Raw genomic sequence first — 71207 nt, forward strand, 5'->3', positions numbered from 1 at the left:
TATATAAATATAGAGATAAAATACAATTTTTTTCAAAGTTATATAATACAAATTATAATATTAGGGAAACCCTAGGGGGGCCATGGCCCCTTCTAGCCCCTATGTAGCTTCGTCCCTGCTCCAACATCCACTAGTAACATGCCTGGTGTGGATTACTGATGGCACAGCGGAGGAAGTAGTGTCTTGTTGCAAGAGTGACCGGTACGTTTGTTTTGTTTTTTTTCAGTGCAGTGACTAGCCTTGACGACATTTCTAGTTCAGTTAACCACTGATATGGTATGGTTCTAAAATCCGTCCATTTAACCAATTAATCATTATATAAAATATCCTGTCGATTTGATTTTTAAAATTCATTCATCAGATTATAATTTTCTAAAATTGATATAACAGACTTAACAAATTAGTATTTATTATATTTTTAATATATATGATTAATACATAACTAATCTTTTTAATTAATATCCGATTAATACCCAATTATCTAATCAATCACTGCTCTGTCGATGATTTTGATTTCCGCTTTGCACATATAACAATTTGATAACATTGAGTCAATAAGATCAGGGGCAGAATCTGGTCAGAATGTAGGACTCATGGACTTGACTTAGACATGGATAAATGATGCGTTAAGTCATCTTTTTTCACAATATTTATTTCAATACAAATCGTAATAATTGGTTTCACTATTTTCCTTATTTTCAAAAACAAATACTCCTCTAACTCGTCCTACTAGAAACAAGGAAGAAGAGTCCTTATTAGAGTATGTCCTAACCGCAACGTCGTAGCTGCAAGCTAGGATGCACTTAGCGGTAACCCCTAGCAGAGATAACCCTTAAAGCGCTTTCAGATGTAACCCCATTCTGATGGCAGCCTCCATTATGCTTCCAAGTTCCAATGCAGTTCCATATGCCTTCTTGCATGCCCTTTCATGGTTCACTTAGCTATGGTGAAACCCAATATCCTTTATCAAACGATTCTACTATGTCCAAATAAAGTCTAGATAATGTAATGGCTATAAAATAAGCCTAGGAAGAATAGGACTGTAAATGAGTTGATACGCTCGATAACCGCTCGGTGTTCGGTTCGAAAAAAGCTCGGTTCGAGCTTGGTTCGATTTATAAATGAGTCGATCTTGAGCATAATTTTAAGGTTCGTTTTATAAACGAGCTGAACTTGAGCACAGCAGAGTTCGACTCGATAGTTCACGAACAAGTTCGAATTATGAGTTCGTGAACTTGGCTCGTGAGTGTAGTTCGTGAACATGGTTCGTGTACTTGGCTCGTGGATGTGGAAGTTTTATTAATGGATGATTTATTATGAATTTAAGATTCCCTAGAGCATAAATTAAAATATTTTTAGATTTTTAATTTTTTTTAAATTAAATTAAATAACAAACAAGCTCGTAAATAAATTTATAAGCATAAGCTAGCTCGTTAGAAAAGTTTATTAAACAAGTTCGTGAACAAAATTAATGAGCAGTTGGTGAGCAAAAATTCGTGAGACATGTTCATGAGCGTGAGTTAATGAGCGGTTCGTGAGCAAAAGCTCGTAAGACAGCTCGTGGGACATGTTCGTGAGCGGTTCACGAGCTGTTCGTGAATAGAGTTATTCCTTAATGAGTCGATCCTCAAACAATATTTTTGGCTCGATCCAAGCTCGAGTTCGAGTTCGCTAATTTTTTAACAAACGATACACGAGCACTCTAGAGTTTGGCTCGGCTCATTTACACCCCAAAATTTTATGACACAACAACTCTTGCAAATGAATTTGTAAATATTTCATACATGACTTTGGTTTTGTATAAAAACAGGCCTATGAGTACCATAGTCCGTATAAATTGTTTTCAGTCTTTTGGGCTATGGTTTACATTTAATTCTAGCTGTTTTATAAATGTCTGTTTTATACCGAATCTACTTCCAGACCGGATTCTTCTCGTGTTTTGTTTGAACTGTACTAACATGGCCCAGTTATCAGATATGCTTAGTTCGAAGCACTAGAAGCCCAATCCAGTAGATGTTTTCTCTTTGGCAAGACGTACGATACACTCGCTTATAATAATAATAATAATAATAATAATAATAATAATAATAATAATAATAATAATAATAATAATAATAATAATAATAATAGTCCAAAAGAAGAATGAAAAAATAATAAGGTCGCCATCATACAAGTGTTGCATCTAAAAAAGAATACGGTAATAGTCTAAAAAGTTTATGTGGATCAGAATTAATTGTTGGGACATAGACAAAACAATCTCAGTGGTCCTTCTCAGCCACCTGCTTATCCATGTGCAAAATAGTAAAATAAACGAGCTTCGCTTATGTTCAGTCGCATTAAATAAGAAATTTTATGTTCCAGTCACTATTGATAAATTTGTGTTCTGGTCCAAACTCATTTATTGTTTGTTGAAGATATACTCCAATGTATGTACTTCTGCGTACTCATTTGATTTTTTGACGCCTACATATATATTGTTTAATTTTATAATTGGAATTATTATTTTTTAAAATTTTATATTTCCGAACAAAAAATATATAATAAAAACAATAATTTTAATTATGCAATCAAAGGACGAGAAATGTGTGTCTAAAATATCAAACTACCTATATTTTAAAACTGTTTTAAATATTAACTTAATATAAGAATTGAATCTTTGTTGAACCACAAGAATAATATCCGTCATGTCGGAAGATATATATGTGAGAAAAGATAAATGTTCATTTGCATTCTTCAAAAAAAAAAAAAAATGTTCATTTGCAAGTTTATATTATTATTTTTGCCAGCCATCATTTATAAATAAATCCTTAAAGGTGAGAAACATCAGGGAAATAAACTATAATAAAAATATATCTGAAAAATGACAAGGTAGTTACATATCATTTGGTTATTCCAATACCAGAACTAATGATTCATTCGAGTGGAAAGGAACAAAGAAGAATGAAATCAAATTTATATTTTATAAGAAAAAAGTTTGTGCTCTTAATATTTGAAAAGATAAAATAAAAGTTTAATCTCTTTTTTTCCTCCCAATATGTTTGAATTACAGATCTATCTCATATGTTTGATAAGCTCCATTCTTCTATATTTTTGTACTGTCTTCATCTAAAAAATTTAAACTCGCTTATGATTAATTATTATTATCTCATACCTTTATTATATATAATTTTTATTTAATGTTTTTACTTCATCAAAGTGCACGTAAACTAAAATTAAGATTGAAGAAGGTTAAAGCCTAAAGGAGCTGATAGACAATGCTGAAGAACCCTACATTATTAATCGAATATGTTAAGCATATATATACAATGCAATTTCGTTTGGATTTTTCTTCCTCCAAATACCGATATGTCCAACTACACGCACGTATACGTTAAAAATGAGTGGTGTGTAATACTCCCTCCGTCCCTAAATACTTTTCTTGTTTCCCTTTTTCACGTTTGCCAACACACACTTTTGATCATTAATATCTTTAATTTTATATTAGTATTAAATATAAAAATTTCACTGTATTAAAGTACTCGTAAATACGAACCCAACAAGATCACTCATGACTATATTTAGTATTATAGATTAGACGTAAATTAGTCATTTGTCTCATGTTATGAACAGTCCCGACATATCAAACGAGAAAAGCTTTTTGAGACGGAGGGAGTAAGTGTTACGAATATTTATTTGGGTTTGGACATGGTTAAGGAGTGTTTACATGGTCATCAAAGTGCACGTAAACTAAAATTAAGATTGAAGAAGGTTAAAGCCTAAAGGAGCTGATAGACAATGCTGAAGAACCCTACATTATTAATCGAATATGTTAAGCATATATATATAATGCAATTTCGTTTGGATTTTTCTTCCTCCAAATACCGATATGTCCAACTACACGCACGTATACGTTAAAAATGAGTGGTGTGTAATAAGTGTTACGAATATTGTATTTGGGTTTGGACATGGTTAAGGAGTGTTTACATGTTCAATAAGCAAAGCCGAGATCTGTACGTATCCTATTTTAGTTGACTTGATGTCAACGTGTTTCGGATTAAGCATCTAAATCTGTACTTTCAGGATTGTTCTTTCGCTTCCGGCATTTAATCAGGCGTTTCTCTCTGTGTCCAAAGTCGTGTGGCTTGAATTTGAAGTGACTCGCGGTCTACATTGATATTTACTGCTCCATTCCCTAAATACTTTTCCCATTTGTCTTTATCACGTTTGTTAATATACACTTTTGATCATTAATATCTTTGATTTTATATTAATATTAAATATAAAACTTTCACCATATTAAAGTACTCATAAATATGAATCCAATAAGATCACTCATAACTATATTTTATCTTATAGATTAGACGTAAATTAGTAATTTGTCTCGTGTAATGAACAGTGCCGACATTTTAAACGGGAAAAGTAATTAGAATCAGATGGTGTATGTTGTTAAAATTAACTGATTTGGTTCTAAACAATCGCATGCGATTTCATAATAATCTTCAAACCTCAATCAAATCTATGAAAATCATACCGATTTATAACTTCGATCATGGAGAACATCAAAACACACCACAACAAAAACCAACTTTCACAAGAAGAAGAGACTAACAAAACCCAAATAAATTAGGAACTTATTGAAAGAAAAACAAAATTTCTAACAAGAAACGGAAAAAAGAAATCAGGGCTTTCCACCGGTAAAAACCGATGAAAACCCCCTCAAAAATCTTTAATGGAAGCAAGGGTTTGACAGGGAGAGAGATAACTGATTTGGTTGAGAATTTGAAAATTTGAAACTAAATATTTGATGGAGCACCCGACCTGGTAAGTCTTGTACATCAAATAAATTCAGCGTTTTCTTTTTGAAATGGTTATTTATTATTTAAATGATTTATATAATTAGATGATTGAAGTAAATATTTTACTTGTTCAGCGAAAAAGAGTATAGAATAAAAAATTACTATAATTCTCCAGTTAAGATTCCCAGCATACATATCAAATCGTTTTCATTTTAAAATACTAGCATCTCAGAGTATACTATTAATATTTTCTCGAAAATCCTGAAATAATTTTTATGTAACCTTCTAGCGTCTAGGTTGACATGAGCTTCTCAAGAGTCATGAGCATCTCGGGTTCGTACAAATGTTCGAACCGATTTTAAATAGGTAAAATGAAATTCACTTATTTGCGACCGATTTGACCGGTTTCAAATCAAAACTACGAGTATTATACTAGAAAATGACACATTAAATAAAAAAAAGAGAGCAGAATGGAAAATAGAAATAATTGTCTTTAAGAAACAGCAAAATCACTGATTCAAGTTTAAGGCGAGGATCGCAGATCATACATAAGCCGTGTGTATCATAGTATATTTTCTTGTGTGTGTTTACACTTTTTCTCTTCATAAATCTGCTCCACGTCTCTGCTTGCTGCTTGTTCACGAGAATCTTCTCATTTTACTGCTCAAAGCTTCAAATTTTATGCAAACTTCTCAACTTCCATTGGTAACTCTCTCTCTCTCTCTCTCTCTCTCTCTCTCTCTCTCTCTCTCTCTCTCTCTCTCTCTCTCTCTCTCTCTCTCTCTCTCTCTCTCTCTCTCTCCCTCCCTCTCTCCCTCTCTCTCCCTCTCTCTCCCTCTCTCTCTCTCCCTCTCCCTCTCCCTCTCTCTCTACGCCCCTCCCTCCCTCCCTCCCTCTATCTCTCTCTCTGAAGCTGGATGTCATATGTTATTGGGGTGGTTTGTTTATACTGTATATAAGAGCTAGGACAAACAGTGTTCTTCCTTTGAATTTCTCAAATATCTTGCAAATTTAAGCTTGTATGTTTATGTTATTTGTGTTTGTTCTAATTATGCCATCAGTTCAACAGAAGCATACTGCTTTTACTTTTAATTAATATCTGTGATTTAAATCTCCCTGGTTTGATATGAATTTGATGTGTATTGGATGATCACAAGTACATGAGTCCTAGTTCAGATTGCCCAAATCTAAAGTTTAGATTGTTTGGGTTAAGACTATTGTATAATAGTGTCATGAATTGGAAATTTAGTGATTTGTTATAAGCTGCGTTGATTGATTTATGTTGATTGACAGAATTTGTCAGCATTCTGGAGGTATTTGCTGACAAGTGGCGCGAGAGACTGATTTCTTGTACAGCAGGACTAGGAAGCTAAGATGATAGGGGGTTCCGGTTTGGGGGTTGTATTGTCAAAGATGAATGATTTGTCAACTTCTGATCACGCTTCAGTGGTATCCGTGAACTTGTTTGTTGCACTTCTTTGTGCGTGTATTGTCGTTGGTCACCTGTTGGAGGAGAGTCGATGGATCAATGAATCCATTACAGCTCTTGCTATTGTGAGTTTTTTAATGATATTCTTTAATCAATTCCGTTGGCTAATTAAATGTCTGTCCAGTTTTCTTTGTTATTTTTTGTATTGATTCTCTCTCAATTCTTTTTTTTTAGGGCCTTTGCACTGGGGTTGTTATTCTATTAACCAGTGGTGGGAAGAATTCACATCTGTTGGTTTTCAGTGAAGATCTTTTCTTTATTTACCTTCTTCCACCTATCATCTTCAATGCTGGGTATGTTGTGTGCTCTACCAATTGATTTTTTTTTCCTTTCGGAGTGTGTTTGTTGAAATATGAATAGTTTATGTTCTTTGCAACTAATTCAATGAAATCTGATTTTTACTATCAGTCACACGAGCAGAAATTTTGAACTGTATGTCCTAGGCAATCTAGTTCATGCAGATAGAAATTGTTGGATAGGTTTCGTTATGTAATAAAAGGGAAGGGCAGTGCTAGTAGTAGGCAGCAAAATGACTTCTAGTTAAGTTATATACACCTATTCTAAGTGCATCAACTTTGGTTATCCTAGCCTGGAACCCACCCAAAGGGTCATGATTGTTGTCTGCCGAAATAATAGATGTTAGCATTGTGCAGGAAGCACTTTATCTGAAAGAGAAGGGGAGTGCTAGTAGAAGGCACAAAATTACTTCCAGATAAGCCCTTAATAAATTATTTGAGATGTAACCATATAGTTCATGAAATATGGTTCAGTGAACTGCAAGATGTCCAAATGTACTTTGTCACTAGATGGATCAGATCTTACCAAATTTATCCTTGCATAGTTGTTTCATAATGGGGGTGGTCATCCATGCTAATTTAGAATGCTGCAGGGGAATTTAGCATAATTTCTCTGCAACCTACTTATACTCAAACTATATGCTACACAGATATAACATATGAATATGTGGAAGCATTTGACCGGTGAAGAGCTAAAGAAGAACCAGGGTTGGCACATGGCTAGTGTTTTCTCTTTTATATGTGCTTATTTAATTCTTATATCAGTCATGCCCACCCTGGAAGGATCTCAGCTCCGAGTTTCCTGTATGCGTCAGCACTTCTTTAAAATCTTAATTCCGCATATGAATGAAGACTAGAATCTTTAATATTGTTTAATTTATCGCTAGTATAAATTAAATAGTCTTCCTCATTATTAGCTTTATTAAACTAATTAATAAACAAATTTCTTAGCTAAATTAATAAAGTAATATTTAAATAACTACAAGTTGTAAGTTTTACATCTATATTAGAACTCCGACAGTTAGCATAGTTATAATTAGTGTCAGCATTATGTCTGTGATTATAATAGTCAGGAATTAATTGTTGTCCCTTGTTAATGTATTTGTCAGGTTCCAGGTGAAAAAGAAACAATTTTTCCGCAACTTTTTGACCATCACTCTTTTTGGTGCTGTTGGTACTTTGATATCTTTCAGCATCATATCAGTGGGTATGTAACTGTTCGCAAATACAGTCCCTGAAATATTATGCCAAGAATCCAATTTTGGTGATAATTTAGTGTTTTGGGGTACTCAGGGTTGGAAGCCCAAGACCCACCCTATCCATGCACTTTTATTGAGTCATTGACTATGTAGCCACATACATATTGTATACATGATGTGTTTTAGAAATGAAGAACGAAAAAGACTCTATAGAAAAATTAAAACTCTTCTAGCAAATTAAGCAACTATAAAGAATACAGTTGAAAGCAACACTTGTTAACAATTATGCAGTGACAAAGTTTTTGTACTTGCATCAATTTTCTTGACGGGAAAGATGAATATGTGTGTGTGTGTGTGTGTGTTTTTGTTGATTTAAAGATGAATCAATTGTGCAGTCATTTTGTATTTCAAGCCTTTTGCATTAGGTATATACCTGCAAAGTCGAAATTTCGACTTGTATATAATGCAGAATTAGCTGTTCACAGTGAGGAGTCATTGGTTTTCAATGCTTAATTATGTTAATATAAATTATTTGAACTAAGTTTACTATGCAACATAAAAATCAACATATACAGGGAAATATAGTATATGAATCTAACATACTTTTGTATTAGGTGCAATGTACATCTTCAAGAAGATGAATATCGGTGCTCTTGAGATTGGAGATTTTCTTGGTAAGACAAATATCTTTCAAGTTTCAACAATACCGTCCAGTTGTACTTTTGCTCAAAATGTTACCTAATTCTTTCTATTATGACCCAGCAATTGGTGCAATCTTCTCTGCGACGGATTCTGTTTGTACATTGCAGGTATACAAGGCTTCTTAACCTGTAGTCATTCTGCAGAGCAATAAGTTTCTGCTTTCTAATACTTTGTCTAATGATACAGGTGCTTAATCAGGATGAGACACCCTTATTATATAGTCTAGTCTTTGGGGAAGGCGTTGTCAATGATGCCACATCAGTAGTCCTTTTCAATGCAGTCCAGAGCTTTGATTTGTCTCATATCGATGGAGTTACAGCTTTGCAGTTGATCGGGAATTTTATATATCTATTTATCTCAAGCACTTTGCTGGGAGTTTTCGTGAGTTTTTGTCTTTATCTCTGACTCTGAGTGTCTCTATCCTTACCTGAGTGTTAATTTCCAATGCTTTTAGTAAAATATTTTGCAATGTGACATTCTGAATTTATTGTATTCAGGCCGGACTGCTTAGTGCATTCATCATTAAAAAGCTCTACTTCGGGCGGTTAGTAACTTCCTCCCCGACATTTGCTTTATTTGCCTTCTGCTTCCTGCCATGTTACCAAAAGTGTGCCTTTTTGTGCTTGGCATATGCTTATTCAACTAATTATTATATGTTTATATGTTTTAAGGCACTCTACTGATAGAGAGGTCGCTATTATGATTCTCATGGCATACCTTTCTTACATGCTGTCTGAGGTAAGATTTTTGCTTTTTAGTATTCAGTTGCACATATACTAAAGCATTACTACTTTTTTTTTTTTTTTTTTGACACTATGCTAATCCATAATTTTTATCGCAGTTGCTTGATCTAAGTGCTATCCTTACAGTCTTCTTTTGTGGGATTGTGATGTCTCATTATACCTGGCACAATGTCACTGAGAGTTCAAGAGTCACTACCAAGTATGTAGTTTATAGTTGTTTTACATCACCTGCTGTTGGCATACATCCCTTGTAACACTAGCTCTCCTAATAACAGTAGGATACTAGTATGTCTTTCCATCATTGATATGTTTTCTCCACTTCTTTAGGCATACTTTTGCGACCTTGTCATTTATAGCGGAGATATTTATCTTCCTCTATGTTGGCATGGATGCCTTGGATATTGAAAAGTGGAGATACGTGAGCGACAGGTAGGGAGTTTTTTAAATTTTACATGCGTGCTACCTGCAAACCATGGTCAAGTTAAGTGGATGCCTGTTGTAACTTTGGTTCCCTTTCTACTCAGCCCTGGAACATCAATTGGTGTGAGCTCTATTCTGTTGGGATTGATCTTAGCAGGCAGAGCAGCCTTTGTTTTCCCTTTATCATTCTTATCTAACTTGACCAAGAAGTCCCCCGAAAACAAAATTGAGCTAAAACAGCAAGTATGACTATATACTCTTTGCATCGTTGACTAATAAGGTGATTGGTGAGAGAGGTAACTCAATACACATATTTATTTCTTCAGGTTACAATTTGGTGGGCTGGTCTAATGCGTGGTGCTGTTTCAATGGCCCTTGCTTACAATCAGGCAAGTCGCTATTCTTTGAATTTTTTAGGTTGAAAGATATTGGTACCTCTTTTGGTCCACTCCATAGTCTGTGTGGCTTATGGGTCATATGAAAAAAGTATTCATTCTGCAAGAAACCTATATACCATTTACTTAATTGTGCTTCTATTTTATCATGCAGTTTACAAAAGGTGGTTACACTGCACGACGTGAGAATGCAATCATGATCACCAGTACCATCACTGTAGTTCTTTTCAGCACAGTAGTAAGACATCTTATTTTGCACTTCTAAACTTATGGTTTTGGCTGGTTGTTTTGATGAAGCTTGACGGGAAGGACTATGTAAAGGATATTAGAGACATGGGGTGGGGGTGGGGATAATATAAAGTGGAGTAGGTGATAGAGAAGTGGAAAAGTTGAAACCTGTGAAGTATATAAAATTAGGAAAGTGGTACTCATGTGGAATATGAGTAATAAACAGTTGGAATTGAAAAAATTTGTCCTACTAATTTCCATTCCATTTAACCTGCCGAGCACAACGTAGGTAATTCTACTTTGGAACAATTAGTCATAATTTTTCTTTTACGGGATGTGATGAGTAATAAAGACCATCAACTGTGACCAGATCCCTTTCAAATTATCATCTTACTGATCCTTAATGCCGCCAGTGTTTTTAAGCAAATACGTAGAGAACTTAATTGTATACCAAAAGTTGGTCTAGTGACAAAATTTGCGTTCATTCTTTTAAGAGTAAGACCTGGGGAGGATTACATGATTATATATGGTAATGACTTAAAATAATTTTTGGGATTGATTCAGGTATTTGGCCTGCTCACCAAACCTCTAATACAACACTTGCTGCCTTCCACTGCACACCTGAGCAGAATGATTTCATCTGAACCTGTGACACCTAATTCTTTCTTTGCACCTCTTCTTACAAATGGTCAAGATTCAGAAGCTGATCTAGGCGCAACTATAATCCGTCCAGCAAGCTTAAGGATGCTTCTGACAACACCTTCTCGCTCTGTCCACCATTATTGGAGAAAATTTGACAATGCATTCATGCGTCCTGTTTTTGGTGGAAGAGGTTTTGTACCCTACGTTCCTGGATCTCCAACTGAGCAAGATGGTTCTCAGTGGCACTGAGACACGAGTAAATCACAACAACGGTTTTTTTGCTAGAGTTGCTTTAAATACCATCCTTTGTGGTTTGATGTTTGTTCGTGGGTGGTGATGTTGCCAGGGCAACTGAGTGATATCACCAATCTATACAGTGTATTACTGTATATATCAGATTTTCGTGTTTTGCTGGTATTGTGACTCTTCAGCAGTCGGTAAATATTTCAGTTTCATTCATCTGCCAAGCTAGTGTTCTTCAGGCTGTATCACACGTACAAGATCATTTGAGTATCCTCAGTCAAGTGTGTCATCACCGGACAGAACTTACGAAACATGCTCCTTCGCTGCCAGCAATATTTATGGAAAACAATTATCATATTTTTTGGTTAGACAGTAAATACAGCATTATTGCTTTATCGTCTGTAAATTACATATGGATTGCAACATACTACAATGTTAAAAATCTTCCTCGACGTTTGTATATCACCATGTGGATTGTAATGTAGTATATCAACTTGTATTCAAAGTTATATTCATCAAGCAGCAAAATATGCTTCCGGCCTTTAGGTGTTAGGCCTTCTAATATTAATTTTAAAATAGATGTTAAAATATAATCTAGTCTTTTTTAGCACGGGACTATCAAATCTAAATATATTAGATGTTCTTGCTCATAGAGCTTTTTATCTCTTCCTTGCGATGATTTTTAGGAAATTAAAATATACAAAAAATTGGTGCCTTGGAGCCTTGGAGGTGAGTATATAAGAAAAATGAATAAATTACTAATTCAACATAAGTGTACCAAATCCTTTAAAAAGAAAACATAAGTGTACCAAATAAACAAAAACTTAGATCAGCGGACAGTCCAAAATCGTAACAAGTCCAAAATCGTGACAACTGTAATTCACTTTAGTCTTTAGAGTCTTGAGCTCTGCGCCCACAATTCATTCATATATTCTGCATATCCATACAGTCTGTCTCAGTCTCTCAGATCCACTACTACTATAATCAATGGCTTCATTCACAGCTTCTTCCATCTCCTTCACTCCTCTCTCATCCTCTCTCAACCTAAACAAGGTATACATCTCTCTCTCTCTCTCTCTCCCTCCCTCCCTCTCTCTCCCCCCACTCTATCTCTCTCTCCCCCCTCTCCCTCTCTCTATCCCTCTCCATCTCTCTCTCTCTTCCTCCCTCTCCCCTCTCTCTCTCTCTCCCTCCTTCATCTCTCTCTCCCTCCTCCCTCCCTCCCTCCCTCCCCCTCTCCCTCTCTCTATCCCTCTCCCTCTCCCTGTCCTCTGAGTCCTCTCCCTCTCTCTATCCCTCCCCATCTCTCTCTCTCGCTCTATATGAAATATTGAAATGTACGTGTGTGTTATATGAATGTTTGCATTTCGTGTTTGTAATTGTGATCTTCCATTGTCTGTTTAGATTTCAGTGGTATTTGCTTGAATTTTGTTGAGTAGCAGTGACGAGTTAGTTCAGTTGTATATTTGTTTGATATAAATAATTTTTATTTTGTATTATTTTCTGTGTTTTAGCTGTAATTGTGTTAATGCTAAGGCCATCGAATAGGTGAATACTTGGGATGAGATGATGATTTTATTTTGGGGAAGGTAGAGGAGTGATGATTCTAAAATCATTTGTTTAAACTTTTAAAAGTTGTGCAAAGTTTAATCAATAGACTTATCGAATGAATTTGTCGTGATTGAATGCAAGCAACTAACCCAGCAACAAATTGGGCATATATATTCCAGAATCCATATCTTTTAAAAAAATTATTGGATAAGATAAGTGAATTTAATTTTTTTTCTAGGATAATATTTGAAAGTGAATTCTATTAATTTTTTATGAAATAATAATTCTTCTTGTTTATTTTGACTTTTGAGAAATTTTATCGTAGGAGATTATGTGAAATATAATTATGAACGTGCGAATGGTGATTTAGATTGTTAATTCAGCAGTTAAGATTTCTTCTTAGGTTAGTTGTGTGTAGTGGTTTACTGACTTTCTATTGTTGAATTCTGCAGGGACTTGCTAAGAGCTCGGTTTCGCTCTCCATCAATGGGATATCTTTCCCTTCACATGGGTTGAAGTCAGTCTCGCGTCGCTTCAGTGTGTCATGCGCTGTATGTTTCTTGGCTCAGTCTTCTAATTTTATGAGTAATCTTTGTTGGATATTGCATTAAAATAGTATCATTCACTTACACATGCTATTATCTAGTCCCACATTTTTGAATTGTGAATATTAGGCTCGTTCTATTAGAGAAAGTCCTGCACATAGTAATCATAGAATTGATGCATTGTGTGATATATGCAAGCATTTTAATAACTACCTTGTCCTTAGAAATGAAGCAAAATGTAATATTTTTGAGCAGGCCAAGCCTGAGACAGTCGATAAGGTATGTGAGATTGTGAGGAAGCAACTGGCAATACAACCTGATGTTGCAGTCAGCGGGGACTCAAAGTTTGCTGCCCTTGGAGCTGATTCTCTTGACACAGTATATGTTTCTAACTAAAGGCTATTTTCATGTGTTAAATCTATTCCAAATTTTTCAACAGGCTGATACTTTCACCCTGCTAATTGCCTAATTGGTAATGTCCACAACTTCTGCTTACAGGTTGAAATTGTGATGGGACTCGAAGAGGAGTTTGGAATCAGTGTGGAGGAAGAGAGTGCACAAACGATTGCTACTGTGCAGGATGCAGCAGATTTGATCGAGAATCTTGTTGAGAAGAAGGGCAGTGCCTGAAGAATCAGGGAAAATTCTGCAGAAATAGGTCTATGAAAGAGAGTTAATTTTCCTAGCATGCGAATTAGCTATTATAAGATGATCGTTACCGTTAATCTTTATTGTAAGTGACAAAGTACTTGGTGCCCTCACCTGTTTTGTTATGTTATGTTGCATTTTCTGACTTCTAGTTGAAGCTTTTATAGAAATCATTGGCATGTTTTAAAACTGTGGAGTTTTTGCCTTTATGATTTAATTTTCCAGTGAGCTGTTCTATCTGTTTCTTAGGGAAGGGATGAATAGGTGGTGGTGGTCAGTAAATTTATATATTGCATATGGTGGCTGCAACTGAAAATCAGATTTGGTACTTGTTCTTTTTTTTTTTTTTGTTTAAAACACTAATATATGGACTTCTGTCAAATCAGTTGTTTTTTGTTTTCGTATTATCAAACTGTAATTGTCTTGTTTTGCACAATCATCCCCGGAACTCTGTTTTACCAAGAACTATACTTGTAGAAAATTGTCACCAGTACCCTGGATCATCTGCCTGCATAATTATGGATCCTGAAATACAATTAGTTTTTCAGATAATCAATGGTTTTCACTGTATCGGCGTTGGATTTACTTTTTCATTTGTTATATAAATACTTCTGTCGACTTATATACGTTTGGCACTCGTCACGTATTTACTTTTATCAAATATCGGCACGTATTTACTTTTATTAAATATATTAAAAAATCTTCTGCAAAGAAGTTTAATATTTAAATTTTTATTCAGAAACAAAAAATTTTAATGTTATAAAATTATACAAAAACCTTAAAATTAGTGGCTGTAAAAAATTATGTAAGAACGAGTGGGACCGAGAGCATCGTCTTTGACACTGAGTTGCAGTGATTACTAGAAGTTGCTTTTATTAATAGTTGCAGTATAAAAAAAATTGTAAAAACTGAATTTTCAAGTAAAAATATAATCAGTCAGTTAATAAAATTGAATCAAATTATATTAATAATAAAATAGTAAATGATGTTAAAATTTAAATAATAAATAATAAATAATAAATTTCAAACTATATACATAAAAGAATTATTATCCGAAAAAACAACTAAATATAACGGAGGAGTCTCATCTCATTGTCATGACCTCGATACTTGTGCATGCTCTCGCTTACCCTATATTTGAGTTACGTTATTATTCGTGAACAATACTGTTTTACAAAGATGTTGAGTAATAAGATCACGGGAAGATTGATCAGGGGATTCTGCACCAAATACAAACGATACATATCACTACACAATGATGCCATTTATCTAGGTACATCTTTGCTCCGAGTTGGACTCCAGTCAGGAGAAGAGTTTACGAGGATTATATAATATTTCAACTTTCTCCTCACTCGAGAGCACAATTTTGCACGTCCATGTGCTTTGAACTTTGATACCATACTAAACGACCTTTTCGATCTAATAAATAATATGATCTTTTTTTTTTAAATCCTATTTGATGTTAAAAACTACTTCCTCTGTCCCTCTCATTTCTTTACGGTTACTATTTTGGGATGTCCCTCTCATTTCTTTACGTTACCATAAATAGTAAGTTTTTCTCATCATTACACTCACTATCTTCCCCTACTATCTCATATTTACCAATAAAAACTACTATTACACCCACTACTTTCCTCCACTATCTCAAATATTAAATATTGATAGGTCCCACCACTTTGCCCACTTTTCATCTAACTTTACTCATTTTTTATACATTGTCTTGGTCTCCATGTCCCCCTCCAATGTAAACAATTGAGGGGGACGGAGGGAGTAGTACCCATCAGTAGCTACGCTAATGAAGTTCTGTTAATCTCATGTTATATAACTGTTGGAAATTTAAGGTTCTTGAGTTCTTTTCTGTTTAGCATTTTTTTTTCATTGATTTAGCATGTCAGTTAAGGTTGCATATTGATTTTTGAGTCCAAGTACTTTGTGTCAATACAATGTTAATCTCGTTTTAATGTCTCTATGTACTTATTCTTCATATTTCTAACTAGGCCAGAGAAGGAATCTGTGTATTCAAACAAAATCAACTCTAGCATCCACTGTCAGTTGTGGAACGCGAGCAATAGAAGATGGGATTTTCGACTCTTTACGTGTTCATCCAGCCACTAGTGCACCACTAGCAACAAATATATATGGAATCTGTGGTGAGCTTATTGCAAAAATTATTTTACAGAAGTAATGTGTGATGTTTCCTGAAATTACTTGCTGAATGCATTTTGTTATGCTAATTAAGTTTTATGAATGTTGTAACTGTTTACTTTTTGCCCTTGAGTCGACAAATGACCCCTTAAAGTATAAAATACAAATTGGATGAGAAAACAATAAGGCTTTGATTCTAATCAAGTGTCAGTGCTTGTAACAGATTCTAGGGACGAGGGGAAGGAGGCAAAGAAACATGAGGTTAAGAAACAGAAGAATATGCAGGAGGAGCTTATGGGCGTCAAAGAAGGAGATATTCTTGATCTTCGCAAGCTTCTCTTCACAGAAAACAGGGATTACCTAATACAATGCGATGGGAACCAGGTATTATGTCTATGTTTGTGTATATGAACTTTTATTTTCCGGTTCAAATATTATGATCAAACAACTAGTTCACTGCCAATAATAACCTTGATGGTGATACCAGGGAAGAGTAACATCTGCAGTAATATTAATTTATTACGTGTTTTTATCTTTCAGTTGAAGGCTGAGCAGTTGGCAGGCAAGGTCATTGTTATATATATTATGTATCTTCCTCTTGATGATATTTCTGATTGTAAGGAGTGGCGGAAGACAGAGATACTGAAGGATGTGTATAATTATTTACGGCCTAAAAAAGGTTTTGAGATTGTTTTTGTGGCTGTCGATGATGTTGACAATAGCTTTGGAAAGGAAATGTTATCTGATCCTTTACCTAGAACAAACCTTGAGGATCATTTTGAAGATGTATTTTCTTTCATGCCCTGGACTGCCATTCCATTCTCTGACAGAACATCCAGGAAACGTATGGATACAAGATTTGGCTTTAGAAAAGGTTACTGCAGTGATGACATGTTTATAATTGATTCAACAGGCGTCGTTTTGCAAACAAATGCCCTGTCGTGTTTTAAAAGCTATGGAAGCCTAGGATATCCTTTCAGCAGTGAGAGGGTGAAATTCCTGCTGTCTGAATGGCAAGCAATTGCTGCACAACCGACATTAGAAAAACTTTTATCTTCCCCGGAACGTGACTATGTCATCTCAAATAACGGGGACAAGGTATGGTATGCACACTTGATAACATTATGTGATAATGGCAAAATTAACTTATCAATTAGTACTTGTTTCATTTGCACATTTGGCTAAATATGGATGATAATATATTCCTTAGCACTAACTGGTACATGTATTTCTTAGGTACCTATTCATACACTTGAAGATAAAGTGGTAGCTCTGTACTTCTATGCAGACAACAAGACAACCGAGACTAATAGGCTCACAGAAGAACTTAAAATGGTGTATAAAGAGTTGGCAAAGAGAGAAGAAAATTTTGAGGTCGTGCTTCTTTACCTTTATGACACGAACGAGACTACTGGATATAGAACTGAAGAATCATTCTGGAAAACGTTTAAAACTATGCCCTGGTTGGCACTTCCTTATAAAGACCCGAACCTTAAGAAGTTGAAAATAATTTACAAGTATCCCAAGTATTATGAGTCAAGTGAGAAAGAGGTTTCTTTGCTTGTAATAATTGGTCCTCATGGAGAATTCTGTGAACCATGTGGAGCGGAAATTTTGTCAAACTATAAGCTTCAAGGATACCCGTTCACACGCGAGAAAGCTCTCCAGTTAGAGACTGAAATAATAAAGAAACTCAAGTTAGAGATGATCTGGGAGCCAAAAACGATCTTTAGTAGAAAAGATGGAACACATGTGAGTTCTTTAATTCTTTTTATGCTTTGTGCATAATTCAAAGCGTTTATCTTGAATCTCATATCAATTGTTGTCCAATTCTTCGTGTTTAAATAGGTTTCACTCTCTCAACTTGCTGGGAAGAGAATCATACTTTTTTTTGGCTTATTTCAAGACGAGTTCCTTAACGTGTTAAAGGAAAGGTTTCTAGACACGAAGGGCACAGACGGTGAATTTGAAGTAATCCACATCTATACACACGATGAAGAAGTTGATCTGGACCCGGCCTGGCTTGCCTACCCTTTGCCAGAAGACTTCCCCTGTGCATCTGATATTTTACCTTGTGAGTTTGATAAACGATTTCTTAAATGTGGACTATTTTACGATGTTGGAGATTGTACAAGACTTCTTGCTTTTAATCAAGATGGAATGGTTGTCAGAGATACCGCATTTCCAACCATTGATGATACCAATTTTCCTTTTTATACCACGGGGTTGGAGAACGAGGCCTTATTGCAGTTGAATTCGGTGTTTCAGTGGTACTGCTTGGGCAATGATGACAGTTCCAGCTGCAAGGCAGGCTACGTTGGACCAAACCAGCGTTGCACCATGCCAGTTTCCCTCAAGTCCAGCGCAATAAGCACGTATCGTGTATGGAATGATGATGAGAGTTATAGCGTTGGGCTGATGGCGGAGACTGGTGATGGACGCCGTTTGCTTTAACATTTTTGAAAAATATAACAGAATTTCTAGTGAATGTAGAATGTTATTTTTTGGAGCAGATTTTATTTATAGTTCTTGGAACAACTTGAATATGTTTCTGTTTTTGTAACTGAACAAATGTTGTCAATTACGAATGCATCAAAGCGATCTTAAGGATGCTCTTTCGTTCACCCTGATGTAGTGATGTGCATCCACTTGTAAAAAGACCAAAAGAACCGCAGGTTTATTCGTGGTAGGCGCGGCTGAATCTATTAAGAGGCACTGTACATGTATCCTCTCTAAAAGAATTCTGATAAATTTTATATTTTTAATTTTCAAAATACCTTGAAAACAGTTGTGGATCCACCCCTCTGCCTCATGACTCGCAGATTTTTGGATTTCAAAAGATTATGATATTTCTCATCATAGGATAAGAAACCATGCACAATATGAAGTCCATTTCTCGTGTCTTATCCGGTTTGAACGTATTTACGAAGATCTTATTTTGATCATAATAAAAATATTTTTAGGTAATTAATCTTAGCAGAAGCTTATTTTAATTAATTTAATTTGAAATTTTTAAATCAAACTTTCATATTCATAGAAGTTTGTTGGGTTAACAGAAGACAAAATAAAATGATAGATCAAAAATGCAAAAATGATTGTTTATTTGAGCAAATAACCCATTTAAATACAATCCTACCAAAATTATGCTCAAACAGCGAGTCAATACAGTCAAAGTCTACTTACAATAGGGTCGCAAATCTCTCTTGTCTCTCTCACTAGCGCCGGCTCAAATTCATTTTCAAGCTCGTCAGGTCTCTCTCCCACTCCCATCTCTCTCTCTCTCTCTCTCCCTCTCTCTCTCTCTCATTTGAATTATATATATTTGTATGTATTTCAGTAATTATAAACCATATCTCTGATTAGCCCTAATGAAATGAAATCATATATGTTACTAAGTATGAGCATCATTACTTATCTTGATGTTGAACTATGCTAATAACATTCATAGCAAGGAGTGAATGATACATACTTTTGTGTAGGATGTTTTATATTAGTACTCAAAGAGGGTTGAGAGAAATCACTTTATTCTGATATCTAAGATGTTTTGCTGTCAATTCATATGCAGCTGCTAATTTCTTGAATGTTTTGTTTTCAAAATGATTAGTTTGGTGTGTGTGGGGATTTTTTTCAGTTGTGTCATCGTGTGAGTGCACAGAGCTTTCTGATCGATATACTGAAATTCAAAAGCAGGGCAACTAATTTGTATATGATGTGTATTGAAAACAATCATGGCTGATAAATAGTATTTGATATTGTTTTAATAAACTACTACCTTTTTGCCAGCTAATTAGCTGAAGAAACCTAAACCAGATATGGGTTCGAATTATGTTTCTTGGCGGAGTCAGATATTTTATTAAGGGCGATATTATACTCTAGCTTTCTGGCTCAATGTTTTTGAGAGAACCAACAGAAAATTATGAAATAAGAATGGATAAACAAGTTGGATTTCTTCCACAAATATAATAATTCCAGAACTGCTATTTTATAAATTACAATTATACCAACAATTTGATCACAAGCTTGAGCAAGACAACAGATGCATATATTATGATTCACCAAATCAGAGTTTCTAGGTATTGTATTTAATGGAAAGAATGAGTCATGGGCACATAAACCTACCTTGAGTCAATGGCTTGTGGGTGATGTTGACTCCAACATATGGAGAGCTCATACATGTGTATAAAGTGTTCTATTATACATTAAAGAAATTGTGGTTGGTGGTTGACATTTAGAAACGGATGTTTGCTTGTCTTTTTTACAGGAAAGCAACTATGACATCAAGAATTGCTGCTAGATATGTATCTCGAAGGCTTTCAAGTAGTGGAAAAATACTTAGCGAGGAGGAAAAGGCTGCTGAAAACATCTACATCAAGGTAACTTGTGATTAAGTTTCATATGATTTCTGTTCACTTCAAGTGAACTTGATCTTAGTTTTCCTTTTAAGACCTTCCAGATTCTGTTTAGGAACACTATAGGATAGTATTACCATGTAACGAATCAAAGATTGCACTATACAACTTCCTAAACAATTATAGGGCATGTTTGGCATGACTTTTTTAATGAAGATAAAGACTTATTTCGATAAAAAATAATCATAGTTACATAATACTTTTTAGAATTAAGTATTTAATAAGTGTTTAACATTCATTATCTTCATAAATAAGTTACTTATTTTCAGAAAAACTTACATATTTACGTACCTTTTTCAGAAATGAGTGACTTTTTAAGCCAAAGGAGGAAGCTGTGACACCATAGTTTTTCAGATATATTGATTGTTACTGTTGTTATTATGCTTAGAACTTAGAGTAACCTTACCATTATCTATGTGTTTTACCTTATTTTGTTAAACTTTTGTCTCAGCCATTTATATTTTTCACACCACTATTATATTTTTCACACAACTGCTTTATTTTGTTGAATGTTGAGAGACATGATTGGTGAATTACTGATTGAAGGATGCAGATAGATATAATGAGTATTTTTCTGTCTTCCTAGCTTATTCTCATATCAGTCGCTATATTAACATCAATCCCGATAGATGTACATTTTCTATCATATGTTAAAATTAACATTCAAAAGCACAAGTTTGATGGTTATTCAGCTTAGGTCTTGGACACATCTATTTTAATTTTACTTTCTGATAGTTGTATTGTCGTTAAATCAATTGGTAAGTACCTTATGGAGGTTTTGCTAGTGAGTTTAGATTAAACTAGTAAATAATTCCTTGGAGCCGATACATTTTACACAGTTAATTTTCTTTCCTTTCACATTATTATAAACATCTAATAAGTAAGGTGAAATATCAATGATCACCATCAGAAAAGACATAAATTCTAGGACAAACTTCAGTATCAATGATAAAAGATTCAGCCACCATAATGGAATAAAGGCATTTATTTTAAGAGAGTGGCATGTTCCTTGAAGATACCAATTGTTATCATCCCTTTTTTCTTACTATATTTCTGCTAACTTTTAGCATTACATCCCTTCTCCGGTTAAAATTTAATCATTCAGCATGGTAAACAAAGTTTGAATGGTATTTAATAAAATCCCAAGTCTACCTGAAGACTTTTTGGTGAAGTTTTAAATTTTGGGTTTAAATTAGATATCTATTTCGGTACTACAAGAAGTAGTTGACTATGGTCGGTGCAGTGAGATCTGTGGAGAAGAGTGTTGGTCCGTTTTCTGTCCCCGTGTGGATTGCATAAATGGCTTATTAACTCTATTAATATGAATAACTATAAATTTGTATAAGGTGTCTAGTGTGTGTGAAGTTATTAAAATAGTTTATTTTAAATCTGTTTGCATAGTGAAAATCGGCAGTATCACCTTATGGATCTGTCCAACATATGCATTAGGAACTTCTTGATTGAATTCAAAAACTACTTTCTCTAAGGTTTTAGAGGAACTCTTCACTTTTGGCATACTTGGATTGTACATATAAAAAGCAATTTAATTAATATACTGTAGCATTTCTAATAATACTCATTGTTAGTGTCCTTTTCTGAAGATTTTCCACTAAATTGTGCCCCCCTTAATCATATGAAACACATTTTATAGGCTTTAGCAAACAGTCACATTTATGTTCCAGCTTCATTTTATTGATTATATTTAGTTCTATTCTCATCCCGGGGTGGACTGTTCCATATTTAGCACATGTGATTGTCTTCAAAGAGCTGGTTTCTTCCTTTTTTTTTGTACATGATCTCTTTGTTTTTGTATGTAACTTTTTTTTAACTGCAGAAAATGGAAAAGGAGAAGTTGGAGAAGTTAGCGCGTAAGGTAAGCTCAAGCCACATTATCCGTTCATAATGTAATTATATTTGTTGATGCTCACTTGTACTGGATGCAGTCCTTATTTAATTACTATTATTCTTACCTTCTGGTTCATAGATTAAATAGGAGATTGAGATAGATTCTCTTATGTTATGATGCCTTCAACGGGGGGACCAAAAACAAAGAACTCAACATGCTTTCTTACTTTCGGAAATACTATGGAGGAAAGATTATATGTATTAGAGAGCTTCAGTTGAAGTATGAGTTGATAATATATCTGCAATAAGGCTATTTAAACCTCATTGGTTGCAGGCTTGCTGTTTATAGATGTATAGTGTACATATGAATTAGGGCCCTGTAAACCGAATTTGACTAGGACCCGTGAACTTAGGACCGTATGCAAATTCTAATATAGACATCATATTTTCATCAGTGTAATCACCTCAACAGTCTTGAAATCTGGTTACAATGGAGAGATTTTTATCGACTATAAAGCCGTGGCTACCCTTTTTTGAACAAAATGATGAACATGGAATATTCTAGCCCTAAAGCTGTGGCTACCCTTTTTTGTGTGTTTTTTCCCCTACCTTTTACCTTCTAACACCTAACTATTATTTGGTCATTTTTTGTCTTCAGAATACTAAACCAGGAGAAGCCCCAGCAGCAAGCTCAGGATCTGTATCTGATGCAAAACCTAGCAAGTAGTGCAAGAACTAGGAATTGTCAGAGTGTTTGGTACTGTTCAGCTGCCTTAAGTGGCCGCATGCAATGTAAAACATGCTTGTTCTTGGTTGAGATTTCTTTTTTCTTTTTTGGGTTGATGATAATAATAAATATTCGAACTTATGTATCTTTTATTTGATTGTATTGCTTTGTAAACTTGTTAACCAGTGCTTACATTTGATGTGATCTGCTGGGTGGCACAGTAGTGATACTCCTGTTCCAAACATTAGGACTAATCAGCTAGAGTACTAAAAGTTATCATAAACTAAATATTTGATAATACACACTTACACAGAGTTACAGAGTTTTGCTTTATGACTTTTGGTTAGATGATAAATTTTTTTGAAAGAAAAATCTCAAATGCGGTTTATTATATTTCGATACAATCATCAATATCAATATACTTATATAAAGGAGAAGCGAGGGGCGTGTAGGTGGCGTCTCTCACATCGCTCCGTTCTATTTTTCTAATTTTCTGGAATTTTTGGATGAAAAATATCAAAAATTAGAACTACCATTTTTACTTTCCGATATATTAGAAGCAAGTTTCAGAATCTGATTTTGTTTCAGATTATTTATGGAATATAACAGCTTGAAAGTTTTAATCTGATTTTGTTTCAGAATATTTAATTATGGAAAAAAATAACACACAAGTCTCTCTACACCTATAAATACTCCTATAAGTTGTAGGGTTTAGGATCATCTAAATACAAACTCTCTCTCAATACCACAACCATACCTCTCTCTCTATTGATAGTTCTCTTGCTCAATTTCTAACTCGGTGGTGCCTTTCTTCTGCAACAATAAGTAAAGGCTGTTTATACGGTAATAAAAAAATAAAAGTTATTGCAAGCAAAGGTAGTTACAGACCACTATGTGGGAGTTGACAAATCCAAACACGGAAGAAGAATATAGTCTTGACATTATATTGATGGATGATATCAATAAATTAACTATTAGTGATCTATGTTTGTTGGTTATTCTTTTAAAATATTTGTTTTATTCATCAGACATGTTTATTGTTGCTAATTCTTATCTGATTTAGGAAAAAATTATTCATACATTATCTGTTTGCTCCGCTTAAGCAACTTTTAAGTGAAGACTGTTTATACAGTATTAAAAAACAAAGGTTGTTACAAGTAAGGGTAGTTATAGACCCTATCTCACGGATTTAAGTTAAATGTTTTTGTGCACAAGCAATCCATAAAAATTGGAGGAAGGTAACAATGTAAGAACATCATTACTTTTCAAAAAAAAAACACAAATAAAATTAATATTCGTCGTGCTTTAAATTGTTAATTACATGCAGAGATTTATTTTCAACAACATGAATTATAGTCCAATTTTACAATTTTATATATTAGTATTGGTATTATACTATTATATCATAATTTTTATAATATAAAATTTATTTTATCCTACAAATATTAATTTTTAAACATTAATATACTTTTTATAGATAGCCACCAAATTATTGCATTCTACATATAATAATATTGAATAATTAATATAATTTTTATAGGCCGCCGCAACACGCGGATTCTCAACTACTTCATATATAAGAATGAGTATGTAGACCTTAAAAAATTAAAATAATACACGGCCTTGTATTGCAGTGCATTGCATCATTGTCAGACTGTGTTGAACAAAACATTGCATTCGCCTGAAGATGCAGGGACTAACGTAACAGACCCTGTGTATATTAGGAATGACCGGTGGGAAAATCAATCGAATGCCCGAAATCAAAATCGCAAAAAATAAAATAAATTAATGTGCTGTATTAATTGGAACTGAAATAATTTAAAATCGAAATCAAATTAAAGTGATTAGTATTATCAAGTTTAAATTAAATAATTCTATGAAAAAATATTACATATATCTCTATATTAATAATTAATAATTATGTAAATTTATAAATCCTATCTGTCGATTATCAGTCGTTCATGTTTATGTTTAGTAGACTTTGGATGACATTTGTACCCAAGCCAAATCATTTCTCTACAGACATGTTATTGCTTTCTTCTGTTTTATCTTTTTTTATCAACTTTTCTGTGTAAAATGGCTATTTGGTCAGAATAGGTTCGTACAAGTGGGCTCTGGTGGTGTTAGTAGTGTGAGAGACCATTTAGGTCCTGGTAAGCAGTGGTAGCAAGTAATTTGCTATTGCTGAAGCTGCAGTAGTATTATACATTTTCAATTAAAAACTTTATTTCAAGCAATTTTATGATTAAAGTTTATGAGTATATAATTTATTTTGATTTAAGTTGGTTTTAAAACCGAAACCGCACCATTATAAACTGAAACCGTAACTAAAAACCGAAACCAAACCAACGGTGTTTGGTTTGGTTTTGGTTTTTGATTTTGGAAACCGAATAAATTTGGTTACGGTTTGATTTCCGGTCGAAACCGAACCACGCTCATCCCTACATGATATTACTCTTTTCGGGAACACCTATCCAACCCGATTTTAAAAACCCAAACTTTTAAGCCTGGCCCAAACCTCACTCGAATTTTGTTCATTCGGTAACAATCTGGGATCCAAAGAATACCGGCCCATTTGTGTTCAGTAATTCTACATTTCTGCCCACTACTTCATGATATTGGTGTATATCACGCACTTATCTCATAAACTCATCATCATCGCTAAATATTACTGTGCCGCGTACGATACACGCTCCCTCCCTAGCGAGTCAGCGTTTGACTTATGGAGTGGTAGGTGATCACAGTTGGTCAATTATATACAAAACAGGGCAGGCAGTGAGCAGTCGCTGCTATTCGTTGAACTTAATCTCTCTCTATCTCTCTCTCAGTCCATCTCTCTCTCTCTCGAAGGGGTTCCCTGAGGTAATACAAATCTCTCTGATCATAATTTTTCTGTTGATTCAACTCGATGTTTATATGTGTGCGTGTCTATGATTAAGCTTGTTGTTTAAGCTGATTGTTATGTTTTGGTATTGAATTTTAATTTATTTATTTTTTAGTTGATTGTTAAAGCTTATTTGTAATTGTAGATCTAAATTGATCCCGATAAAAGCGTAGAAATGAAGTGAAATGATGAGATTATGTGCGTTTTTTTCATTAAGAATGGTGTTAATTTGCTTTGATCTTGTTTCATAATTGTGTGTGTAAGGATTTATTAAGTCATAATCTGTGTGTTTGCTGATGATTCTGGTATTCATGTATACGCTCTCGATGAATTTATATTTGATTTAGCTCATTCACGAGCCTTGTTTAGATTTTTCGGTCATATCGAGTATTTAGCTTATTTCCAGAGTTGATTTAATTTGTATATTTGAATTGATCTCGATGATAATGTAGAGCCTGTGTTCCCTTTTCTTTTATGTAGATTGTTTTTTGTTGAGTATAGACGTCTTTTCATAAGTTTGTGTATTCGTATATGATGAGTTTATATGATTGGCATAGGAGTGAGCTTTTGACTTTGAATTGTTATATAGAATCTTTGAAAAATTGTTATGCATTTCTTCTATACAGAACCACTTTAAATTAATAGTGTCAACACTTAAAAACTATTAATTAGAGATTATATTTTTAAAGCAGGTACGTGCTAGGGTATTATTTAACATATATTAATTTGTCCGAAGAATGAAAGTTCAGTGTTATGCAATGATTTACTAAGATAACGTTGTAATGTATGCTTAGATCACATATAACAATGGCGAAGGGTGTTGCAGTTCTTAGCAGCAGTGCTGGAGTCAGTGGCACCATTTACTTCACTCAGGAAGGAGATGGTAAATTAAGTTGTTTTTTGTTTATGGTTTTACTTTGTACACTACTCATAGTTGTTTAAACTTTCGTCTTTTTGTTCCTCAGGTCCGACTACAGTTACTGGAAACGTTTCTGGTCTTGCACCCGGACCTCATGGTTTCCATGTCCATGCACTTGGTGATACAACAAACGGATGCATGTCAACTGGTAATTGTCACTATTCATATTTTTATATGTTGTACCTTTATCGTTTTGTTCAATTAAATCAGGCAAAATGAAATTAGATAGAATTCTATTCTTGTTGCTATGTATTATTATTTTAAGATTTCTGTATTTGGTCATGTTAATCTGTAGGACCCCACTACAACCCTGCTGGTAAAGAGCATGGAGCCCCTGAAGATGAGAACCGTCATGCTGGTGACCTTGGGAATGTGACAGTTGGTGAAGATGGTAAGTATATGCCATCACTGATTGCTTAGTTATCACTTTTAGTTGCATCTTACTCAGTTGTATACTTATATTTACCATTTCCTTTTCTATTGAAGATGAGCTTCCTCTTCTTTTTTTTTTAATAAAAAATTGTTGTTCTTTGAGTGTTCACTGACCTTCACATCATAATAATGTCTTCTTCTCTTTTTTGTGAAAATACAGGTACTGCCAGTTTCACCATTGTTGACAAGCAGGTACTGGTTCTTAGTCTGATTGTATGCATTTTGTATTTACCAATGGTTTGCCCAGATTTCTCAAATTCTTTTCTGTTGCAGATTCCTCTTACTGGATCAGGCTCCATCATTGGAAGGGCAGTTGTCGTCCATGCTGACCCCGATGACTTGGGAAAGGGTAAGAACCATATGTTTTGCAGCCTCTGCTCTTCTGTTTTCACATTCACTTGGATTATATCTGATATGACCATCTTGATATGATGATCTTATTATTTTCAACTACAAGAATCACTATTCATATACTATCTGCGATTGATCATCTCCATATTCTAGTCTCTGGTGCAGAAGTCTATTGATTATGATTTTAAATGTTCAATGACCTAAAAGTATTAAACATTCAAGGTGTGATGCCCTTGGGACAGGACAACTTTGCACATACCTAATTATGGTTTTTGTGCTATTTAGTGAACTTATGGATATGTCACAACTTTATTTCTGAATATATTGATGCATGCCCCAGTTCTACTTCGCAATATATACTTACTGGCTGAATATTAAGCTATGTGTTTGTAATTTACTTGGTTTGTGATTCATATGAACACACTGATTTGTCAAGGGCAGTACTCTTAAAAAAAGATTTTTTAAGATGCTGATTGTTTTCATATTTTGACTGTTATAGGTGGTCATGAACTCAGCAAAAGCACTGGAAATGCTGGTGGAAGGGTTGCCTGCGGTAAGTCTCTAATAAGAAAAGCCCAAATTTGAAACGTCAACTACATATTGATCTCCTAGAATCTTTGTGATGAGAAATGAATGGTCATTGATGCCTTGTTGGCTTTCTTCACCACATGAAATCCAAGGGTCTCAAGTGGTTAATATCAATATCAGCATATCAATTTACCAAGTTGCATAACATTAGGATTATAGCACCTTATTTCTGCATGCCGATACTTATTCAATATGGGTATTCCTTGCCACAGGTATAATTGGTCTGCAAGGTTGATTTTACTTGCTGCTCTTGGTTTCATTCTGGCGGAATCCGGATACCTTTCTTTATATAAGTTACAAACACTTGACATCTTGCTACTACGCTATTTTTAAATAAAAGGATTGTGGGACTGATTAGCAATGATTTGTAACTTGGTTGCAGTTAGTTCATTCTCACTGCTAAACATGAATTTGCCATCCTTCAACAGTTCTCTATTATGACTTGTGATATCATTTGTGCTGGTATTAATTTTGGAAAGCAACATAAATGCTTTTAGAAACATTCTATGCACTTTAAAGCAAGAAAATATACATCATCTGCCTCAGTCAAGGAGCTGTGTATATCAATAGAAGTAAAAACTGATTGTTGAGCACTCTCTTTACATACTATGAAAGAAACGTCATTTTAAGTATTGTCTGACTGTAAATGCAAGAATTTTTATCCGATGCCCATGAAAAATTGCACCGTCAGATTTACGCTGTAAAATCATTGATAGCTCAAATTTTATTGCGCAATTTTTTTTATTTCTTGTTCGAATCATGATTCTTCAGTGTTCTAAAAATCTCTGTTTAATTTTTAAAAGAATTTCTCTCATTATCTATTACATTCTGTTTTTGACTAAAAATTCCAAATCTTAAATTCTTTATAAATTCTGAATCAGTAGTCCAGTGTTCTAAAATTTCTCGATTAGTTAATTTTTTTACCTAATTATCAAGTATGTTATGATTCGACTAAAAATCTTCGATCTATCAGAAAATTTCTAATAAATCCTGAATTAGTAGCTCAATAAATTAGTTTCGATTTTTGAATCTGTACTTAGATTAGCAGATAAAAGCATCTGTTGCTTTGTGCATATGGAACAGAAAACAGTGATTATTCTAAAAAAGATGAACCCGAGGTCAATTTTACAATTCGATGCTAATCCATAAAAAGATAAATCCAGTTTCAAAGCAGACCCATCTATCCACAACAGGCCCCAGATTGACGTTGCCAAATTAAACGCCACAAGTTTAACGGCTGAGATGACACCATAATCCATCAACCGTAAATCATACCAACCCACCAAACTTCCCTCCATCTACTACACCAACAGACAATCAAATATACAAACCTGCACATATAAACAACTCTACAATATTTTATCTACTCAAACTATATATTATAATATTTATCTCCTAGCAGCCAGGAATCAGTGGTTGGTTGACGAATAACACTCCTCAAATCTCTCCTCTGTGTTTCAACATTTCTCGTTCCAATGGAGCTGGACCAGCTGGTATTCTGTTTCCGTATTCTCACGTTAAAACTGTTCTCATTGTTCTGTTCAAGCACGGACTCATATTTATTTATATTCTTAAATTATGCTTCTAATCCACGTATTGCGGTTGCAGTATTAACATAATTCACGTTAAAATTGTTCTCTGTTAAGCACAGACTTATATTTATGTATATTCTTAAATTATGCTTCTAATCTACGTTTTGCGGTTGCAGTATTAACATAATTCACGTTAAAATTGTTCTCGTTTAAGCATATATTCATAAATTATGCTTTTAATCCACGTTTTGCGGTTGGAGTGTTAACATAATTATAATTTGAAATTTGTCAGACATTTACCTACCACAGCCGGACTAATAAATAGAGTAACTAACAAACTATTTATTGTGAATTGTGATTGCTTGTAGGTTGTTCCTGCTGTGAAAATGAGTAGTGAGAGGGGGATTAGGAGTGGTACAACTCTGATATGTGCTCCGTTAATGGCGGATAGCGCGGAGGAGATGGTTGTTTTAATGAATAAGGCTATGTCGTGTGGTGCTGACCTCGTGGAGGTTAGATTGGATAGTTTGAAAAGATTTGATCCTCCTCGAGACGTCGATTACTTAATTAAGCAATGTCCTTTGCCGATTCTGTTTACTTACAGGTTCGGAATTGAAATGTGTGTTGATTTTGTATTTGTTTGTTGTTGATGTTGATTGGAACTTTATATAATTATGTGATTGCTAATGAAGGTTTGATCATTCTGTTTGAGCTGCGGATTTTATTATATAGTCTTGTCAGCGGAAGGGGATTATATTGGATTATATTGAAAACTGTAAAAATGTAAATTAGATGGATGTTGAGTGCCTTTACACTGATTAATTTTTATGAATCTTGTCAGTTGTGTTAGTTGACTTGTACCAATAAATAGTATGTAGTTTGCTGATTTGGTGTGTTTTTTAGACCTCGATGGGAAGGGGGACAGTATGATGGTGATGAGGAAAGCCGATTGGAAGTGCTGCAATTGGCCATGGAACTTGGAGCTGATTACATTGACGTGGAGTTAAAGGTCATCTTCTATTCTGTTCATGATTATATATTACAGACCAAAATTATCTTACTATCATAAAGATCATTTCATGATTATTTTAAATAATATAGTTGCAGATGAATTTGAATTCGTAGAACTTTAATTCTGTAAAACTTTATAACAGTGCTGAAACTTCTTTGCGTTTTGCAGAGTTGGTAGGCTTTTAAATATACAAATTACAAGATAAGATTAATAAGAACTACTGTTATTGTCACGGCCACTAACATTGCAATGTACATCAAGAGAGTGACTGCATTTTCGTTTTTCACATATAGTGCTGTCGTCTTAGATATATACATTTAGTTTTGAAGACTTGTAGCTGTCATCTCTTTTCCTTTGTCATAATTTGTTGGTAATATCCTCTGGAATGTCTAGACGTTTAAACTAATTAACTACTATTTATCATAAAGGCTGCTGATAAGTTCAACACGTTGATGCGTGCAAAGAAGCCTGAAAAGTGCAAACTCATTGTTTCTTCACACAACTATCAATATACTCCATCAGTTGAAGATCTTGGGAATCTCGTGGCTGTTATACAAGCAAGTGGAGCTGATATAGTGAAGATTGCTACCTTTGCCTTGGATATTACCGATGTGGCACGCATTTTTCAGATTACTGTTCATTCGCAAGTAAGCGGCTGCGTAAGTTGTAAACCTATGTGTTCATCGAATTCTTCTTACATCTACTCCTTTCGGTTACAAAGTAAGTCACTGTAACACACCAGACTATGTTAAAAATCAAGGGAAAATGCAAAGCCAATTAAAACTGTGTTTTAAATGCTGAAAAGTCAAAAAGTTTGTATGATATTTTATTGGAGAGTTAAAATTTAGACCTTTGTATTGTGTCCTCATTCTTTCTCCATTGACTCAGTTCAAGCATACAAAATTCCCTGCTATCTTATATTCTAGATGGAGCGCATGATAAAGTTCATCATGCATTCACTATAAAATTTTCATGCCTGAGTATTTTTTGCTTACTTATTTATGCATTATTAACTCCATGATCGTTTATTATTATAGAAGTACCATTTGATGTTAGGGAGCCCTTAATCCTTTCAGGTTCCAATAATAGCATTGGTTATGGGGGAGAGGGGTTTGATATCTCGAATACTTTGCCCGAAGTTTGGAGGATACCTTACTTTTGGCACCCTTGAGTCAGGAGTAGTTTCAGCTCCTGGGCAACCCACAATTACTGATTTGCTCAATTTATACAATTTTAGACAAATTGGGCCCGACACAAAAATATATGGTATTATTGGAAAGCCTGTTGGCCACAGCAAATCTCCCATTTTATACAATGAAGCATTCAGATCAGCCGGGTTTAAAGGAGTTTATGTGCATCTATTGGTGGATGATTTGCAAAAATTTCTGGGAAGTTATTCATCTACAGATTTTGCTGGGTTCAGGTCAGTCTTGTACGAGTTCCAGTAGATTAAACTGCTAAAAAGAATCTTAAAATTAATCATAGCTTAAGTCCTCCTTTAACTTTCTGCAGTTTTGATTAGGGTTGACATCCTGAGCTTCCACCAGTCATATACTTTTGGTTCTTCTAAAGTGTCTAGACTTGATATACTTAATATAATTCGTTATATGTATAAGCAGTCCTTTATTTCAGATCATGTCTTCTTCCCTCCACTTATTACCACTTTTTCCTCCTATTTTCTGTACTAATCTTACTGGCATTTGATTGCCAGTTTCTCTTTTAATTTATCTCTCTTTTCTAAATTTAAAATCTTCAATATACTTTCTGTAATAGATATGTAGCATAATATAATTATAGTTTATCTTCTTTTTTATTGCACTGTTTTACATCTGTTCTGTACTCTTTGTTCAGCAATTCACTACTCATTCTCAGTGTAATGTCCAACTTTGATGAGGGATTCTCTGCGAATATACTAGTATAGGATAGACGATGAGACTTGAGACATATGACAAGGCCAAAAGGTTCAGAACTTTAGATTCCTCTCTTGACTTGGTAGTGAGCTGGATAAACCTTTGTTATGCTTGCCATCTTTTGCTGCCTTTCGTTTCGTGACATACTAATCCATCAATCATGAAGCTTGATGCACCCACAAAGGCATCATGCCATCATCTACAACATCTTCCTCCAATTTTCCGAGAACCAAATGTTATTTTCGTAGAAGATAAATGGCCGAACTCATTTTTATTATCAATGGAACACAGTTCACTTTGATGGCAACAAATGCCTTCCTGAGCACCCAGATGTTCGATATTAGGCTAAATATTTTTCACTGACTTAATAATGTACTCGGAGAGTTTTCGTGCAAATTTCTTTTTATTTTTGATTTAATAAAATAATACTGGTGATCAAAATACAAAGCAATTGAAATTATCATTTTGGTTTGGCGTATGAATTATAAACACTTGCACTTATAATGACAGTAGCTCCACCTACGCTCTATATATGTCTAATTCTATGATACAGTTCCTAAATTTGGCTAACTTGCTTGTGTCCCAATTTCACTTATTTTGCAACTTTAGTTTACTAGGTGATTAATTTCTTGGTACCAAATAAATCATGTTTTCAACTTGTGTATGGAGGATTACATGAAAAATGTTTATATGCAGTTGTACTATTCCTCACAAGGAGTCTGCAGTAAAGTGCTGCGACGAGGTGGATTCAGTTGCCAAGGTGATTGATTATATCATTTCTACATATGCTTGTTTATGGGTTAAGTTTTGTTTCTGTTATTTATACCTTTAGGACTTCTATAAAAATACCCCTTTTTTTGAATTTTTTAATATATCACAGTCGATAGGAGCTGTTAATTGCATTGTGAGGAGAAACAATGGGAAGTTATTTGGTTGCAATACAGATTATGTTGGTGCAATTTCTGCAATAGAGGATGGGCTGAGAGGTCTCTTTTATGCTTCACTAGCCGCACAGCCCGATTATACTTGAAAGTACACTCATACTGCACACGGTTTATGCTCTCAGGTTCACACCTTACAGATAGTGCAGCTGGGTCACCCTTGGCTGGTAAACTTTTTGTAGTCATTGGTGCTGGCGGTGCTGGAAAGGCACTTGCATATGGTGCCAAGGAGAAGGGAGCAAGGGTTGTGATTGCCAACCGTACTTATGGTTAGATTCTTAGTTACTAGACTTGTGCAAGTCGATTGTGTAGCTCCTTGATGTTTGCTAAAATAAGTGTAACTCCTTGATGAGTATACAATGTTTTCTTATTTGTAAGTATTTTGAACTTCTCTCAATATATTTCTACAAGATCGAGCAAGAGAACTTGCTGATACAGTTGGAGGACAGGCTTTGTCTCTTTCCGACTTAAATAGTTTCTGCCCTGAGGATGATATGGTTCTTGCTAATACAACCTCTATTGGGATGCAACCAAAGATCGATGAATCACCCATTTCTAAGGTTTGGATACTGTAATTTCCTTTTTATAGCATATTTTTATGATTGAATTATTTGGCCTTTTAATTATCTTAGATACTGTAAAGGTCTTGATGTTATCATGTTACCTGGCTGTAAATAAGTAGAGTTGCTCAACCCTTGAAGGTTTATTGCATCTAGTTTCTTTAGATCTCATTTACCATGTGAAATTTCGTTTTCATAATTAAACCAAATTCGCATTGTTTGAGTTGTAGACGTTTACAATAGATGTAAGTAGGTCTTTGTTTCTGCAGGAAGCTCTGAAATCATACAAATTGGTTTTTGATGCGGTTTATACCCCCAAAATCACCAGACTACTGAAGGAAGCCGATGAATGTGGAGCAAAAATTGTTACCGGGGTTGAAATGTTCATTGGTCAGGCTTACGAACAATACGAGAGGTTTACAGGGTTACCCGGTAAGTTTATTGAGCACATCTAAGAAGTCACCTGATATTACTTAATCTCACATTACTCCATTCCTCCAATTGCAGTACCAAAGGAATTATTTAGACACATCATGGCTACATATTGAGAGAGGTTTGATTTACTAATCCTTTTGTGACTACTAAATTGGGTTTGATTTCCTGTTTCTGATACAAACTATACCAGGTTACGCAGGAAATACAGTTCAAGTATCATCTGCCGCAAGTTGAGGGATTTGAATCATTCTTGGAAGCCGACAACTCCGAATTTGATTTGTATGTATCTCATTCTTTTGCCAACATCCAGGGAAGCTTGGTCTAGTAGAATAAGGAAAACTATATATCTCCATTCTAAATGCATCTGTAGTTCTCACTTGGGGCAAAAAGCATCCTATTGTACTGATACTTGATACTGTAAACCCTCTTCTTCTTTTTTTTTTTTGCGAAGAAAATGTGTTCTACAACACAGACAATATATTAGAGTCACTGCCATATTACTGCGTTTGTCGTTCTCGTTCTCGTTCTCATTTCCCGTTCTCATTCCCATTAACAAAAAAAAAACTCCCTAAATACAATAACCCCGTGTAAAGTTCCTCAAACATGGCTCAAACCTTAACAAACATGATTAAATTAAATTTTATTTTGTAAACTCATTGGCATTTAATGAATATGGTATACATTGTTATATAACTTTCAGATTGCTAACTAAAAAAATATAGTAAGCTGCGTATTCCCTTTAAATTCTCATCATACTGGACTAGAGTTTTGTCGAACTTGAAGTCGCCGAACAAAATATCGAAGATACACCGCGTTGAGACTCGTGCACAACCCCAATCCCAATAATGCTGATATTAGTATTGCATAAACTGCCTTCAAACGACACTGCAAGAAACAAATTTATTATGATTATTCTAGTTATAATAAAAGATGTAAAGTGCACACGAAGAGAACTGATAGATGCCCGTGTGGGCGATATGGCGCTTTTTGGATGCCTGTAGAATTGACAGGTCGAGAAATCATGTATGGTAATGAGAAAATCAAGTACAGTACTCACTATTGAATAGAAAAGATGGAGTGTCATGGCTACTAGTGCAAATTCAAACGTTGCGTAAGTCCATATATAATCCCTGCTTGCTGCATGTGAAAAGTCGAAGGTCAGTCTGCAGAAATGCCTCATGAGTAGCAAGAATAAACAGGGTTTGGGGTTGGTTATACCTAGGATGATTGCAAGTGCAGATGCCAAAAGACCCAACATCAGAGAAAATGGTGCAGCAATCACTACTGCGTCCGTTTTTAGGTCATGAATCTACAGAGAAGAGCAATAAAATCACCACGTGCAAATGTGCTATCAATTTATACATGTTATATAGAATTTGGTGATTGCAACTATGCTTAGAAGTATGATTCACTTTCTAATATAACATATATTCAAGTTTTATCCAGTTGTGTGACCACACAAACTGAAGCGTAATTGTCCTTTTGAAATTTATTTTGTGTGTGTGTGTGTGTGTGTGTGTCTGTGAGCTAGTAGATGTGTATATTTGTGCTGAATCTAGTAGAGAAAGCTTACCAGAAGTTGCTCGACAAAGAAAAAATAACAAATTGTACTGATCAAAACCAGCACCACAAAGTCCTGCCAGGCACTGCATAAAACACAGAAAAAAATCATGAAAATCGAATCAAAAGTAGACAAAAAGATTGAGAATATTCATAAAAACTGAACAATATATCAATCCTAATTCTGGACAGGGATACATTGCTCAGTTATATTTCTAGACATAGCGCTAATAGTTTATCAAGCTCAAAAGACTAGATATATTATTAAAATAACATGACATGATCTGATTTAAAAATTTAAAACTGCACTAAAGTCATATACACCTTATCGGCCCTGCGTTCAAATTTTGTTGATTAACCTCTGTTCTCCTGTCCCTTTGAGTAGAGGTTGGAGCACGAAGCAAAGTTACAGGTAAATTTGACACTTCTCGCCCACATACATCACAATTCTTGTTTGGTCTTGTGCTAAACCATTTAATCGCACATTCTTCATGTATAAGCCTGAGTGCACCTTTGCAGCTGCACTCCATCTTCAGAGTATTTCCTTCTTCACATGGGTCCAAACATATTCTACAAACAGCTTCTTCTTCAGGTATCTCTTCTTCATCATCTTCAACATCAGTTTTTTGACCTGATTTCTCCAGGAATCAAATTCCCATATTAGCGGTAACGGGTAAACAACAAGACTGTAGGACATTGAGTACTGTTTTTTAACTATACTTCAGTCCTTGACACTTGAAAATTTTAGTTCGCCAGAATGCGAAAGTTAGGTTGTCAAATGCAGGTTATTGGACATCAATTGAGCCTGCTACTAGATTTAGTTCCTTAAAATTTTTAAAGACATTCACACACACACAAAGGTGCATATAACAGCCTGATCATATAACAGAGTTGGAATATAAGATGGAAGAACCAGCAATTAAGACTCAGATAAAATTAAGAATAACCAACTAAGTGGATAATCTCTATCACAGATACCAACACATTATATATGGTTTTATTTTTGCGCTGATTGCAACATCTTTTCTTGGTTTTGGTAGTTTACACGTAAATAAGAAGCCAAAAGTGAAAGGCGGTCATAATGATCATAAATAATAATGTGTCCCATTTTTTTATCCTCATGGAGTCGGTACTAGGACATAAAAAAGTGATATTAATAATTCTATACAGTAGAAAGATATGTACTAGGACATAGGAAAGTGACATTAATAATATCATACAGTAGAAAGATATGTACCATCGACAGTGTCTGTTTGAACATTCTCTTTACGATTAGCAAAAGAAACTGATTTTACAATAACCATATTTCTCCCGGGCACGGAGAGAGACCTTGAAACAGCTTGAGCAGTACCTATCTGCAGGAAAGATTTTAGAATAAATATCTTACATTTCTCGACACTAAGCCTCAGTCATCTTACAAGACTACATCTTGCAAAATGACAGTACCCTATTAAAACTATATGTGGTACATTATTAAAACTTACACGTGACTTAGTTTGCTCCCCGTATGTTCTTGCAGAGGCAGGAAACGGGGTTGAAGGTGACGAATTATCTGCAGGTGTGACAGGAAGAGAGGTGCTTCTATCCCAAGAAAATTTTGCCTTAAAACTGGCCAAAACAGGGCTACCAGGAGCTCCTTTCGGGTCTGAATTGAGGAGTTGATTTTTTTCCCCATCATAATTCGTCACCTTTTTCTTAAAGCTTAAACCCCGGAGTAAACCTGCTGAAGAACTTCCACTTGGGATACTTGGAGACTTAAATAAGCCCTTTCCCCTGTGGCTATTGCCAAAGCCTACATGTCTAGGAGGGATTTGAAGAGATAGATCAGAGCGTCTTGAACTTGATGCCGAATTTGTGACTTCTGTTGTGGATTCTGTCTTGTGGGGATCAGCCTGTATGTGCCACATAGTTATACTTAGTGTAGTGATTCAGTTACAAGCTTTTAACACAAAGAATGAAATTAAATCATGTGCAAAAAAAGTAGAAAAAGAAAAAGAAAAAACTAAGTACACTGGCTGGGTTCAATTTTCTAGGTTATCAGGAAGGATGTCCATGTTAGTTGAATAAGTAAGTATTATTTATGAACAATTAGTAATTTCTCAAATAGGGTTTTCTTACTAAATTATGTCCCCTAGTTCTACAATATAGTGCAAGAAATCAAACATGGCACAGAATATTACATAAAAATGCAACTTTTCTTATCCTTTTACTAAATTTAAATATGTGTTGTAGACTTGTAGTTCTTAAATAAACAACCAGTACTAGGAACCTAAGAAAAGCCTGCTTCACTAAGAAATTAAAATCCAGAAACATTTTTATTAAGACGCGTAGGGTTTTGGCAGGGCCTTAAATCCTCAACTACTTGTAAGTTGTACCAATGCCATTGTAGCAGAAGGATTAGGCATATCGACATATCCTACAACCAGGTGTATCGACTATTTTTCACATTCAATTTCAGTCGGTTGCAGGAATAATATCTTCTCAGCAAATTACTCTGAGCGTGATCATTCACTTAATTCACCTCCCCACTATTTCAGCCGACTGCAACTCCACAAGAAAAATATCTTCAGCCCCAAAACCCCAAGAACTATAATCATATTAAAACAAAACTAATTAGAACACACACCTATCTATCCGGAAAATCAAGAACAATCCAAATATACAAAACCCAACAAGATACCCAAATTTGTCAAGTGACCCGTTCTCCTAAAACCTCAGCATTATGTTAGGATCATTATATTCTAATAAGATGTTCAATGTTTGGAGCTCTAATACCGTGTCAAGTTACCGGTTCTCTAAATCCTCAGCAACATTTACGATCATTATATTATAACAAGATTAAAACACTTTGCTCTCTCATGAGCACACAAATAATAGAAAAACCATGTAAACAAAAACACATATGGTAAGAGAAAGAAAGGGAAACCTGGGGAGGAGCATCATGTGAAACTGCTGTAATAACTGGCTGAGATGTTTCAGACACTTGTGTTATCTCCTCCATAACAACAATATTCTTCAATATCTTGGAACCAAATATATAACAAGAATACTAATAAAGACAAGACAGTTTGAGATTCTGTTTATATATACTAGTATAGTAAATACAAAAGATATGCAGGGGAGAAAGAGAGACAAGGCTAGTGGGTTGGGGGATAATCTGTTGAGAAGATGATGAGAAATGGGCTGTCTAGTTTGGCCGTTCTAATGTTTTTGTCTGCTTCTTACCACACTTATTATTACCTTAAAGCCGTACTTTCAGATGCCCCTTTGTTTTTCCTAACTTGTTAACTTAATTTTTCGTACTTCTAATTTTTTTTTCTTTGATTTAGTGGCTACCGGCATTTGGCAAACAAAGCAAAACACTGATACAAGGAGCGAGCTGTTGATTTGGTGGTATCTTTTTCTGTAATCAACGGATTCTTGGAAGTGTTAGGCCTGTTTGAGAATTAGAGGTTTGGGACAAAACAAGAGGTTTGCGGTGTTTTAGAGATTTGACCACTAAAATCCGTTAATATTAGTGTTTGGTAGTTATGGGATTCAAACAGAGGTTTGTGTTAGAGAATCATTCGCTCTAAAACTTTAACACAAACGTTAAAGTGTTAGAGGAGACCCCTTTACTCTCTCTCATTCGAAATCCCATTATTCGGTACCATGTTAAAGAACCATTCCCTCTAAAACATTAAGGTGTTAAAGGAGGCTCTTTTATGTATCTTATACTTATATTTCAACAGTTTGGTCTCAAAAAGTTAATTTTAAAAAAACTACTTTGAAAAGTTTTTTGGGTAAAGAGGTTTTGATCTGTGTTAGAAAAATCTAATCAATCAGCTATTTACCAAACAGTTTTACGAGAAACAGCTAATTCAATCCGCCGGTCAAAACATCTACTTCAATCACCTAGTAAAAACATCTAATTCAATCCGCTAACGCTAACAGCTAATTTTCAAAAAGGACCTTAATTATTTAAAAGTTATTTTTAATATTATTTATTATTTTTCAAATTATAATTGACAATATTTGATTGACCCCGCTAATATTAATAATAATAATAATAATAATTCATATATACATATAAAACTATCTAATTAAAATCAATTCGATCATTTATTTACGACGTCTTTTAGACAAAAAAATCGGATAAAACTATTATTCAATCTCAGTCTCGCTCTCATGTGTTTACTGTTAAAAAAATAATTATATAAATGTTATTTTTGGAATGATAATCTGTTTTTGAATTTGTATTCGCTTATGTTTATAGGTTATTTGAGTATATACGTATAAGTATAGGTGCTTCGACTATATAATAAAAGTTTATATATTTATAATAATTTTTATTAAATAAAGACATAACATAAATAATTCTATTCAAAAAATAAAATTTTTTTTATAATATTTATTCTAAATATATGATCAAATATTACGTGCAAATGAGAAATTCAAATAATTACTTGCAAAGAGAAGAAGATATCAAAGACACGAAATTTTGTGACGAGAAAAAGGAAAAAAAAATGGTGCGGGAGTGTTAAAATGAAACATGGCAAATTGGCAAGTCTTCTGCCGGAAAATGAAACATTGTACTCTTGTAATTGATGTGGGTGGTAGTCTATCATCGTTGAATGTCGGCAAATGATTACTCAAAGATTTGGAGAGGGGGAGGAAACCAAACAAGTGTTAAACAATACAAACAAATCTTAACTAATTATATTACTATCTTATACAAATAAGTAAGTTCGATATTTTGTAGGCAGGTTCTAGTTTTGTATGCTGAGATGAGATTAATAATTGAGTAGTGCACGCAAAAATTAATAATGGAGTAGTGTTGTGAGTTCTATTGATTGTTAAAGAAAAGGTGAGGATGTTAAATTTATTTATGCACATTTTTAGTCAATTTGTTCATGTTGTTTTATCAAGTAAATAATGTTGATGAAATATGTATAATAAATTTGTGAAATCCAAAAATAAAATTAAATATGTATAAATTATAATGAAACAAAATTCGGATCATGACTAGAATACTTTAATCGACGTGATACGAATATAGAAATACAATAACTTAAAAAAATGTTTTCTACCTAAAGTAAAAAAGTGGATTAGAAGTGAGAAAATAAAGACTTATAAGTGGTCAAACTGTTTGGAAAGAAGTAGAAGTTCTGAAATAAAAACTAGCATTCTCGGTTTCTTATAAGTGCTTTTAGCTTTTTACACAAACGGGTCAAGAAAAGTAGATGCCGACTTTTTATCGAAAAAAGTCAGAGGTAGCGTTTCAAACAAGCACATATTATTTTCATGACTACAGATCGAAAATCTGAAAATAATTTAGTAATATAATACTCATATATAGTCTTTAAAATCTTAAAGTCGATTTCTTTTCAATATCAACTTTCAGACCGAACATGTGAAAGTAGTTTAGTGATATTAATACACATATGTCTCCAAAATCTTGAGTCGATTTTTGTTCAATATCAACTTTTATTAGTTATGTATATCAATTATCAAGGACCCATTTGGTTGAGTGTAATTAACAAAATAGGTAATTGCATATTGCACCCCCTAAGTATCGTTCAAAAACGATAGAGTACCGATACTTTAAGAAACTCAACTCGCACCCCTTATCTTTACTTCTCAAAACCGATATGCACCCCCTGCCGTTAACTTCCGTTAACTCAGTACACTCCGTTAAGTCAGTACATATATAATTGCAATTCGGACCCCCTAACTTACGTTCAAAAACGATATTGTATCCATATTTTTGAAAACTCGAATCGCACCACTTATTTTTACATCTCAGGAACGATACGCACCCCCTCCGTTAAATTCCGCTACCTTCCGTTAAAATTCTCTCCCGTCTCAATTTACATGTCCCTATTGCTTTTTGAGGAGTTAAATTGACTAATTTTTTACCAACTATTTGAAAATTTGTATTTATTATTTTAGAAAATAGAAATTTACATATTAAAATAGACTAGATACCTCTATTAAAACAGGCTAGAAAGTATATTTTAATATGTAACTTTCTATTTCCTAAAATAATAAATAAATATTTTTTTAATAGTTGGTCAAAAATTAGTCAATTTGACAAGGGACATGTAAATTGAGACGGAGGAGTATTTTAACGGAAGGTAACGGAATTCAACGGAAGAGGTGCGTATCGTTGTAAAGATAAGTGGTGAGATTTGGGTTTCCAAAAGTCCAGGTATAATATCGTTTTTGAACGTAAGTTAGGTATAATGTGCTTTTTATATAAGCCTCTTGTCGTTTAATCAAAAAGTAAATCTAGCCTATTTTAATAGAGGTAAATAGTAGGGGGTCCGAATTGCAATTACCTTTATTATTTGTGAAATTCGGACCCTCTATTATTTGCGAAAACAAATAGACTAGATTTACTTTTTGATGATATTTTTTTTAAAAATTTTTGTTTAATTAAGTTATCCCCAAGTCAAAATGATTTTATATATCGAATGATTTTAAAAATTTTAGTGACATGTGTATTAGGTACTTAAAATATACACTATTTTAAATATAAAAAATAAATATCATGTGATATTTATTATATAATACATAAATTTATCTATTGATTAAAATATATAAATTTTAATTATTTTGTTTGGAAAAATTGATAAAAAAATTAAAAAAGATATTATCAAAAATTAAATCTAGTCTATTTTAATATGTAACTTTCTATTTTCTAAAATAATAAATACATATTTTCAAATAGTTAGTAAAAAATTAGTCAATTTAACTCCTCAAAAAGCAAAAGGGACATGTAAATTGAGACGGGGGAGAATTTTAACGAAGATAGCGGAATTTAACGGAGGGGGTGCGTATCGTTCCTGAGATGTAAAAATAGGTGGTGCGATTCGAGTTTTCAAAAATATGGATACCATATCGTTTTTGAACGTAAGTTAGGGGGTCCGAATTGCAATTATATATATATTGACTTAACGGAGTGCACTGAGTTAACGGAAGTTAACGGCAGGGGGTGCATCTCGGTTTTGAAAAGTAAAGATAAGGGGTGCGAGTTGAGTTTCTTAAAGTATCGGTACTCTATCGTTTTTGAACGATACTTAGGAGGTGCGATATGCAATTACCTCTTAACAAAAAGAACGTGAATAAGCCTCATGCATTTGTTGATCTTTGTTTCGTGAAAATATCTCTTTCCTTCTTTTTAGTTTTAGGTTTACACAACATCCCTTATAATCCACTCCTCACTCCCACCATGTATTTCCTTTCCCTTTCTAATCATTCTTTTTTTTCATTTCATTTATAATTTATTTCAAAAGTCATTAAAATTAAAAGTAATATGTAAAATATTTTTAAAAAAAAATAATTTAATTTTTATATGTTAAAGGTAATTTTAATATAATTTATAAGTCAAAATATTTAAAACATTAATGACATTTTTAAATTATAAATTATATAGAAACATGAAAATATAAATAAACATATTTTTATAAACATAAAATATATTTGACTCTTTTAATATTATTTAATATCTAAAAAATCAAATACAGTATAATTTTTCATTCTGTTTCCGGATCAAACTCAAACAGTAGTACAATTTAACATCACTCTTTTCCTTTATCAACGTTTTCTTTTGATAGCCATTCAGTTTCTTGAGTTGAACCAAACGATCCCAATGATATTTAATTTTTCTAGATCAAATTAATACAATTGACATTTTTCTTTTTTCCTGTGAAAAAACATTTTTCTTAATAGTTACTCCTAATTTTAGTTGAGCCGGACTTCAAAAGAAAAGGAACAAGGAAAGGAAATGACAACCTCAAATAATTTTTGTTACCAAACAAACGGAGAGAATCGATTCTTCTTTTAAATACTCTGCACCATTTACAACCTTAGATGGGCTGTTTACGTATTTCGGTGTCTTTTTGTTTTTGATATATTTAATAAAGTACCATATGAGTTTCTACGATTATTAGTTTCTAGAATTATCAAATACAGAACCCCAAAACTTCAGTCTCCAACCAAAAGTCCAGCATCCAGTAATGCATCCCGTTAATTGCACACCCAACTTTCTCCATGCTGACCAATTATTTTTACTATTTATTTTTAATTATTTTTGTAAACAAAAGTTTTTACTTAAATTTTTATTTATAAAAAAATATTTTAAATATATATTATATATAACTATGTAAATCTAAATGTAAAGACAACCCTATCTGTTACATAGGGATGATAACTCAACAATAGAACAGGACAAGTAAATAACACTACGCCTGCACCGGAATCGGAAGATACGAAGACAAAGGTTGAAAAAGCCATCTATAGTCTTGATGGAATAAGTTCATTGGAAGAAGTTCATTAATATGTTCAGGCCTCAGTGAAGAATAAAGATTGAGTATTCAAGATTGTGGAAGCAATGAAGATGTTGTCCAAGTACTCGGAGTTTTTAGTGCAACCCCTGAAGCAAGATATTTCTATATATCTTGGTTGATTATTTTATAATCAACACTCCGAAGCAAAATTCAGTTCTGGTATGATTGATCAATGTTCACTGACAAAGACGGTATAATGTTTGACTTCAGTGTTAGTCGCTTGTGAACCAGACCAGTGCACTAAGCGTCAGCACGTACGGAGTTATGCAAAAGTATTTATCAATAGAAGAATTGATCCGGTCTATTGTAAGTCATGTGTGCCAAGCCAAGCCAAATGCCTAGCCTCTGTAAGCTATGCCAAAGCTTTCTACACAACTGCCATAGGTCAAGCTGCCACAGAAAGCCATATCAGGGAGTGACCTACCTTACATATGTGTGCACTTATATATTTGTATATGTACAAATATATTTATATATATGTATATATGTATATTAATTAAATATAATATATATATAATATATATATGTGTATATGTTTTTAAACATATGTATATGTATATTTATATGTATATATATTTAAATAAATATATATGTATATAGTATATGTATTTATATAGTACATAAACATTTTTATATTCAAGTGTGCTAGCTTGTTTTAATTAAAACAAGGTAGATTGGAGCAAGCTAGAATGGAACAAGGTAGATTTGAGCAAGTTAGAATGGAACAAGGAAGGAAAATCTGATTGTTTTATTCTCCTTGCGCCAAGAACAAGGAAGGAATTGTTCCTTGCGCCGAGAACAAGGAAGGAATTATTCCTTGCGCCGAGAACAAGGAAGGAATTGCTTCCTTGCGCCAAGATTGGAACAAGGAAGGAATTGTTCCTTGCGCCGAGAACAAGGAAGGAAATTCTGATTATTATTCTTTCCTTGCGCCAAGAACAAGGAAGGAATTAATTAACCTTTATTCTTTACTTGCGCCAAGAACAAGGAAGCTTTGTTCTGATTGGTTGAAACCTTCCTTGCGCCAAGAGCAAGCACCAGCTGAGTTTGTCCCCCAAAGTCTATAAATAGAGGCTTTGTGTTTCATTTTGAACACACAACTACAACTACCCACATTACACACTTTGTAAAGTGCACACACTACACACATACGAGAGCTTAGATAGAAGATCTGTTTTGATAGGCGTTTGTGTGTAGAGTGTATTGTAGTCTCTGCAGCCAACCTTCGGGTTTGGATTTATAGCACCTTCGAGGTATTTATCAATATACAGATATACCTTGGAAAATATTGTGTGTTGGTTTAATATTTTCATATCCTCAGAAACCGACCCGATATATATCCGGAACACGAAACCCATTACAGAACTGCAATTTGTTTATTCGCAAGATTCGAAAGAATTTTAAATTGTAGTGAGTATCGTATTCAACCCCCCCTTCTACGATACTTTGGACCTAACAATTGGTATCAGAGCGAGGTTGATTGATATACAAATCAGGATCCTAATCGTACGGAAAATCAAGAACCTAGCTTTTGATATTTGATTAGGGGAAATGTTTTTCCGGTTTGTGTTGCTGAATTTGTCTGTAGGCCTAAGCAAGGATTATTTGTTGGATACTAAACTTTGGACCAGGACTTATAAATTTATACTTAAAATTTTAATAAGTTTATTTTTATAAATTTGACTTAATTTATTTTAAACTTGTTAATTGAGTTTATTATGAATTAATTAAATTTATTTTATAAAATTAATTAAATTTACTTTATAAACTTTACCAAATTCATTTAATAAATTTGTTTAAATTTATCTTAGACTTGTAAAGTTTACTCTTAGACTTTATTAAGTTTATCATAAACTTTTTATAAATTTATTATTTAAATTTGTATAGTTTATGATTTAAATTGAAGTTAAAATTCTGAATATAAATTTAAGAGGTTTTAACTGATTATGGATATAAGTTCAAGTTCAAGGGTTCAATTCAGTTTGTTCTGGAAGCGATGATTTAATTGGAGACGAGACACTTGAATATTTTCAAAATTTTAATTTATCTAATAAATTTGAATATATTTACTAAATGAATTTGAAATAAATTTGTTCTAAACTTATTCAGTTTATTATGAATTTATTGGAATTTATTTTTTAAATATAATTAAATTTACTTTATAGATTTAACTAAGTTTATTTTATACTTTAATTTATTTCATCTTTTAAAAACTTATTTCTAAATTTATTTTCTTTATAATTTGAACTTAGTTTAAATAATCAAGTGTCCCGTAACCTTTTTAATTATTCTACTCCAAGACAAATCAGATTGACATTTAGTTGAGACAGATCAGGCTGACAGATTACAAGACAAACATCGGGCTTTCAAATACCAGATTCTCAGAACCGGTAATGGAAGTACATTGATGACCCAATCCAATTGATTTACTCAAAGGATTATTAGAAGCAGTTTTCTATGTTCGACAAAGATGATTGTGATTTGAAGAAGATTCTATTGAAGACTAATTTGGTACTACTAACAGTGGATTTTGAAGAAGGTACTTCAGGCCTTGATCTGAGTAATTACTCCGACTTGATTATCAGATCACCAGATCAGGATGGGAATTTGCTACATATGTAGTGAAGCATCTTTCCAGGGCTCGGAATGTCAACTTTGAATGGCACCACTAGTAGTAGGAAAAGAGAAGTTTTTGCAGAAGAATCTTCAAGGGATTTCAATCTAACTCAGTGATTCAGGGACATACAATTACACAATGAATTGTATCAATGCTAAATCCATCCAGAATCAACTGAACCAAAGACAGAGAACTGTGGAGGTTTATGGATATTTATCGAGTTACTACCACATCAAATCAGTTTCGTGCATTTATGTCAGAACCTTAGGATTGAATAGAAGAGTTTGTAACTGCTGAATTTGAGGAAGCTCAAGTCGACGAAAGTTAACGCTTTTGGAGAATGTGAGGACAAAACTTCAAGGATTAGCATAACACTGTCTAAGAGGTTTAGTCATGTCAGATTCAGATGGAATCTATTGGTTTCAAGTGGAGACTCTTCAGGGTTCAGTTCAAGGAGGTTGTTTCAAAACTGAGTTAGTTAGTACACACAATATTGATTGGTATCTTTAGCAAAGAAGGGTCGCTATATATATATTGAAGCCTCGACAAACAAGGATGATAGGGCTTGTCTGAAATTCAAGTGGATGTTTTGAAAGAAGCATCACAACAAGTTCTTATGCTACTTAAGGAAAGGTGTGAGATGGATCAGTTGTTGATGAGAAGGATGATTATGGTTATCTGGCTATCCTAGCATTCTCTAAAGATGACTCACCTTGCACTTCTCAGGTACGAATTCTTTCTAACTATGCAATACTTATTTCTTTATATTCAAAGCATGTTATAAATCTCTGAGTAGAATTGTTGAACACACAAGCACAAGCATGATAGCATCATAATATATAATGTTGAACTGGTATGCTAGATCACTTCTCTAGTAACTAGGTTTGATGATAATCTATGCATGTGTCTTTAGCAGATTCTTAACATGTGTATGAATATTTAGGATTTGATTATTTGCAATGGTGAGATTAGAAGCTTTCCTTTGGAACACGACTCTTAGTTTTAGGGGTTATGATCCTAGCATATATAACTTTGTTAAAACACTTACTTTCAGATTCCCTAGTACAACTAGATTTGCTTATTTATCCGAATTGTTTGTTAAGGAATTTATTTGTTCTATGATGGAATGTCTACCTTGTGTCAGTAGAACTTTTAGAACTTCATGTTAGATCTAAAACTGACTTAGGTAATAGAGATAGTATAATGCCATATAACAACAGATTGGGATTAGTATGAAATGATAATGTGATTATTAATTTCTTGTGTCAAATCCATATGCTTTTCGAAGATTATTGAATATATATGTAATTCTACTTGCTACCTGTTGCACTTGTGTTAATTGGTTTAAGTAGAGAGTACTGAATCTTCTGAACTGCATAACTGCCTATCTTGCTCTTGTCTTATCCTTGATTGTTTGCCATGTGTATTCAACATCATGTCTGCTTATTTTCATGTCATGAATGCATGTCTTTGTACTTGCATTGATTTTAGAAAAGCATGTTTGAGAATCACATTAGGGCAATGTCTAAATAAGAATTAGCATGTTAAGGTTGCTTATGTTGTTACCACTGTTAAAGAAAAATCTCTAATCCATCCGGACCCAGTTATGATTGGGGACCATAGAACTCTTTCCATTTGTGATTGCAGGTTACATATGTTCCATATGATTTTTGGTGCACTCTGTTTGCTGAGTAGCTGAAATCATATGATTCACAAAAAGTACCCTGTTAGCAAATGTGATCATGTGAGCAGTTCCGTCAATAATCTTTGAAAGATGACAACAAAGATTCTCTTGCGGGACTTGCTTGTTTTCCTGGAATGTCATCATGGAAGCACATCTTTCTTGCAAGAAGTCAAAACACACATTCCTAGTATCAGATGATTCTTTGACAAAGGACATTATGTCAGTTCATGGAATAGTGTTTTATCTTAAATCAGGAAGGATGCGAATTTTACTCGTAGCTAATATGGAACTTCAACTGAAGATGGAGTGAGCTGTTTTGATAGTGAAGCTTCATCAGATGAGTATTAGCTATGGCACTTGAAGCTCTCAAACTTGTATGTCAAAACAAGGAGCTCTTTTTATTAGTAAGAAGAGAATTGGTGAGAGGACTACCTCGTCTGGAATTCAAATTGGATGAAGGATATGAGTTATGTCAAAATAGGGAAGTCGAAAGAACATCGCATAGAAGCAAAGATATGATCAACATTACTGAGCCGCTTCAGATGATACGTATGGATTTCTACGGATCAGCTAATGTCATGTCTGCAAACAAAGCTAGATATCTTTTTGCAATGATCATTAACTACTCTAGATTCTTTCGTGTTGTTCGTATGTGTTCGAAGGACAAGACATCACAAATAGAGGTTGATCAAGATGAACCCTGATTGTTGATAAATCCAGAAAGGCACCATTCTTGTTAGTGGCCAATCAGAAGCAAACACTATCTCTTGGTATGTGTTTGGAGGAAAATGCTTCATCTCGAAATTAGTGCGAGCATCTTTGCAAGTCTTGCATTTGAATCTCAAAGAATACTTTCCTCGGCTACTCTATGGAGTCTACAGTCTACAGGGTGATTGTGATTAATCAACAGAAGGTGATTGTAAGTCTAGACAGGACATTGAACGACACTTTGCTCCAAGCTGTTAAAGGTGATATTATTTGTATTATAATGATTCAGATCCAAGCAGAATCTCTTTGCAAGGATAAGGATTATTAAGGAGATCCCACCAACAGCTTAGGGGGAGCATTTGGTGGATCCACTAGTCAAACTCAACACCACATTGAAGATGAACGGGACATATCAAGAACGTATCTGCTTAGACAAAGGGTTTGGATTCAATATCATTCCCGGGTTCTAGTTCTTAAATGTTCCTAATGGTGAAGTGAAGACTAGGAGAGCTATTGTCAAAGAATGTTGTTTCTTTAAATTTCAATCTGAAGTGAAACTTGAGGAAGATTCAGAAGCTCTTAAAGGGATCCAGATTGAGTGATTGCACAACAAGATGATCTCAATCAATTTGAAAGCAGATTGTGCGGATTCTGATACCCTGACCTAATGACAATTCATTACTTAGTACTTGTCGGGTATTTAGATTCCAATTGGATGTTTTTGGCTCTGTTACGAGGGACAAGCCAAATTTGGTTGCTTAGAGTTACTTCAAAGGAGAAGGTCATGAAGATGATGGAAACAGAATCATCAAGTTTAGGACTCTATATCTTAGGGGACTCAACGACCTTCATGATTGAACTAAAGCACCATTGACGAGACTCGGGTTCAGGATATTACAGTGAGCTAGAAGATGAAGCTTCATGCAACATTTCAAGGACTTTGCAGTTGCAGATCCAACGGAATTTGTGTTCTCTTTCTTCACCAGCTCTCTATGAGTTGCTATCCAACACCTGATGATCGTCACGGACATGGTATGACTTCTGACTAGCACATTATTTTAATATCTGTTTGCTAGAGTCATGTTTGGTATCCAAATTATTACCTCTCATTATATAAGGCACACACAATACAACTATCTGTGCTGTGATACCAAGATTATATTATATGTGGACTAACTTCACTTGTGCAAGATAATTGTTAAGTGAATGCAGATTAGTGATATGATGAGTTTGTTGGAAAGCTGCAATTCTTTACGGTCTACTAGTTAGCCTAAAGAATGATGGCAATAAAAGGAAGTCAAGGATCTTTTGAATATGCGCATTTTGGAAGATTCTAGACCTGCCAAGACTTAAGCCAACAACCACTGAACTTGATCAGTACAAGAAAGGTACATCAACTGAAATGTCAAGTCTTAGAGGTATTCAACTCATCACTTTACTTAACTGCAAAATGATCACATGTTATATTTTCTTTATGTCAATGTTCATGGTTCTGAGTGGATTTTGGAGAACCTATTCATTTAGTTGTTAAGAGGTTTATAGTTATTTTTGAGGATTGCCTAATCTATTGGAATGGTACCCTAAAGATACTGTGCTTAACCTGTACAACTATATAGATATTGTTTTACAGATTGTCAGAAAGACAGGGGATTTATTCTCTCAAGAAGCTGTCATTCGTGGAAGGAGGTTGATTTCTTGTTATAATAAGAAGACGTCAAGAACAAGGAAATAACTTCATTTCCAGCAACTCTGTGAAGCACTCTCTACTCCCTGGAACCTAAGGATCTTGCCATTGGAACCTAAGGACCTACTGCTCGATCTAGTGCTCGTTGACATAAGGTATTACTTCTTTCATGAGCATGTCTATCGTATTTCTTGAATGAATTCATGAGTATTAAATTGTCTATACATAGGACTTGTGAATTTATTTAAAATCCAGTACCTCGTGCTTTTTGCTATTATATGTGATTGCCATGTTTATTGCTTTGCATGCTTCGATGATGATTATATGTTTTAGCATGAGTGTTGGTTATTTCAAATTATTTAAATTGTGTTGCATGACAATTAAGTGACTTATTTGTTCATGATTTAAATGATTAGAGAAGACATGAAGCATGACTTAATTATGTTATTTTTCTTGAACTATACCTCTTTAACAATTGGTATCTAGTAGAGAACTTTGTCATAATCTGGTCGTGACATATCTGTATTTGAGAACATACTTAGGATTATTTTCTAGGTTGAATTCATTTTTATAGGTATAAAATCTGAAGCATGACTTATTTGTTTCTAGACTTGTGACTTGTATCAGTAATTGGTATGTGGTTAGAATCTAGTTAGAATTTAGTCATGATATACTAGTATTTGTGGAGTTACTTAGATTCTCTCTAGGCTGAATCCATTTATATTAGTGTATATATTTGAAGCATAGCTATTTGTGTTAGATATTTGATGATTTATTAATTGGTATTTTATTTCATGTCTAACTGCATATAGGTGTGATACTTTTAGTGTTAGTGATATTTTTGCATGCTTATATGTAGATCACTAATATTAAGTGTTAATATTTTCTGCGAGGAGTTGTGTGAGTTTACTTGTACTTAATGCTTAAATGTATAAGGACTTGTGAACTTTTCCTCAACTTTCCCTCGGGCTTGCGAATATCTTTGTATGATTGTCATGATTTTTGTTGTTATATGATGATCTGATAATTATATGATATTGCGTAGGTAATTATTATTTTATCTTAGTTAAATTGTGATCCACAATTATATGCTATTTGTTTCATGATTAACTTTGATAGAATAATAGAAGCATGATTAATTCATTTTTGAAATATTTAATTGGTATCTATTTTGATGCTTTATTGATGTTTTATTTGTGAATTGATTGTGATGTATTGGCACTGGTGAAATATTGTTGCATATTTCTTAAAACCACTGGTGCTAATATATTTTAGGTGTTTAATATTCTGAGTACAAGGGAGACAACATAATCTTTATTCTGTCTCATATTTATGTTCTGGAGTGGTGAGTTTCTTCAAAGAAATTCTCTTATCAATTGATTTCAACAATTGGTATCCACTACTCTATTTCATAAATATTTCTTAGCATATTTTGCATCTATACATGTAGCGTCATAGGACGAGACATTGATTATCTTGTATTTGTGTACTTGGTGATCTTTGTCACTTGCAGCGTCTGTTTTGACGATGTGCTAGTATGAGGCCTTTTCACTAATTAGTGTGGCGAGTGCTTTATACACTGTAGCGCATAAATTTTCTTGTTTCCTTTTTAAATTGCAGTGAGAAACAGGAGTCTGTGTCTTTTTCAAAGACAAGTTCATTTAAACCTTTTATGCATAAATTCAGACTCTCATACTCAAAATAGTTTGTAAAGGAAAATCTTTAATTCTTTCATCGGTTGTAATTGTCATTCATTAAAAAAAATCATTTTACAGTCACAACTGATTCATTTTTCTCAAAAGATTAAATGCAATTGCTTTCATTCAAAATCATAGATTTTCTAAAGTGCATTTATATCTCATACTGTTCTTTGGAACTTTATCAGCCTCTTGGCTTTCCTAGATAGTCATAAGGTTGAAAACCAACAATCTTTATCCCAGACTATAAAACCAAATTCAGAACACATCTCAACTTTCCCCCTGGAGTGATAAGGAACTTATTAGACTAGAGGTCGATAAGGGAGAAACTGTACTTGCTGCAACAAATAAGGATGTGAGGGATAGTGTACCCACAGCTCTACCTCTCAAGGAGAAAAGGTGTTTTCAAAATTGAGGTAACTGTTGCTCATCTGTATTCTCTCAAAAGAATATAGAGCTGAAAAGGCAATAAAACAGTCTCTGGAATCATTCTCTCAACAGGATGAGTCCATTGAAATTCGCTCGTCAGCCAGAGCATCTTGTATTGAGTCAAGCACATCATCAGTAATCACTCTGATGAAGAGCCTAAACAAAAAATTCTTATGGACACAATACAAAAGAGTACACAGTAAGGTTAAAGGTATTGTTCCAGAAGCAACTTCTTCATTTACCATTTTACGGTAGATAAGATGGTTGATGCCTTTACAGGTGTAAGGAGGAAACGAGGATCTCAATTGCCAAATCTTCAGGATTCCCGTCTCCCTCCCCAGATAAGAACAGATCTGGATCCTATCGGAATGGATTCCCTATTTATAGGAGATCGGCAACTCTCTGACTATGAGTCAATTTATTGATGAGTCAGTTGAGGATCGGGGATTTACGAAACCCCATTGCACCGCCAGTGACCTCTCTTGAAGGGGCTTTGGTGATTTTCTCATGCAGGTACAGAAGACCATATTTTGAGTGCTGAGAGAAACACTCTGAGCCAAACACTGAGAGTTAAACACTTGGTGAGATTCTGAGAAGATTCAGTGAGATATCAGAATGAGAAATATGTGAGCATGAGTGAGTGCAAACACATAGGATTTTGAGAAGAGTGAAACACTTGTGAAGTACATATAATAATAATTGGTATTGAAATCTCACAAGTTGTTGAAAGAATTGACGGAAGCAACTACGGTTCATTCCATTTCATGGTGTGAACTTATGGTTGATGATTCTTTTGAATCAAGTGTCTTCACAGACATTGAGGAGGACTTAGGCCTTTGCCATAATTAAGCCTTTGTCTAACCTCCCAGAGGAAACAACTCTAGATCCTTAATTGGATAAGCCACTTAGTGGTTGGCAACTTGTGGACCATGATTCAGATTTATCTGATGAGTCTATAGGGACTGGGAATTACGAACTCCCATTGCACCACCGGTGACCCCCTTTAAGGGTGGCTAAGGTGATTTTCTTGCAGGTACTCAGCATTCTGGAAGCTCAGTATTTGTGTGGAGGGATACACTTACAGAACTCGTGAGTGACACCCTTACCCAAAAACCGAGAGAAATTTGAGTGTCGAGTGATACACCTGCAGAACATTTAGTGAGATAACCACTGATTACCAAATTTATACCTAAAGGCAAAGTGGATACTTACACTGAAATGTTCGACTGACTGCCGTTGGAGCCATGTTGAGATGTTATCGAAACCTTACCAGGGATCTATTAATTGGTATTGCTACCTAACAATATCAGGAAGATTTATCATTTGGTAACACCAAAGGGACACGGTTGTCAGATTTTACTCGTTACTTTTCCGTTTGGAACCTATTTTTTCAGCATAGGGACCAACCCAATCAAAGTAATCCCTTCTTCTGAACTCTTTCTTCGACCCCAGCTTTAGCGTTGTTTAGTTCTCTATGGGGAGATTATCTTTTGGTACAAGAAGTATTGTACACATTCCTTGACCATATTTGATACCACATATCCTCGGAGGATTCCACAACTAAAGGGGAGAATATATTTAGGGGGAGAATATATGAAAGGGGGAAGAAAAAGTAAGTTAGCTTTCTTTTGCTGTCTACAACTAAGGGGGAGTAAACTACTCTTTAGCGCTATACTACTGAGGGGAGATTCTGAAAGGATATCTTTGATATATAATTATTTATATATTTGTTTCGGTATTTGTGACAAACATTAAAATTAAATTCACCTAGTAATCCTTCCAAATAGGACATTAATTTATTTGATTAATTAAAAGTGGAAAGTTATTTTTGGCAAGTAATTTTAATCTCTAAATATTCCTTCACATCAAAATACATTTATTTTAAAGGAAATTTTTCTGATTACGCAATAGTGACGTAGAGGCGTTTCGTGAGACTACGATTACCTCTTTCTTGCTACTGCAACATTAAATTACATGAAGCTCGAAAAAGGACTATCAATATTTGATATTCTTTAGAGTACTCATGTTACATTATTTACAAAATTTATATTTAAAGTAATTTATTCCATATTTAAACATTTATTATCTCTCGGAATAAATTAGTTTAAATCTTTCAATAAATATCAAATCCTTCATTCCTCAAGATTTATTCTATCCAAGGAAGGATTTATTTTCTCCATATTAATATTTGTCTCTAAGAATATTGATATCTCTTTTATACCAATTTTGGAATATTTTCTCCCGGTCTCTCAAATTCAGTATTTTTCGGAGAAAAATATTCTCAACACTTAGAAACCTCTTTCAACGTATCAAATTCATGATTTATCATGAACAATATTTTTCTAAGTATTTTGGTATCAGAATCTTCGTCAATTATCCCTCTCAGTTTTTCAAAAGACGAAGTGTTTCGGTTTTTCATAAAACGGCTTTTATCTTAGAAAATCGGTTTAAATACGTTGAGATTATTCCCGTCCCTCAAAAGTATTTTATCTTTATGGGAATATATTTTAAGTATTTATTCAAGTTTTAAGTTTGGCTACAATCCCTCTCTGATAATTTCAAAAGAATTATCGTATTTTATTCGAAACCCGAAAACCTGATTTATCGTTTTAAATACAAATAAAATACTTCCACTTGCCTAAATGACTTGAAACTTGAGATTAGCCAATTAAATATTATTCTTAGTGCATGGTTAAATTTTCGTAATTTTCCGAGAACTTTCATTTCGGAGCGTTTTCGGATTAAATATCAAAGTGGTCACTGAAGTGGATGTCATATATCATTTTACTCACTAATCTTAACGGGGTCTCATTTCAATTATTAAAGTCACAATAAATATCAATCAAGTACCTGAAAATTTCAATTCAAGGAGTAAAAGAAATAATTTATAGAATTTGACATATTATTTTTGAATACTACCACAACCAAGTAAAATGTTATGACTTCTAGTATTTATAATAATATATATAGATTTTATAAAGACTATTTACTATTTATTTTTTTATTATAATAATATTTTCTTTATTTTAATTAAAAATAAATATTAAATAAAATTAGTAAAATCTAAAAATATTGTCATAAAAACGCAAAGTCATAACCTTTTAATTGGTTGTGGTAGTATTCGAAAGTAATGTGTCAAACTCTATAAATAATCTTTTTACTCCTTGAACTGAAATTTGAAGGTACTTGATTGATATTTATCATGACTTTAATGATTGAAATGAGACCCCGTTAAGATTAATGAGCAAAGTGATATATGACCTCCACTTCAGTGATCACTTTGATATTTAACCCGAGCGTTTTCTGTCTGCCGACCCGATCACTGGCTGAACGTTTGACCAAGCTAGGGTTGACCAAAAATTACCAAAATTTCCAGAATGCCATTTTCTAATATTCTAAGATTTATCATATTTTTTCCGTAATTTATTTCGCACGTTCGAAATATCGCGTTTTTAATGTAACGGTTTTTATCGGTATCTCGTAAAGCGTGTCTGTCTTCTAGTGCATTAATTGCACTGAATTTTTAGTCCAAGATGCTGGTCAAGAACACCTTTTTAGGTGTGGGGGACAAGGGGACAAAGTGGAGTAGTGGCCAAGGTTTGGTAAATTACCTTTTGCATTTTTACTTCTACTTTTCTTACATTTACCCCACCACCATTTTTCAGCCCTGTGCTCGGTGGGGATATCATTGAGATAAGATACGTGGTATTACGTGTTTATTTTCCGAACGTGTGTGTCGGGTGTGATTTTACTTGTTTCGGTGGTAAACCCCGTTTGGGCCTTCTCGCTATCGTGGGGTGTTATCCGAACAAGCTACTTGGTTCAATTCCGTTCGTGTGAGTGTGTGTGATATATCTTGCTCGACTTCGACTCCGTCTTTTCAAAACTCACTCATCACTCGATCTTATTAAAATCAACAACTTATATTTCTCCGCGCGATATAATTTGTTAAAATTGAACCAACGACTTAACCACCATACTAAAACGTTATAATCGACAAAATTTCAACGTGGTTAAAATTGGACTAAAACTTGCGGAACCAAAACTTTTATAAAACAAGGATATATTTATTTGTGGATATTGTGTTCTAACTTTTGCAGTGAGGTGAAGTGAAGTGAGGTGATCTTCGTTCTAAGACCCGAGTCTTTGACGTATTGACGGGGAGTTGATAGTCATCGCACCGTGAAGAAGAGGAAAGACCCAAGATCTAATACCTAAGATCCAAGACCGGCGAAAAGTTTAGAAGTACAAAGACCACTGGAGGTGCAACGACTTTGAGGAAGTAACAAGGATAGTTACGTTCCTAGACAAGTCTTGTTATTTACATTTATAGTGAGGAGGTAACGAAGAGTTACGCTCCAAGATATATATTTGTAAAGGCTTCTCCGCCTACTGTAAAGGAGTTCTTTATAGTAGAAAAAATCTCGAGTCCGGGGAGGAGCTCGGGGACTGGACTAGGGGTGAGTGGACTCCAATTTGAGTTAGCCACCGCGAACCAGGATAAAATCGCTCGTGTGATATTTTCCTTTTCTTTTCTTACACTTCCGCACGTAACTGCCAATACTCTCGATACAAGTTCTAAAGAAGGGGTGAAAACTTTTTAAAACGACATAAATATTTTTAATTGGTGATTAAGCTATTCAACCCCCCCTTCTAGCTTAATTAAACCATCTATCGGGACCTAACAGTTGGTATCAGAGCAGTTACTTTTTTAAGTGCTACGGTTATAAAGCACTCTGTAAAGTAGATCCGATATGGCCTTTATTAATGCTATCGGTTGTAGTGAAGGTCTCTCAAATTCTAGACCTCCTTTGTTTGATGGCACAAACTTTGCCACATGGAAAACTAGATTTCGCATTTATGCTAGAAGTCAAGGTGTCAAAGTTTGGATGGCCATAGAAGATGGTACAATACTTCCGACTAAAATAGTCGACGATATTATCATCGAAAAGAAAGTAAGTGAATATACTCACGATGAAGAAGATAGAATGAATATCGCCGCTAAAGCGGAAATGGTTCTCACAAGTGCACTTGCAGAAAAAGAGTATAAACGAGTAAACAATTGCAAGTCCGCACAAGAAATGTGGAACAAGTTAGTAGTTACCTATGAAGGAACTACCGACATAAAAGATTCTCGAATGGATACTTTGATCCAAGAATATGAGAACTTTAAACTCCAAGATGGAGAAAATATCATCGATATGGAAACAAGATTTACGCGTATAATCGATGAATTAACTCAACTCGGAAAGAACTATACTCAAAACGAAAAGAATCGTCGGGTTCTTAAATCTTTGCCCCTGAGTTGGAAAGTTAAAGTTACTACGATCAAAGAGATGCACAATCTCAATGATTACCACATCGATAACTTATTCGGGAACCTTCGTGCTTACGAAGAAGATAATGTTCCGGATAAGGTCATTCCTAAAGTGGAAGACAAAAAGAAAAATATGGCTTTGAAGTCCATCTTAATCGATGAAGATGAAAACGACGAAGAGTTAAACGAAGAACTCCAAAATCTCGACGAAAGTGAGATAGCTCTTTTAACGAGATACCTCCGTCATGTACTTCAAAGGTATGGAAAAGGTTTCCTTAAATCAAATAATCAACAAAGAGTTTTTAACTCTAATGGAAGGCCAAATTACTCTCAAATTTATACTCCTAACAATAAGAGTAATTATTCTACTACGGGCTATAACAAGGGCAAAATCAATCAAAGTCCCAATGGTTATAATAATGCCAATAACAATGGTACTTACACTCCTCCTAAGCCAAAAGAACAAAATCCGGAGGAAACACCTAATGTGTGTTTTGAGTGTAAGCAACCCGGTCACTTTAAACGAGAATGTCCTAAGCTTTCTAAGGGACGAATTCTCGTGGCCGAAAATGGTTGGGATTTAAGTGAAGATGAAGAAACTTCGGAAGCTACGGAAGAATTGGTTAACTTGTGCTTAATGGCTCTCGAGGATGATTCTTCGTCATCGGACATCTCCACTTCAAATGATGAGGTAAGCTGTCGTACTAAACTTTTACATAATATGCATCTTTTTAATGACTCTTCGTTAAACTTGCTAGATATGAGTAAAAGTGATTTGATTGATTTGTTGGTTGAAATGAATGAAAGAAATAATAGTGTAAATCAACATACCCTCTCTCGGATTAGTGAATTAAATCTTAAACACGAGGAGGAAGTCTCATCTTTATGTGAACAAAACGATTTCTTGAAAAATGAAAACAACAAGTATAAGGATGTTGTTAAAAAGCTAGAAATCGAAAATATATCCTTAGTATTGAACACCGAAGAATTAGAAAACGAGAAGTTACAATTAAATGAAAACACTCGTATGCTTCATGTTGACTTACTAAACTTAAAAATTCAAAATGAGTCATTGGCTCAAGGTAAGTCAAATTCGGTTGTTCAAAAGGATGATGATGAATTGGTTCATGCCTTAATTGAAAAAGATGAAATATTCGAGTTGGAAACTCAAAGGCTTAAAGATGAACACTCCAAGATCTTAGCTCAAGTTATGGATCAAGAAAGGATTCTTAACGACAAAATTAATATTTTGAGCAAAGAAAAAGATGATCTTGAGAGAACAATTCAAAAGTTCACAAAAGGAAATGAGTTGTTAGATAAAATGGTACATTCGAAAATATCATATAACCATGAAGGTTTAGGATATGATAAAAATGCTCAACCTAAGAAGTTTGTACAAGGAAAGAAACAAACTACTTTTGTCCCCGCTACACCAAAGTATAAATGCTCTTATTGCAATAAAGATGGACATACGGTTGAATATTGCAAGATAAAAAATGGTGAGATTAAGGGGAAGTATATGTGGGTTCGTAAAGGAACTAAGCCATATACAAAGGTTGATCGTTTTGTACCAAATAACTATGTTGATGGCACTCAAAGAAAACCAAAGTTTAGTTATGTTCAAAAACCCATTGCTTATCAAAATAGAAATTCGGGGTATAAGACATATACTAATGGTCAATCGTCTAGAAGTCATTTTGTTCATAGTCATCGTTTCTATCCTCAAAATACCATGTATTATTCAAATGATCGAAACAACATGTATCAAGGTGGCAACTCTCAAAGATATAATTCGCAAAAACCAAGATACTATGATTACTCTAGGAACAATGCATCTAGAAACTCCTATGTTCCTACTCATGCTTATACTGTTGTGAGAGGAATTGATACAACACCCCCAGAACCGTGTAGCACAATTATAGGGATATCTGTTACAACTACGAAAATCACGGCTAGCTCTTAGGGGCTACCGTTGACATAAACTAACAAAACAAATGAGAAACAAGTGTGTTTAAGGGCTGAGCTTGCAAAGAACCAAACAACGAGGCCGGAATTATGGAGTTCCGTCCTGCGATTGCCCGGAAATATCTGTCACAAAGGTTACACGTGCCTCTCTTTAGAGTGTAGAACTCGTGAATATGATTCTCGTCCCTTTGCAAGGTGCCTACATACCCTATATTTATAGGGATCAAGCCCATGTAGTTCTCGATTTAGGACTCTGAAGAGATAAGCTCTTATCCCCTCTAGTTTAGGATAAAACAGCCTTCTTTCAGTAGTTATCCAGCGGTATCCCACTCCAAGTAGGTCACTTGAAGCCTTCATCTTCGGTATATATCCGAATATATGTGAATTATCTCCCCTTGATTGTAATTATCTCCATAATGTACGTATTTATCTCTTAATTAGTAGATAAATAATAGCTGACATACTCCCAATATGTCTCCAATTCGTCCTCCTAGAAACAAGGAAGAAGAGTCCTGCTTGGAGTCTGCCTGCCATTCTGCCCAAGCGGCGGAAGCCCTGCCAGCGGCATCCCCTAGCTGCAGCCCCATAACTGCAAGCCAAGATGCACTCAGCGGTAACCCCTAGCAGCGATAACCCCTAAAGCGCCTTCAGGTGCAACCCCATTCTAATGGCAGCCTTCGTTATGCTTCCAGTGTAAGTCCATGTACCTTCTTGTGCGCATTCAATGATTCACCCAGCTATGGCGAAGCCCATTATCCTTAACCAAATGATTCCAATAAGCCCAAGTGAAGCCCAAATAATATGATGGGCTATAAAATAAGCCCAGGGAGATTTTATGGCACAACAACTACCCCCCGGTTCCTTGAAGTATTGAATACGAGAGGAACCTAAGAACGGTAACCCTCAATCATCCAGCTGCAAGCCCTTAAATTATGTCAGAGATTAATCGTAAATTATTCCTAAGCTTACGTGGGCGTAGCCCGGTGCAAGAAACAAGAAATAATTCCGACGTAATTCCCACGCATAATTATAAATCCAATTATATTAATTCAGTACAACCACCACAAGCCTTGAATATTTATTCCCAAGATAATGAAAATTATTTTCCACAAATATATCCGAGCTTCCATAATTTTTATTCCACCCTTCCAGTTTCCCGCGTGTGCCATGTCAGTTTGTGATAAGGCCAATCCCAAAGATTTCGGGGTTTAATTTAAATTCAAATTGGTTTGAATTGCAACAGAAAATCCCTAATTAGGTGGTGCAGCTGTAGAGTCCTAGCCTGCCTCTACCTCTTCAGCCACCCACCTAGGCCTCGGGAAGCCCTGCGTCATCAAAGCCTTCTCCACGCCAAGCCAGTCACGGCACGCCACCTGGCGCAGCTGTCCCCCACTTCCCACAGCTATATATACACTTACATACAGCCTTGTTTCACTTTTCTTTTATCTCTCAAACACTTCACTCCACACTCTCTCTTCCGACCGAAGCACTCCCAGGCGCGCATTACTCTTTCTCACCGGCGTTCACTTCTCCGTCTCCGTTTCCAACCTCCGACCAAAGGTATGCTCTCCTTGAGCCTTCGTTTTTATTTTTATTTTTCATTTGCACCATGTCTGCAGCTAAACGTTTATATGATCCATGCCTATCTGCCTCTTTTTCTCTTGACTGTTCACCTCGGTATGCGTGCACACACCCACATTCGCCTTGCTTGATGTTATTATGCCCGATTAAACTGCTAATTTGTCCTGCATGCCAGTTATAGTTAAACATGTACACTCATCCTTTGAATATACACACACCACTGGTTTTAATTGACCCCAATTAGGCCCTGATTGTTTCCCAACTGGGTTATCGCCCTTGCTGTTGTCGCATTGCTTTGAGGCCATGATCGTAACCCTAGATTATAAACCCTAGGTTCCCAATCGCCTCCAGGGGGGAACCCCTCTTTCACAATCGAACCTCTGTTTTTGTGCCCTTTATCTGCTGTGAACGTATTGTTTGTGTGATTTGCTTGCTATACTTGTTTAGCTGGCATCTTAGGATTGTGATCGGGCGTTGATTGTTGTGGTTGAGATTAGGGTTAGGATTAGGCTTCCCGCTCCGGGTCCCTTGTTGGGCTTCCCGGAGAAGATGAACCGTCCCCCGTGGCCTGTGCTACTCCCTGTGAGGGATGTAGTCCTCTTACACTTCAGGGTTCCAACTGAAGCCTTTTCATTCCTCCTTCACACCCGTAGGGCTCCACCCTTGCAGCCCAGTCTTCCGCAAACCCCTTCTCCTTCTCCCTTTTTGTTTTTCTTTCTCTCGACCTCTCCTCATCTTGCTGTGTCCATTCGTTAACCCATCCTTTCCTATTGTAGATGTCTCAAGGATCCATGTCCTCACACTCTTCTCAGTCTGCCACCAGCAAGGCTCCCGTTGTTGCGGTTGACACGGGATCCTCCTTTAGCCAGGACCTTCAACCTGCCCGGCCCAGTTTAGGGGTTAGCTCCAGAACCCGCTCCAGGCGCAATTTGGTGGTAAAGGAGCTCAACTGGACAACCTCTGAGTCCAGTAAGGCGGATGGGACCACGGGCCTCCCGCTGGACCCCTCTGCTGAAGCCCTCGAGGGGAGCCCCGAGGAGGCTGAGCAGGAGGCTGAGGCTTCCGTGGAGGTGATCGAGCCTCCAGCTGTAGTCCTGGCCTGCGAGCATATGGACTCCATCATGACTCCTGTTCGGCTGCAGTCCCTATTGGAGTCCTGCAACCCTGGCTGCACCTTGGGGATCCCGAAGCCAGGAGAGAGGTGTCACCGCTTTGACACCCTCAAGCCGGGCACTGGCTACCCCAAAGCCGTGCTTTCCGCCCAGTTCTTCAGGCTGGGTTTGTCTCTCCTCCTCCATCCTTTCATCCTGGAGGTCTTGGACTTCTACGAGGTCTCCCACATGCAGCTCACCCCCAACTCTTACCGCATGGCGGTCTGCCTCTACATCCTCTATGACATCCACCATGGGGTGAGGATGTCTGCCTTGGAGTTGGGCTGGTTCTTCCAGCTGAAACTTACCGGCAGGACCCCAGGGTTCTTCTACCTTACTGCCTGGAACACCCATCACAAGAAGGGTATCAAGGGCAACCGCCAGTCGATGTCGGACTGGCAGAAGCTCTTCCTCTACTGCTATGACTGCCCAGTCTACAGGAAGGACTTCAATCTCTCCCCCAGTAAGCCAGCTTTCCCTTAATCCAATGTCTAGTTCACTCCTTTAGGGTTCCCGTTCAGTCTTCTTATGCTTGTATTTGTTGTAGACATGCCAGTGCAGACTCCTCTAGCGGGAGAGTCCCTTGAGAGGGCCAAGCATGTGTTGGGGCTATCCACCGGGCTAGGTGATGGCTCCAGCCTGCTTACTCCAGAAAATCTGGAGAGGCTCGGTTTTTCCACTACGGTGGTAAATGCATCCCCCGTTGACGAGGGGGGTGCAGATGTGGAGGCGACGGGAAGCCCAGGTTTCCTCCTAGCTTGCACCTTTGAACTTACTTTCCTGATATTTGCTTTATAAATTTCCTTCCTACATGATTTATGATTTTCATCCCATCTGCTGGGCTTGCATTTCCCCATATTTCCGTATATGTTTGCATATTATCTAATTGTTTCTCCTTGTCTCTTTCCACAGATATGGCTGCCAACATTCCCAAATTCATCAAGCGCTCCACTAAATACGAGGATCTGTTCGGGGAGGCCTCCGATTCTCCGGCTCCCCTCTCTGCCAAGCCTCTCTCCCAGCTTCCTTCTCCCTCTTTAGAGCAGAAGAAGGCCTCCTCCGGGGGTCGCAAGCGGGACCCCTCCAAAGCTGTCGAGGCGGGGTCTTCAGCTGAAGGCCGTACAAGTAAGAAGCCCAGGTTAACCCTGGCCCGCAGCTCTCCCGCTTCCTCCTCTTCTCAAAAGACTCAGCTCTTTCAGCGGATGCTCTCCGACCAGGTCCCCGAGGCTACCGTTCGGGAGTGGGACAGGCTTTCAATAGCCGAGGCCACCCGTGACAAGGTGGTGGCCAACGCTAAGAGCCTGTTCCTCGATCTGAAGATGGGGGAGCACGTCGCTGACACAGCCCGGGTCAATGAGAAGATGAGGGCGGATTTGAAACAGGCTAAGGCGGACCTGGCTTCCGCTGTCAAAGACAGAGATCTTGTGCGGAAGGCCAACCAGGAGCTGAAGGAGGCTGAAGCCAAAGTCCGTGAGGAGAGGAGGAAGGAGGACGCCGTGAGGCGTTCCTTGGAGGAGGAGACAGATGGCCTTGGGAAGATGGTGAAAAGGCTGGAGGGCCAGGTGAAGGAGCTGCAGGAGGCTGCCGCCGCTGCAAAGGCGACGAGGAAGGAGCGGGAGGCCGCCGTTTTCGAGGCCGGAGTTGCCGCAGGGGTCAAGGACTGCGTGAAATCGGCCTACCGCTTCTTCCCTGACAACGATTGGGCCAAGTTGGGGCCTGATGCTGCAGTGGCCCTGGAGGAGGCGAAGGCCGAAGACGCTTCTGGCCAGGAGAAGGTTCCAACAACTTCCCAAGGTTTCTCCGGGGATGGTATTGAAAAGAGGGGTGTGGCTGAAGACGAGCCGAAGCCCGTGGAGCTGATCTCTGCGGGAACTGAGGTGACACCCCCGGAAGGGGTTCCAGCTACAACCCTAGCGACCACTCAGGCTCCGCAAGACATCCTCCCTGCCGACGAGAAGGGCTCCTCCTCTCCTGCTTCCTGATCTTCCCTCCTCTGTGTTAATCAAACTTTTATTTTTTTTTGTTAATCCTGAATTTGTGCGTGGCGCTTGTCGTCACGAATTTGGTATTTTTGGATGAGGGTGCGGGCACCTCGGAATGCCCCGCAAGATATTTTGTTGTTTCAAGGGACCTCCCCCTGTTGGTGCGGGGAGGAATTTTCCTTTGAATTTTATTATTCTCTTTATAATAGCTGCTTTTGCTCCTTCATTTGCTTTGTATAAATTTTTTGTATTCCCTTGGATATTATTGTGTTGGTCGCCTAACTCTTCCATGCAGGTAGAAAGAATGAATATAGGGGATAGCCCTTGCGTTGAAAGCGTACACATTGTTTATTTTCTGGGGGGTTGTGATCCTTGGAACTTCGTTTTCCAAGGTCGCTTCCTTCTTTGCGGATGTATGTTGATGTATACGTTTGTGTTAACTCCCCAGTAGCGTATATAAAAGCACTTAGTCTTTCCTCGTAATAGCCCATTTAGGCGCAATTGAATCTGATCTCACATGTGTGAGAGTCTAGGGACACCATTGGGTGTAAGCCTTTAGAGTAGTCTCCAAGCATAAGTTCTGAGATAATTTTACAACATAGGCTTTTTAGTAATCCCACCAAGTTAGCCTTGTAATAACTTCACCAAGTAAGCCTTATGAGCCTGGACAGGCTTTAAACCCGTAAGCCTCGATGAGCCTTCTGCCTTGAAAGCCTCGACGGGCTTTAAACTTTGGAGGGCTACCGTAAGCCCAAAACCATGAAAGCTTGAAAAGCTTTTGCCTTGAAAGCCTTGATAGGCTTGAAACCTTGGAAGCTTGAAAAGCTTTAGCCATGAAAGCCTTGATAGGCTTGAAACCTTGAAAGCTTGAAAAGCTTTAGCCGTGAAAGCCTTGATAGGCTTGAAACCTTGAAAGCTTGAAAAGCTTTAGCCTTGAAAGCCTTGATAGGCTTGAAACCTTGAAAGCTTGAAAAGCTTTAGCCATGAAAGCCTTGATAGGCTTGAAACCTTGAAAGCTTGAAAAGCTTTAGCCTTGAAAGCCTTGATAGGCTTGAAACTTTGAAAGCTCGAAAAGCTTTAGCCATGAAAGCCTTGATAGGCTTGAAACCTTGAAAGCTTGAAAAGCTTTAGCCATGAAAGCCTTGATAGGCTTGAAACCTTGAAAGCTTGAAAAGCTTTAGCCTTGATAGGCTTGAAACTTTGAAAGCTTGAAAAGCTTTAGCCATGAAAGCCTTGATAGGCTTGAAACCTTGAAAGCTTGAAAAGCTTTAGCCATGAAAGCCTTGATAGGCTTGAAACCTTGAAAGCTTGAAAAGCTTTAGCCTTGAAAGCCTTGATAGGCTTGAAACCTTGAAAGCTTGAAAAGCTTTAGCCTTGAAAGCCTTGATAGGCTTGAAACTTTGAAAGCTTGAAAAGCTTTAGCCATGAAAGCCTTGATAGGCTTGAAACCTTGAAAGCTTGAAAAGCTTTAGCCATGAAAGCCTTGATAGGCTTGAAACCTTGAAAGCTTGAAAAGCTTTAGCCTTGATAGGCTTGAAACTTTGAAAGCTTGAAAAGCTTTAGCCATGAAAGCCTTGATAGGCTTGAAACCTTGAAAGCTTGAAAAGCTTTAGCCATGAAAGCCTTGATAGGCTTGAAACCTTGAAAGCTTGAAAAGCTTTAGCCATGAAAGCCTTGATAGGCTTGAAACCTTGAAAGCTTGAAAAGCTTTAGCCTTGAAAGCCTTGATAGGCTTGAAACCTTGAAAGCTTGAAAAGCTTTAGCCTTGAAAGCCTTGATAGGCTTGAAACCTTGAAAGCTTGAAAAGCTTTAGCCTTGAAAGCCTTGATAGGCTTGAAACCTTGAAAGCTTGAAAAGCTTTAGCCTTGAAAGCCTTGATAGGCTTGAAACCTTGAAAGCTTGAAAAGCTTTCCTTCCCACCGGTGCAGCCAAGTTATCAAGTTGTGTTTACGAGTTTTAGTGTTTTCGATTCCCAAATTTATTTGAATTTTAAGCCAAATGAGTAATGTTAACGATACGCCTACTACCCCCCGAGTTCTTTAGCATAATTTTAATTATGGTGGAGAACTAGATGCAATTGAAGCCCTAAATAATTTTTAAAGCATACATGAAGCATTCAATTAACAATCATGGTGAGCAAGCATACACAACATTTTCATAACGGGAAGCTGCGAAATTTTATTGAATCACATGGTAGAAATTGACATAGCATAATATTGGGGGGTGTAACGACACTACCCCCCGAGCGTCCTAGCAAATAAAGCAAATAGTAGCCTGATAATTTTCCTAAAAGCATAGCGATTACAACTAATAAATCGCCTTTATTTCCTGACCCTTAAGCCGAAGCCTACAGAAATACTACCCGGGTGAAGCTACTGGTAATACCTCTTTAAGTGTTGGGCGTTCCATGCCCGTGGTATGAGTCTTCCATCCATATCTGTGAGGTGATAGGTACCTTCCCAAAGCACTGTTTTGATGATATATGGGCCTTCCCACTTTGCACCGAAGGCCCCATGAGCGGGAACCCTCATGTTAGGCATCATTTTTCTGAGAACTAGGTCTCCCGTTTTGAGGGGTCGAGCCCTTACTTTCTTGTCAAAATATTTACGGGTCCTCTGTTGATATGCAGCAAGTTTCAACTGAGCCGTATCTCGTACTTCTTCAATTAGATCTAAGTAGAGCCTGTGGTTGACTTCATTATTCTCAGGGTCGTAGTTATCCCTTCGAAAAGATCCTGCTCCCACTTCTACGGGAACCATGGCTTCACACCCGTATGTTAGGGTGAACGGGGTTTCGCCGGTGGTAGACCTTGGAGTGGTATTGTAAGACCACAACACCATGGGAAGTTCCTCCGGCCAGCATCCCTTTTTCTCTTCCAGTTTGGCTTTCAGGGTGTGCTTAATAATTTTGTTTACGGCCTCCGTTTGACCGTTGCTCTGAGGGTGGCACACCGCGGAGAAGCCTTTCTTTATGCCAAGGTTGTCACAGAAATTCATCATTTCATTGCTGTCAAATTGTTTCCCATTGTCTGATATGAGCTTGTAGGGAACCCCGTACCGACAGACGATCGCACGACAAACGAAGTCTACCAACTTCCTTGCAGTGATGGAAGCTAGGGGTTCAGCTTCAGCCCATTTAGTAAAGTAATCTACAGCCACGACTGCATATTTCACCCCTTTTTTCCCTTTTGGTAATTCACCAATCAGATCTATACCCCAAACAGCAAACGGCCAGGGGCTTGTCAGGGTCTTCAGGGGTACTGCGGGGCTCTTGTTTGTATTGGAGAACCTTTGGCAACTGTCACAGGCCCTGGCGAAGGCATGAGCATCCTTGTGGAGGGTAGGCCAGTAGTAGCCTTGACGGAGGATTTTGTGAGCGAGGGAGGCACCCCCCGAGTGATTCCCACAGATTCCTTCATGCACTTCGCGCATAATGTATTCACACCTTATCCCAGCAACGCACCTGAGGAGGGGCCGATTGAATCCTCTTTTGTAAAGGATTCCATCATAAATTACATACTGGGCTGCCTTGTACCTCAATTTCCTGGCCTCATCTTTGTCCGTAGGCAGGGTTCCGTTGGCTATGTATTCATGGATTGGGGTTGTCCAGAGGTTAGTCTCATCAGTTTCAACATCCATGACTTCAATTTTGGGGATGCTAGGCTGATGCTGGATTTCGAGGGGGATCACCCCGAGCATGTGTGCATCCCTCTGAGAGCCTAATTTGGCTAAGGCATCGGCATCGGCATTCTCAGACCTTGGTATTTGCTCTAGCTTGATTTCCCTGAATTTCCCAATTAGTTCCTGGGCATACCGCATATAGAGATCGGTGCGGGGACCCCTAGCTTGGAAGCCTCCTCGGATGTGCCAGACTACCAGCATAGAATCACTGTAAACGTTCATGTTTTCCACTCTCATTTCCAAGGCCAGCTTCAGGCCAGCTATTAGGGCTTCATACTCCGCGTCGTTGTTAGTGGCGTTGAAGTCGAAATGAATGGAGCTTTGCAGCTTATGGCCTTCCGGACTGACTAAGACAATGCCAGCCCCGGCCCCATTTCCATTTACAGCCCCATCGACGTACAGGTTCCACCAAGGGGAACAATTCTCGGGTATGGCTACTGGAGGCTGGGGTTGAGGTATGCATTCCATCCCTTCGACTTCAAAAGTGGGTGGAAACTCCAAGATGAAGTCAGCTAGCGCTTGCCCCTTTATTGCGGTTCTAGGCTTGTACTCTATGTCAAACTGGCCTAGCTCGACTGCCCATTTCATGATTCTTCCCGAGGCTTCCGGCTTGTGCAAGACCTGTCTGAGAGGGAAGGATGTTCGTACTTCAATCTTGTGAGCCTGAAAGTAAGGCCTTAACTTGCGGGAAGCCAAAATTAGTGCGTAGGCTAACTTTTCCATGTTTGAGTAGCGGGTTTCAGCATCAAGTAATCTCTTGCTCACATAGTATACTGGCTGTTGGGCTTGCTCTTCCTCCTTGATCAGGACAGCGCTAATCGAGAACTCGGAAACCCCTAAGTAAAGGATCAAGGCTTCACCCTCCGTTGGTTTGGCCAACAGGGGCGGGCTTCCGAGTTGCTCTTTCAGCTTCAGGAAAGCAGCCTCACATTCTGTCGTCCATTCAAATTTTTGCCCCTTTTTTATGGCTGCAAAAAATTCTCTGCATTTGTCTGAGGATTTTGAGATGAACCGGTTTAGGGCGGCAACCCGGCCTGTAAGGCATTGCACCTCCTTTACGTTCCTAGGCGACCTCATTTCAATTAAGGCCTTGATTTTCGCAGGGTTAGCTTCGATTCCCCTGTGATTGACAATGAAGCCCAAGAACTTGCCGGATTCAACCCCGAATACGCATTTTTGGGGATTCAACTTCATCCTGTAGTCCCTCAGTATGTCGAACATTTCTGATAAGTGTGTAACATGATCGTAAGCTTCCTTTGATTTTACTAACATGTCATCCACATACACTTCCATAGTTCTTCCAATCTGATCCTTAAACATCTTATTGACCAGCCTCTGATATGTAGCCCCGGCGTTCAGTAAACCAAACGGCATGCCTATATAGCAGTAAAGCCCCCTGTCAGTGATGAAGGAGGTGTGTTCCTGATCTGGCTCGAACATGGGGATCTGATTGTAGCCCGAGTAGGCGTCCATGAAGCTTAACAGTGCATGCCCCGCAGTGGAATCCACCAATTGGTCAATTCGAGGGAGCGGGAAGCTGTCTTTGGGGCAGGCCTTGTTCAGATCAGTAAAGTCTATGCAAGTTCTCCACTTTCCGTTAGGTTTTTTCACCAACACTGGGTTTGCTAGCCATGTGGGGTAAAAAGCTTCCTTCACTAGGCCTGCCTTCAATAGTCGGTCTACTTCTTCTTGAAGAGCGGCAGCCCTTTCCCCACTAATTGGTCTTCTCTTCTGTCTGACTCCCTTCCTATCTGGGTCAATATTGAGGTGGTGGCACATGACTTCCGGGTGAATCCCGATCATATCCGAATGGTTCCAAGCGAAGACGTCCAGATTATTCTTTAAGAATGCGGTCAGGGTTTCCCTTAGGTCCGGCCCCAATTGCTCCCCAATTTTTAGTTCTTTAGTGGGGTCGGACTCATCCACCAAGATGGACAGGGTATCCCCGGCTGCTCCAGTCTTCACCTGGGTTTCCGGCATCCTTGGGTCGAGGTCGATTTCAACGGTAACCTCTTTGTTGCCACCCTCTTGGGGTTGCGTACCCAGGATTTCATGAACGGGAAGCCGTGTTTGGTTTCCGAGTTGATAGGTTACCATAGCACCGTTGAAGTCACAAGGTGCCTCGCACTCATTTTCTTGCTTTTTATTTTGGGGCTGCTTTTGATATTCCTCTTCAAAGTCACTGTCAGTAACATCTTCTACAATCCCTTCAACCAGGGTTTCAGCTGTATCAATATTCTTCATTGGGAATGCATC

At 36.2% G+C, this 71207-nt stretch overlaps 5 protein-coding genes and 1 long non-coding RNA gene across 9 annotated transcripts; 5 read left to right on the top strand and 1 right to left on the bottom strand.

Moving 5' to 3' along the window:
* The first annotated feature begins 5224 nt into the window (after positions 1 to 5224).
* On the top strand, positions 5225 to 11641 carry LOC108202888 (sodium/hydrogen exchanger 1). 2 transcript variants are annotated; one of them, XM_017371488.2, is made up of 15 exons: positions 5225 to 5480; positions 6069 to 6329; positions 6439 to 6557; positions 7670 to 7767; positions 8374 to 8433; positions 8522 to 8568; positions 8648 to 8842; positions 8959 to 9005; positions 9133 to 9199; positions 9303 to 9403; positions 9532 to 9633; positions 9729 to 9867; positions 9951 to 10013; positions 10174 to 10257; positions 10812 to 11641. In XM_017371488.2, exons 2-15 carry the CDS (start codon positions 6150 to 6152, stop codon positions 11136 to 11138), a joined length of 1629 nt encoding a protein of 542 aa, XP_017226977.1. In that variant the 5' UTR covers positions 5225 to 5480; positions 6069 to 6149; the 3' UTR covers positions 11139 to 11641. The 2 variants fall into 2 exon arrangements, with proteins under 2 accessions (XP_017226977.1, XP_063940378.1); XM_064084308.1 differs by lacking the exon at positions 5225 to 5480 and adding an exon at positions 5776 to 5794.
* Positions 11642 to 12004: 363 nt separating this feature from the next.
* LOC108200776 (acyl carrier protein 1, chloroplastic) lies at positions 12005 to 14027 on the top strand. Its single transcript, XM_017369027.2, has 4 exons — positions 12005 to 12185; positions 13136 to 13234; positions 13484 to 13606; positions 13727 to 14027. The coding sequence occupies exons 1-4, from the start codon at positions 12120 to 12122 to the stop codon at positions 13856 to 13858; spliced, it is 420 nt and encodes a 139-aa protein (XP_017224516.1). The 5' UTR covers positions 12005 to 12119; the 3' UTR covers positions 13859 to 14027.
* Positions 14028 to 19137: 5110 nt separating this feature from the next.
* LOC108200747 (uncharacterized) lies at positions 19138 to 23206 on the top strand. The gene is made up of 4 exons (XR_001802821.2): positions 19138 to 19272; positions 20283 to 20394; positions 22265 to 22303; positions 22934 to 23206. It is a non-coding gene; the product is annotated as an uncharacterized LOC108200747 (long non-coding RNA).
* A 2520-nt stretch (positions 23207 to 25726) lies between these two features.
* Positions 25727 to 28629, top strand: LOC108200536 (superoxide dismutase [Cu-Zn]). Its single transcript, XM_017368730.2, has 8 exons — positions 25727 to 25864; positions 26681 to 26769; positions 26852 to 26953; positions 27101 to 27196; positions 27398 to 27429; positions 27511 to 27586; positions 28088 to 28141; positions 28389 to 28629. The coding sequence occupies exons 2-8, from the start codon at positions 26694 to 26696 to the stop codon at positions 28409 to 28411; spliced, it is 459 nt and encodes a 152-aa protein (XP_017224219.1). The 5' UTR covers positions 25727 to 25864; positions 26681 to 26693; the 3' UTR covers positions 28412 to 28629.
* Positions 28630 to 29508: 879 nt separating this feature from the next.
* Positions 29509 to 35082, top strand: LOC108202931 (bifunctional 3-dehydroquinate dehydratase/shikimate dehydrogenase, chloroplastic). 3 transcript variants are annotated; one of them, XM_017371556.2, is made up of 12 exons: positions 29509 to 29669; positions 30077 to 30312; positions 30612 to 30717; positions 31149 to 31367; positions 31797 to 32143; positions 33327 to 33390; positions 33511 to 33616; positions 33697 to 33840; positions 33983 to 34131; positions 34401 to 34563; positions 34639 to 34684; positions 34757 to 35082. In XM_017371556.2, exons 1-11 carry the CDS (start codon positions 29652 to 29654, stop codon positions 34677 to 34679), a joined length of 1593 nt encoding a protein of 530 aa, XP_017227045.1. In that variant the 5' UTR covers positions 29509 to 29651; the 3' UTR covers positions 34680 to 34684; positions 34757 to 35082. The 3 variants fall into 3 exon arrangements, with proteins under 3 accessions (XP_017227045.1, XP_017227042.1, XP_017227043.1); XM_017371553.2 differs by having other exon boundaries at positions 29510 to 29669; positions 31149 to 31379; positions 34757 to 34944; XM_017371554.2 differs by having other exon boundaries at positions 29510 to 29669; positions 31149 to 31379; positions 34766 to 34944.
* A 99-nt stretch (positions 35083 to 35181) lies between these two features.
* Positions 35182 to 39266, bottom strand: LOC108202932 (uncharacterized). Its single transcript, XM_017371557.2, has 8 exons — positions 39053 to 39266; positions 37611 to 38018; positions 37364 to 37481; positions 36451 to 36757; positions 36140 to 36212; positions 35785 to 35875; positions 35624 to 35703; positions 35182 to 35451 (listed from the first exon to the last, which is right to left on the bottom strand). The coding sequence occupies exons 1-8, from the start codon at positions 39125 to 39127 to the stop codon at positions 35317 to 35319; spliced, it is 1287 nt and encodes a 428-aa protein (XP_017227046.1). The 5' UTR covers positions 39128 to 39266; the 3' UTR covers positions 35182 to 35316.
* Positions 39267 to 71207: the final 31941 nt, after the last annotated feature.

Source organism: Daucus carota, chromosome 9 (assembly GCF_001625215.2).
Source record: "Daucus carota subsp. sativus chromosome 9, DH1 v3.0, whole genome shotgun sequence".
Taxonomy (NCBI): domain Eukaryota; kingdom Viridiplantae; phylum Streptophyta; class Magnoliopsida; order Apiales; family Apiaceae; genus Daucus; species Daucus carota.

Coding starts and splice junctions, on each gene's coding strand:
- LOC108200776 (XM_017369027.2), top strand. CDS start 12,120: ATGGCTTCATTCACAGCTTCTTCCATCTCCTTCACTCCTCTCTCATCC. Junction 13,235..13,483: donor GCTTCAGTGTGTCATGCGCT/GTATGTTTCTTG, acceptor ATTTTTGAGCAG/GCCAAGCCTGAGACAGTCGA. Junction 13,607..13,726: donor GAGCTGATTCTCTTGACACA/GTATATGTTTCT, acceptor TTCTGCTTACAG/GTTGAAATTGTGATGGGACT.
- LOC108202931 (XM_017371553.2), top strand. Junction 34,132..34,400: donor ATGAATCACCCATTTCTAAG/GTTTGGATACTG, acceptor TTGTTTCTGCAG/GAAGCTCTGAAATCATACAA. Junction 34,564..34,638: donor GAGGTTTACAGGGTTACCCG/GTAAGTTTATTG, acceptor CTCCAATTGCAG/TACCAAAGGAATTATTTAGA.
- LOC108202888 (XM_017371488.2), top strand. CDS start 6,150: ATGATAGGGGGTTCCGGTTTGGGGGTTGTATTGTCAAAGATGAATGAT. Junction 7,768..8,373: donor TTTCAGCATCATATCAGTGG/GTATGTAACTGT, acceptor CTTTTGTATTAG/GTGCAATGTACATCTTCAAG. Junction 9,404..9,531: donor AGTTCAAGAGTCACTACCAA/GTATGTAGTTTA, acceptor CCACTTCTTTAG/GCATACTTTTGCGACCTTGT.
- LOC108202932 (XM_017371557.2), bottom strand. CDS start 39,127: ATGGAGGAGATAACACAAGTGTCTGAAACATCTCAGCCAGTTATTACA. Junction 38,019..39,052: donor CACATGATGCTCCTCCCCAG/GTTTCCCTTTCT, acceptor TGGCACATACAG/GCTGATCCCCACAAGACAGA. Junction 35,876..36,139: donor TCTTTGTCGAGCAACTTCTG/GTAAGCTTTCTC, acceptor TCTTCTCTGTAG/ATTCATGACCTAAAAACGGA.
- LOC108200536 (XM_017368730.2), top strand. CDS start 26,694: ATGGCGAAGGGTGTTGCAGTTCTTAGCAGCAGTGCTGGAGTCAGTGGC. Junction 26,770..26,851: donor CTTCACTCAGGAAGGAGATG/GTAAATTAAGTT, acceptor TTTGTTCCTCAG/GTCCGACTACAGTTACTGGA. Junction 27,587..28,087: donor CCCCGATGACTTGGGAAAGG/GTAAGAACCATA, acceptor TGACTGTTATAG/GTGGTCATGAACTCAGCAAA.